Genomic DNA, 72,089 nt, shown 5'->3' with positions numbered 1-72,089 from the left:
CTTAAAAGTTATTATCATTATCCGGCTGTTACATTATTTTAATCGATAAATTCGGAACCAATAAAGGGCAATGTTATTTTTACAATGAGTTCTAAAATTACACAACTAATGAATATATTCTTAAAAAATTCTTTTCAAAATTAAATTTATTAGATACACATGATCTAAACTGAGAAAGATAAAGTTATCGAAATCTGAAGAAACACTATCGAAGTTAATGAGTGCAAAGATGGAAATAAAATCATCAAAAAAGTTGTCTAATAATGTCGCAATGTTGAGTGTAAAAGTCCGTTCTGCTCTAAATAAATGGCGCATTTCATTATTTAAATTCTAAAAACTAAATATATGCAAATAACACGTTCTTTTCAAGATTCCTTTGAACCCTGTTCTTTTCCCGAATTCAGTTTATCTTTCAGAAGCAAATAGAATTTTTTAATCGAAGCTAAGATTGAAATATGTAAAAAGATAGGACACAATTTATAAACACCGACTTTAAACTTCGTATTAAGCATAAAAATATTTCTCCTTGATTATTTTTGGCAGAGATTATCTCTCAACGCGGAATGACATTCGTTCAAAACACCTTTTGAAAGCAAGGTCACCAGAGAATCTCTCAACTCCTTTATCATCTGATTCTGATTACAGAACAATTCAAATATATTTAAAAAACAGTTCTTTTTTTAAAAAAGAAAAAATCCCCTTTATAGATTTCAATCACTGTTCTTAATTTCTATTTATAGTTTCCTTGCTGTATTCAGTAAATCACTTACTTTGATGAATAAGTTGTTGCCATCACAATTGATCATTAAGGTGTAGTCAATAGATCGGAATAAAGAGAACACGCCCTAATAATTTCTGCTGAGAAAATATTAGATTTGAGAGGGGTGTTGTTCTTTTTAGCTAAACATTGCATGACCCAAAAGCTAGAGCCAATAAGTACTAAACAAAAGGCAAAAATGTAAACATTCGCCATTACTTTGTAACTGCAGGGCGACCAAAATTATCATAATTGCAAATAAATTTTTGTTACGAAAAGTATTTCCGTTTTTTAAAAGTAGACATCGGACATTCCTCAAAAAGTTTATAACTGAAACACCTATAAAGATTTGTGTTATGAATAGGATGAAAATATGTCACATTTAGTAGTTGCTGAACAAGGTGAATTTTTACTGTTTTGATAATAAGTAAACTCCTTCCTTCCCTTGATCATAAGTTAACTCTAACCTTGATCATAAGTTTACTCCTTCCTTCCTATGATCATAAGTTAACTCCTTCCTTCCCTTGATCATAAGTTAACTCCTTCCTTCCTTTGATCATAAGTTAACTCCTTCCTTCGCTTGATCATAAGTTGACTCCGTCCTTCCCTTGATCAAAAGTTAACTAATTCCTGCTCCTGATTATAAGTTAGCTTCCTAGTTACCTTCGTGGCTGCCTTTTTGAATCAAACTAACCTTCATTTGAGTTGCCAAGGGAGAAAAACCACGAAAACCTCTCGCAGTTATCCCGATGGTAAGGCTATTCGATCCCATGATTCGTCTATCAGTGGAAATATTTTACAACAGCCGAGTGATCGTTGCGAAGCGAGAGAAGTATAAAAATCGACCACAAATTGCCGGTATTCGAATCTGGGTCTTATCATCAGCTTAAGACAGGGGTGGGGGACTCCCGGCCCGAGATGAACATTTTTGTGGCCCAGTCAATATATCCGACGCAAAGTAAAAATAAATTCGAAATGTGAATTAGAAAGGAAACTAGCACATAAAATTATAATATATTTTATTTATAAACTATACGGAACATTTTAAATTGTACGCGCGAAAATGTCAAATTCTAATTGGCTTGCGGCACCTGCCATTCCAGGGATACTGCATCATATCAAAAATACGCAGAAAAAATTTCAATTCTTAGAACGGTATTTGAAACAAGGTTTAAAGATTTTAATTCCTCGGAAAAGAAATTTTGTTTGTTTTCGTCGATTTTCTTAATAAATATAGACTCAGTACCCAGTAGTATGCAAATGGAAGTGATTGAGATTCAGTGCGACTCAAATTTGAAGGCAAAATTCATTGAAGTGGTTGTGCCTGAATTTTACAAATATTTGCCGGCAAGGTATGAAAATACTCGAAAATTCGCCTATGAAATTATTTCCATGTTTGGAAGTACTTATCAGTGCAAGCAATTATTTTCTGTTATGAATGGAAATAAATCTCCTGTCCGAAACCGTATAAATAACGCTCATGTTGGGTCAATTTTGAAAGTAGTCTCGGCCAAAAAAATTTCTCCCGAAATAGGAAAGATAGTACCAGAGAAGAGATGTCAAATATCAAACAATAATTTTACTTTATATATGCTTATTACAATATGCTATTCAAATTAAAAATATTTGTTTCTATGAACATTGATTTTTTTTCTTTTTTTTTGCGGCCCTCCTAAAGTTAAGCATTGTTATTTGGCCCATGTTAGCTTTTGAGTTTGACACCCCTGGCTTAAGTCATATGTAAACAGAAAGTTTATACTTAAACAAAATTTTCTTCGCGATATCTGATTAAACTTATCCCCATCAAAAAGTTTTGAAAATGATTAAATTTTTCCTGCGCAACATCATATATTTTTATACCTGTTATGTTTTAAGCAAAAATTATAAATTTTTCCAGATATTAAGCACTTTAAAAACATCCGATTTCAAAATTCTTCAATTTTGAAAACTAAGCAAGCTTAAAGTTGAGTCCAATCCTTTCCCAACGACTTCATCAGAAAGGATGAATTTGTCCCCATTTCTGACATATTTTGTCACCGAAAAGTAACCATTTCTTAACATTCTTTTTATTAACATTCTTCAACGTTTGCATAATATATCTCTGGTAAACAGTAATCACGGATTCTCATCCTAAAAATATTCAGGGATCATTTGTGGACGTTTTTATGTGAGTGTTATCAAGAAATAATACCGCAAGTTTTATTTGATTTTGAAGGCTCTATTGAGTTTGGCTATGGCTTGTTTCTGTCAAATATTGCAAATTGCAAAATCAAGGGGTGGTTAAGGTAAATACTAAACACTAATGATTAGTTGATACTTGCTCTGTACTTTGTAAATGCCTTAAAAATATGCTTCGTTAGTAATTTTAATGTAAATATTCTCAATCAAACAATCATTTCACAAATTAATTAACTCCAGTTCCTGAAATATCTCAAATTTCAAAGTCAAAGCTCCTAGATTAGTCATAGATTTTTATATTTAGAATAAATTTCACAAATAATAAAGAGTAACACTTCTGAACCACAAAACTTTTATAAAAAAAATTTATATTATATATAATGTGTGTGTGTGCGTGCGTGTGTGTTACTGTGAATGACAGAAATTGGTGGTTGTTGACTTCTACCGATGAATGTTGACAATCCCATAGTCGCTTTGGTAAATGTCCCAGGTGTACATTTGCCCGGTATGCCCTGCATAATGTTTTTATAAGGTTAAGTGCCACTGGCCACAAGTATGCATTTAACCAGTACTCCAAACACTGATACTTCTTCTAATCTATCCTCAGCAGGCATTAAAATATCAAATAAATATAATAATATCGTAGAATAAATTAATATCAAATCAGATATAACAAATATTTCGAACATTTACCAAAGCGACTATGTGATTGTTGAATTAACTGGTGAAAGTTATATATATATATATATATATATATATATATATATATATATATATATATATATATATATATATATATATATGTAACATAAAAAGCTTCAATTAATCTTTTTATGTTAGTTTCTTCGTTATAAAACAACTCCTGATTTATTACTACTTAATTCTTCGAATCGAAGCACTTTATGATACTTTTAACGAAACCACATCCTGTTTCTAAATCTATTTTTAACCAACTATACATAAATTTAAATGAAGATATTTTTCCTTTTAAGTCTTGTGAGAATCGCGTGATATATTTAATTAACCAATAGTAATTTCTGAGTTTTCCCTCTTTTCCCTAAATAAAGGCATTTTCGGATTTTTTGCAAGATTTTCCCTACCAGAAAGACTGTTTGCTGATGGAGTAAACATCACTTCTTCGCTCCCACTCAACTAAGAATGATCTAAATAAAATACATCTGATTTAATTAAAATCCTGTGTCTGTTTCCCTGCTCGGTCCGACTGCATCATTTTACAAGCCGAGCAGGATTTTAAGAACTGATGAAACGGGCGCAGGATAATATTAAATGCTTCTTCAAAACATAAAAATAAAAAATTAACTAAAAGAACACACTTCTACTATGTTAGAAGATTTGAGCCTATTAACGAACGGATCGAAGACTTCACAGAGAATGCTTAGCAGTTCATTGCCAATGCTGCGAAATTAATTGGATTTGGATGAACCTTGAAAGCATAGTCTGCAAATTTATCAATTTCGGCGTTAGTCAGTGACTCATCTTAACGAAGAAGATGGTTTATTCCCCTTTTCTACTAACTCTTCTCGTGTTTACTCTTGGAATGGTGCGACTATGGAGAAAACATTAAGAAAGAAAAAAAAAATGTTTCGTTTACCCTTTTCGAGAATTCCATGCCTCTAAAGACCATCTGTTCCATATTTGTGAGTTCCTGCTTATTTCAAAGTGACAGCGATTCTACATTTCCAGAAGTTCATCTTAATGGCTACGATTCTGTTCGCGTGTGCAGTTTAGTGATAATACAGTGATTCGCGCAGTGATTCCCAGTGTTTAGTGATAATCCTCGATGGAAAATTCTTCAATGGTATTCATATAATGAAAATTTACTTCGATCCGTGCTTTTGTTTTGAAAAAAATTTCCAAATATTTTTTGATTATCAAAATATGTGGTGTTTGAACAGCGAAAATAATAATAGATTTTGGTTATATTCGGAAATTTTTTTTTCTCATTCTTGATATTTCATTGTGATGATTATTAATTTTTATGATTATGAATTTTTCATGATTATTAATTTTTATTCATTGTTCTTATTTTGATTGTTTATTTATGCATTTTCAAAAACTTATAATTATTGAAATTTACTTATTCTTCGAGGAATATTATATTATTAAATTGATTTAATATTATTAGCATAAAAATGTTAAAGGATATTTAGTTTCGTTTTGATTATATTATGTGTTGTAATATATGATCAATTGAATATTTTTTTTTAAATTTTGCTTTAGTGTTTATCGTAAGGTAACGATAAATAAGCAACTATGAGATTTAATTTACTTCTAAATGCTATATTTAATTGTTAAAATTTATTTTGGTTATTTGAATGCCCTTACGGAGTGGCAAAAATTACAAATTTAAAATGGATGAAAATGCCAAAAGCAATACAGATAATTCTGAAGAAGAATTGAGTGATAATTTACAAAAATTAAGTATGGATCAAAGTGTACAGGATAAACCAGACATACTAGTCTTTGAGCCGGACATTGGTGTTCAATTCACATCCTGGCTCAAACACTTCGAAAAACAAACTCTAGATGCTAAATGTAATGACGAATGGAAAGTTAGAAATTTTCAAAAATTCATTAAGGGTTCAGCTTTGAAATTGTATATTAATAACTGTCTTAATTGTAATTCATATCAAGAAATAGTGGAAATTTTTAGAGAGCATTATTTTTCACCTCCATTTGGCTTTAACGATTTTCAAAATTTAAAATTTTCGGGCCAAGCTAAAGACCTAAATTCATATTTTACCGAAAAGGTAGAGTTGGGTCGAAAAATAAATTTAAGTAATGAACATATAATTGAGGGTCTATCTATAGGTTTGCCTCCCCAAATTAAAACACTTTTGGTTTTAAAGGAACCCGAAACCCCGATTGAATGGCTCACTATTGTTTCGAAAATAATTCATGATGTACCTACGGTCTTACCCCAAACTGAAACTAAAGAAAAATTACCAGAGTCTAAATTTAATGGGTATAAACCACAATATCAAGGCTGGGTACCAAGGCGGCCATTCTTTAACAACTCAAGTAATCCAAATTATAATTCTCGACAAAATCAAAATTTTTCCCGGCCTAGTCAAAGTTATAACCAACAATCCCAATTTAGACCTAGAATTCAAAATGAAAAGTTTCAAAGAAATAAACAACAAACTAGTCATTTCGCCCAGGCTTCCCAGGAGTTGCCTCCTAAGCCATGTAAATACTGTGATAAGCTCGGTATAACCAATGCTTATCATTGGGGCCAAAATTGTGTAAACAAACCTAATTCTTTTATGACTGAGAATCAAACTCAGCATAAACAAGAAAGTGACCAACCACAAAATTGACAACTAATAGTATCCGGATACATACAAAATACTTATGACAACTATAAAAGTGACAAATACCCGATTTTGACAAATAAAACTATCCTGTTAAATATTGATACAGGTAGTACTTTAAATATCATCCCAACTAAACTTTTTGAAAAACTTAATGTCCAAAAAGAAAGAAAGAACTGTGTTAATGTAAAACAAACAAAAGGTATTTTGCAACTTAACCACACTTGTACTTTAAATTTAAAAATTGGAAATATAGCTAGGTCAGTGGAATTTTATATTTTAAATACTGATCTACCTTATGCCATATTGGGTTTAAAGGAATGTAATGGGTTTAAATTTGTGATTGATTGTGATAAACAAGTTGTAATGCAAAATCAGAGAAAACTGATCACTTTTTCGGATTATAAAAGCAACTTGTCTTTACACATTTCTCCTGAAATCCAGGTTAATGATTGCAACAAAAATACCAATAGAGAAAATAAAGCTAAGAATAAAAATAAGAAAAGTAGAAATAAGAGAAAAAATGTTAAATCAAATAATAATAAACAAAAGGAAGAAGTTGTTATGGAAAATAAAATTTTGGACGTGAGAATAAACAAAGATAAAAATGTAAACAAAGTGAATTTAAGGAAAAATAAGAAAAATGGGATAAAAAATAAAGATTTAAATAGCAAAACTGAAAATAATCTTGAGTTTTCAAATGTTCTTGAGACTAAATGTGATAATGGTGCGCAACATTGTCAAAATCATGTTGACGGGATTATGCAAATTCAAGATGATGAAAAAAATTCCCAACTTCAGGAAATTTTGGAAGATTTTTCAGATATTTTTGCTAAAGATAAATATGATGTAGGGACAATAAGAATTGAACCTCAAAGGGTAAGATTAACATCAGACTTACCAGTATCCTTACGAGCATACAAAACTTCCCCAAAACAACAAGAGGAAATAGATAAACAAATTGAAGAATTGTTAAAGCATAATATAATTAAAGAAAGCTCTTCTCCCTATTCTGCTCCAGTAACTCTAGCTTATAAAAAAGATGAAAATAAAAAAAGTAGATTGTGTATAGACTTCAGAAAATTAAATCAAATTACTAAATCGGATGCAGAACCATTACCTCTTATAGAAACTCTTATAGATAAATTAGGGAACAGTGTTTATTTTAGTAGACTAGATATGGTAAGTGGTTATTGGCAAATTCCAATCAACCCTGAGGACACTGAAAGACTTGCTTTTGTCACCAATAGTGGGTTATACGAATGGTTAAAATTGCCATTTGGGTGGAAGAACGCCCCTAGTATTTTTCAAAGAACAATACGTAGAATACTCACTAAACATAAAGTTTCATTTGCAGCTAATTATTTTGATGATATCATAATTTATTCTAATAATTTTGAAGAACATATAAATCATCTAAAGGAAATTTTTGAAATATGTAGATTTGAAAACTTAAAATTAAAAGCTTCTAAATGTTCTTTTTTGCAAACTAAAATTCAATTTTTAGGGTATGAAATATCTAATGGTGTAGTAACTCCTGATAACAACAACATTGAAGCAATTAAAAACTTGAAACCTCCAACTAATGTTAAATCTCTTCAGCGATTTTTAGGTTCAATAAATGTGTATAACAAATTTATAAATAATTATGCTAAACTTAGAGCACCTTTAAATAATCTCTTAAAGAAAAATATACCCTGGTGTTGGACTCCCAAATGTCAAGAAGCATTCGAATTTTTAAAAAATGCTTTAGTTTGTAAACCAATTTTGAAAATATTTAATCCTAAATTACCATGTCATATTTTTGTTGACGCAAGTCAAAGTGGTGTTGGAGCAATTTTGAAACAGCCAAATGCTTCAGGTGTCTTACATCCAATAGCATTCCATTCTCGTTCTCTTAGAGACTATGAGAAAAATTATGCAATCACAGAACTGGAATGTCTTGCTATTGTTGATGCATTAAACAAATTTTATCATTATTTATTTGGAAATAAATTTACCATACATACAGATCATGCGGCCTTAGTTTGGTTAAAAAATGTTAAAAATCTAAAAGGTAGATTGTTCCGATGGTCTTTACTGTTAAGTATGTATGATTATGATATAAAATACACAAAAGGCACCTTAAACTTTGAAGCTGACATGTTATCTCGAGATATTCCTGACAATATTGAACACAGTAGTGATGTTGATTTAAATAATGTAAGCCAATTACTCATAAAAAATTTGGCCATCCCGGAATTCAAAAAACTATTAATTTACTTACTCCTGTTTACTATTGGGAAAATATTACTTTGGACATTACAAATTTTAACAAACTTTGTCATACTTGTCAAATTAATAAAAAACCTAGACAGAAAAGATTTGGGTTACTTCAGGAAATGCCCCCAGTTGACAAACCTTTTGAAATAATTGCAATCGATAGTGTAGGTGGTTTTAATTATTACAATTCTACCAAAAAATATTTAACTTTAGTAATTGATCATCACACTCGATATATGTGGTCTTTTGCATCTAAATCAATAACTACGGAAACTTATGTAAATTTTTTGCACCAAATTTTTCAAATTCAAACCCCTAACAGTATTTTGAGTGATAGAAATGCCGCGTTTACTTCTTCCCACTTTAAAAAATTTCTTAAACATAGCAAAATCAAACAATTGTTAACTACAGCCCATAGACCTGAAACTAATGGAAAAGTTGAACGTTTAGGACAAACCATTGTAACACGTTTAAAATGTAAAATTAATGATTCTTCTAAAAGAATTCCTTGGCCTAAATTATTAAAAGAAGTAACCGAAGAATATAATTTAACTCCACATTCAGTAACTAAATTCCCACCAGCTTATTTAATGTTTGGCACTCTCCCATTTAATCATCCTTTATCTGAAGAAATTTTTCCACCAATAGAAGAAGCAAGGAAAATTGCAGTTGAAAGAACTAAACAATATCATGAAAAAAATAAAATTTATTATGATGCAAGATTCACTCATATTGAATTTTCCCCAAATGATACTGTAATGTATGAAGATTTTAAATACCCCAATACTAGGAAACTTACCCCCACTTTTTCCGGTCCATATATAATTCTTGCAAAAATTTCTGATGTTAATTATAAAATAAATAAAAAGAATATTCATAATAAAGAAAATACAGAAATAGTTCATATATCAAAATTGCGAAGGTACCACCCACCTGACAAACTTAAATTATGTCACGAATAAAAAACATGTAATTATTTAAATGGAATTGACTATATTTTATATTAAATTTAATGATTTTTCATTGTTAAAATAAATTAAAAACACCGAATATGACAACATTACACATGGTTCAATGAACATGTGGTCCCCTTTTTTCTGGAAGATCCGACCTTTCAAATTTTCTTCTTCAAGTTCAATGTTTACCCAATCTAGAAGGATATGGGGCGATGGTAGTTTCTCTCTGTGGTGAGAACCAAAAAAAAAATTTAAACTTAAGCATCTATTGAAACTAGGATCTTCCAGCACATCATTGTTGAGACTAGGGACTGTTTTCCTCCATTTGGGGAATACAGCCCCTAATCCAGCAAAAATTTTCCCCTAACAACACTGAAATCCTAAATTTCAGATTAAAGACCATTGTGTCAAAATTTTTTTATACATTTTATTTTCAAGATGTACAAATCCTGAAGAAAAAATTTTTTTGGAAAAAGTGTCAATTTGTATTTGTATATCTCATATCACTTGTATTTTTATGTTTTTGAATATTTACATTTTAAAGAAAGTTTTTATAAATTTTCTTATAGTGAAAAGTTTATTTTAATTGTGTTAGTATGAGTAATAACTTTATTTACTGTGATTTCAAAAAGGACTGAGAAAACTTAAATCACAAAAAACTATTGAAAATGAAGATCTAACACTTCATTTTGATGATAGCGCTACATCAATTTTTTTTTCTCGAGACTTTCTTGAAATTTTTTTATATTGTGTACTTATATGTATTTTTTATAATTCGTATTACTTTGGAATCTTGTTAAAAGTACAATTTGATTTTTTTTTATTGTGTCATCATAGGGAAAGTTTTGCAAAAAGATAAATTTTAAAATTTTTGATAATAGTTAAAAATTTTTCGGCGAGGGGGGATGTAACATAAAAAGCTTCAATTAATCTTTTTATGTTAGTTTCTTCGTTATAAAACAACTCCTGATTTATTACTACTTAATTCTTCGAATCGAAGCACTTTATGATACTTTTAACGAAACCACATCCTGTTTCTAAATCTATTTTTAACCAACTATACATAAATTTAAATGAAGATATTTTTCCTTTTAAGTCTTGTGAGAATCGCGTGATATATTTAATTAACCAATAGTAATTTCTGAGTTTTCCCTCTTTTCCCTAAATAAAGGCATTTTCGGATTTTTTGCAAGATTTTCCCTACCAGAAAGACTGTTTGCTGATGGAGTAAACATCACTTCTTCGCTCCCACTCAACTAAGAATGATCTAAATAAAATACATCTGATTTAATTAAAATCCTGTGTCTGTTTCCTTGCTCGGTCCGACTGCATCATTTTACAATATATATATATATATATATATATATATATATGCAACAACACTGTTTTACATCTCACACTTTATTTTGCCTATTATTGTACTTCTATTAGAAATAACATTATATTTAACATGAATGTAAAATTTATTCTATTTAGTTAATACCTAGTAGACGTACAACTGTACAAGTTTTCAATCAATATGGGTGTGTGTGGTCCACCATTTATTTGGAAGGCAACTAGATATACAAATGTATAAAAAGATTGAGAATCATAATTCTAAGCAATTAGAACAAAAATTATATCACTTTTTGTGGAGTTATTCAAATTTGAAAGCCAAAGATACAATTTCAACTAGAAAATAAATAACACTGAAAAACAATAGCTGACCCTACAATTTAATCTTTGAAGGAAAAAAAAATTTTCTAGCGAACTACAACAAAAATCTCTTTGAATTAATAACTTCTTTTTGTATCCATTAACTCCACATTATAGACATAAACAACACCAAGGATTTGGACAAGGTAAAAAGCTTTATAATCTATTGATATGGTTAATATTTGGATTGGGAACGAATATAAAAAAAAAATGACGCCAAGAGAATTTTGGCAATTGTCTTGGCGAGGTGCAAACATTTTTACACTTTTAGATACTTAGTGGGATACATATAACACTGTGCTCTAAATATAAGCTACTTGGCTCAATTTGATGCTCTTAAATAAGAAGAAGCAAGCTTGCTTCTCCACCTTCTTTGAAGCAACAAACTTTTTTTACACTGTTTGTTTGAACTAGATCTTCAAATTTTCTCGAAATGTTGTTGGGGTCGTTATTTTATTTAGGTTGCAAGTATTTTGTTTATTAAGTAAGGAATTATTTATTACTGGGTCATTACTACTCTGTGCCTCTTGAAATTTAGTTTAAGAAATAGTTTAGTTTGGAAACTGGATCATGGCTAGGTTTTTAAAGATTGTAAATGCAACGCTTGACAACTCTAATTAGGTAAGGGAAAAGTATTTTTAAACAAAAACTATTTTAAAAGAGTTTATTACTTTTACTATAACATGTGTCCACTTATAAATATCCACTGATATGCACATAAATAATATGAAAGTATAAAACATCTTGTTAACTTTTAATCTAATGATTGGGTTTTCATATACTAGGATTCAATCTGAAAAGGGATAGATGTTTTTGACTTCATTGAAAAAGCATATATGCACATGTCTCCAAAAAAAACGGACCACCCTGAATAACTTCAGATTTAATGATCGGATTTTCTCTTTTTAGAACTCCATCTTCATGGCTCGAAAAGGTGACCTCAAATATGCTAATTAATTAGTGGAGACTATATTTTGAGGTCACCCCTTCAAACCATTAAGATGAAGTCCTAGATTGTGAAGATCAGATCATTAGATCGAAAGTTATTCAGGGTAGTCCATTTTTTATTTTGATCTTTCCACAACTGTTTATTTTTTATTTGTTACATTCTATAACTTAACTAAAATTCCCCATTGGATTTCGAATATTTTTACAGTTTAACACAAGTACAAATATTATTTCAATGCAAACACTTTTGTTGAATATCGCAAAGGAATTTTATAATTTTTATTTTATAGAGCAAAAATTTGATTAAAAACCGAGATAGCATGTGTTGCGTGCATGATATAAATCATAAAAGTCAAGTTATTGATTTGAAATACGTTTTAAGAGGCAGTCAAAAATGTTCTCTTTAAAACCAAACAAAATAAAAAAAATAGAAAAAATTTTTTTTTTTAAATTAAAAAAAAAGCAATTTCTAATAACTCATGTTAAAAATCTTCAGCAGAAAGTAAGGTAAAAATGTTACACATAAGTAAGATTAAAGCTAGGAAAAAAACAAAATCGCTATCGAAATTTAACTATTCACTACTGAGCAAAATAAAACTGAAAACATCAAAACCTTTTCAATTACTGGAGTAAACAGACCGAAGTTAAACGAAGAAACACCCGCAAGTTTAATCGGGAAGTTTCGCCTCGCCTTTCTCACTAATGATTCTAAAGATTTCAACTGCGTTTTTGTTTCTCAATAGTTAAAATACTTATTTACTATTCGTAATGTGTGTAATTTCATTACATTCTAAAGGGGGGAAGAGTTGGGTAAGAGCAGATAGTGGGGTGAAACAGTAGTAGATAGTACTTCGATTCTGATAGATAACTTTCTATTTTTTCCTTATTAATGTCCAATTGTTTAATAATTTTACATTTTCAATAATATTTCTAAAAAAATTTATCAAAATTAGCTTTAATTCGATCATTTATTATATTCGCATATCCGGAACTAAGCTATTCCCAATAATAACAGTTAATTGGCAGTCTACTTTATCAATACAATTTAATGTGAAATATTTCAGCTACTCTGGAGTGTTCATACTTGCTGCATATAAAATGAACTACATATTTAACAAAACTTATGTTTACACAGTTCAACTAATGAGACCTTGCCATAAAAAAAATAATAAACTAAGTTTTCGAAACAAATAACGACATATATCTTCCCTTATCATTAAATATCAAATATTATAGGATTTTTTACAATATCTAACACCTAACGCGTAATATCATAAAATGCTAACTATTGAAAATCGAAATCTTACTATCTTGCTACAGCAAAACCCTAAATTGTCGGAAGCTAGCCCCTCTGATTATTACATAAAATTAATAAAATAAGCGTACATAAAAGTATAAAATATGTTGAAATGATATTGCACACACATACAAATAATATTGCATTGTAATAAAGTATACTGTTAATTTTTTCTAATAAATTAATCAAACTATTTGTTTCTTGCAAAAAAAATTTAATCATTTAGGAAATTAAAAATTTCAATTAACTCATCGTATTTACAAGCAGTGCATTTTAAGGAATTAATATTAAAGGATAATAGATTAAAAATAAAAACAAACTTTTAAATCTGCGCAAATCTGTTCTTCGTAAATACGTTCGTCTATTGGTACCAGTCAAATTAACAGATATTTTTTTTAAATATTACATTTTTTAATAGCTATTACTGTTAAGTTATGTTTTAAAACCAACTGAAAATATGACTAACGATTTTAGTTGTTAATAATCGTTTCTATTGGTTATCTGGAGCACGTGACATCACGACTTTTCAATTTCGACACACGCTATCATACATATCCTTTATTTTATAAATATAATTCTGTGGTAATATGTAAGCTGATAAAATTTCCCATAATTTTTCCCTTTTAACCGAATCAAAAGTTTTGCTGAAATCAATATAATTTAAGGATAAAGATGTATTAAATTCCAAACTTGGTTCAATAATCTTTCTGGGTGTAAAAATATGTTGAATCTATGGAACTATTTTCTCTATGGAAGCCTGCTTTTCTCCCTCCTTAATATTCCGTAAATTAATTTTTTAATTTGTTTAAAAGTATTTCTCTAAAAAAATTTCATGGCGTGGGAAGAAGTCTGATCCCTCGCCAATTTTTGCATCTTGTTAGATCTTCTTTGGGGAATTCCATTTGGTAGTCTTTCACTTCTTTTGAAGAGTTTATGTAACTGTTTGTTAGATGTTTCTTTATCATATCTGCCTACAGCTATCTTTGGTTTTACAGCTCTCAGGGCATCTTGTATCTCGTCCAGATAGATGTCTTCTAAAAAAAATTCTGCTGCTGATGGCACATTAGAAGGTTAAATCAGAATTCTCAGCATTGTTTGCATTTAGAGTAAAATATCGCTTCCATCTTTCCTCTAACTTTTGGTCAGTAGTGAGAAGTTTATTGTTACTGTCTCGAATTGCACTTTGGGAATTCCTTTTGTCTCCCTTTTATTAGTTTCTGATAAAAAAAAATATTGAAAAAGTGACAATATGTCCTTTTTGAGCTGCCTCTTGATCCTCCATAGCCAGATCTGTGAATTTTTTTTGTCATTTCTGGCAGACTTTATTACATCCTTGTCTATTGCTCTCCAGTGCTGCGTATGCAAATTATGTCATCTTTCAGACTTTGTAGTTTCCATTCGAATTTTCTTTTTTCCTCGTCTTTCGTCGAGTGTTTTCAGTTCTCCTGTAAACCATTCTTCTCTTTTCTTATTGTTCTTTTCATTCAACACTTTATCTGCTACTTAATTGGAAAATACTTTTGAAATGTCCCCATGCATATTCTACAATGTTTCGGCTAGGCTCTTCTTCTAGCAGTTGAATTCTGTTTTGCATTTCAGTGGAAAATGCTTACCTGCATTCTTCACTTTTAGTTTGGCAAAGTCGTAACTTATTCTTTTTGGCTCTTTCTTTCTTTATTGCTTTTTTCAATTTTAATTTTAAGGATGCTACAAATAAATAATGATTCGAATCAACAACACCTCTCATAACTCTTACATCTCGAAGTAAGTTCATCAACTTGTTTTTAATTGCGATTTGATCAATCTTAATACTAGGTTTTTCCTTTCGGTAAAACTCATGTATATTTATGAACATCTTTATCTCTAAACTTGCTGCCAGCAATGTTTAAAATATTTAATTTGCACATAGAAGCAAAAGTTCTTAATTTTAATTTCTTTCAAGTGATTCGTTTCCAATAGAACTTTCATCATCATCCCGACTTAAGCTTTAAGATCTCCAAACAAAACTTACTATATCGTGTTTTGGTCCTTTGTTTAAAACACTTGGTAGTTGTTCGTAAAAAAAGTTTCATTCTCTCACCATTTGATGGCGCATATATTTGAATGACAGATAGTTTAATAGAGAAAAATCGTGCTCGTGTTATACTGTCATTGACTGGCTCACTTTTTAAAATGCTATTTGCTGTTTCGTTATTGACAATGAGCGCAATCCTCTCCTCCTGATGGTCTGATCACTTCTGGTTCTTCCAAAGAAATCGAATGCTTCGAATTGTAAGGTATAAAAATTTGTCAATTCATTTTAAACTGTGTAATTTGAAGAAAAGTATTCCCTGAAATAACCCATATTAAGCTAGGAGGGTCGTGAAAGTTAACGCTCCCAAATTTCGTGACCAACGGTTGAGCACCGACTGCATTTACTTCCAAAATAAGCTGGTACTCATTGACCAAGATGGGTGGGCTTCAAGACGCCGCTGGGGATCAAACCCAAATTTTTCGCATTAACAGTTGAGTGCCCTAACCACTATGCCTTCGCGGCTAACACTACATAACAGAAGTACTGTTTTTTACAAATACTAAGCGGCTCGGCCTGCTCTACAACCACAGTAATTGCTTCGCATTCATTATATTGTTATAAATACGATGTTATTTTACTCGTTGGCGAAACTTATAACAATTCAATTAGAAATCACCAATCGAAGTTTATTTTTAAAAAAATAAAAAATACTTTAAGAGTGACAATTTATATCTGGCAACACGTAATCTCTCTCTTTTTGTGCTACTTTTGATTGACATGAGAGAGTTTATAAATTAAAGACCTCGAGAGGGAAAATAAAATTTCTATAACAATGAACAAATGGTCAATATTTAGAGCAAGAACGCTAAAAAAATATCACGAGAAAAATAACTGAATTTGCAATAGCTTTCGAACAAATTGTCATTTCGAAACAAAATTTGAGTTAAGTTTACAAATAAAAATGGCATTTTTAGCACGCCGAATTTTAACTCTGTAGTTTCATTTCAGTGGGTTGCAGATAGACCACAAACATGGGTTTTTTTTCAACAAGTTAAACAATTAATAATTCTCGACACATTTTGTTTTTTAATTTTCGTCGTACTAACTGCACTTATTTCTTCATACCCTCGAAATTTCATAAAGATTGTGCAGCAAAGCAAAATGTAACGCAAAGCAACAAAGAAAAAAAAACACTTAAAATTGTAATAACTTAATAAATTGGAACATCAAAAAAAAAAAAAATTAAGAAGTTCATAAATAAATGTGGACCTTTCGGCATACTAAATTTTCAACTTTCAAGTTGCATTACTGCGGCCCTTTCAGGGCTGGATTAAGCGCAAGCTGGGCCCTAGGTCATTCAAATTTTGGGGGCCCTTAGATTAATTTTTTTTTCTCGTATATTTTTTATTTATTCAAATATAAAAGTATTTATATATTTTTCCATTTAAGAAAGCATATTTAAAATAAAAATGAATTAAATTTTACTTTATTTTGCAATATTAGAACTAAAAAAAATCGTATTTTATTAATATATATTTGAAATTGATTTTTTTTTAAAATTGTAAATTGTTCTTCTTAATTTTCATTATTAACAGCCCCCAATGAAGGGGGACCCTAATCATTGGGGGCCCCAGGCCATGGCCTAATGGGTAATCCGGCCCTGGGCCCTTTAGTGCTTTTTTCCTGTATAGTGCAACAGCTATTAATTCCTATTCTAACAATCAAATGTTAAATTTTTTTAAGACATTGAACAGCTTGTACATTTCCACACGCCTTTGTAGTTTCAAGTTTCTAAGTTGACGTTAGGTTGAACATACAAAACACAGCAGCGGTGACCCGTACGATTTTTAATGTGGAGAGAGAGTTGAAATTAATGGGGGGGGGAGGAAAAAGAAAAAATAATTGTGTAGCAATAATTGAGCCTTTCATGATCACGCGATTGTCCTTTCGTGACCCACGGTATCATAATATACAACGAGCCTTTCTTACTCCAGCGGCCTAAACTCTATTTCAATATGGTACACTCTTATTGGTACGCACGCGCACCCTTTAGAACAGGGGTTTCCAATTAACATGAAGATGGAGGCCGCAATTAAAAACATCAGTCAAATGGCGGGTCGCAACTTTATCAAAATTTTATATAGGACTCTTTTTATGTCTGAATGAACGTTAAATATTACTGTCCGATTTTTATCAGTTTGCGCAAAGTAAAAGTATTGAATTACAAATTAAAATGAGTAGATTTTTAAAACTATTTAATTGCATAAAAATTTCTGGCTACAATAACTTTAGTGTGCACCTATACATCAAACAATTAATGTGAAACAGGTATCAAATCGCTAAGATATAAAACTTTAGTTATTTAAAACCCATATAGATTTCCTACGAAAATTGTCCACATAAAAAAAAAAATTACAACTAATATATTTTGATTCGGGGGGTCACAAAAAGAGGCTTCGCTGGCCGGATGAGGCCCGCGGACGGCGAGTTGGAAACCCCTGCCTTAGAACGTATGAACTCGGAGAGTACGGAGACTGTGTGCAATTTTCTAGTTTTACGCTAAAAGGGTTAAAATTGGCGAGAAGAGGAAAAGCCCCCTAAGGGCTTTGTTCTTTATTTAGCTAGGTGTTCTTCTAAACTCTTTCCCCTCGGAAAATTTAAGAAAAGAGCTACGAATTGAATGCTTTGAACTCGGAAATTTTTAATATTTAATTCTATAAACTATCTTGCTGAAAGAATTTATCTCGACTTGCAGATGACCCAAAAACTAAATAAGTAAATATAAAAAAGAAATCGCCAGTTCAGCGATGCTTCCGCCAAAATGCAGAGTACAGCGTTGTAGTAATTTTCCAAACATAAAAAATTTAGATCACTAACATTTCATTTTCATAAAACTGTTATTTTCATAATTAGAATAAAGATCGATGGACAAAGATGGACGGCCATTAATAATTGTTTCAAAACTTGTAAAAATAGAATATCAGGGGTCTGTCCAGACATTTTGTGAATGGTCCGTTTTTGTAAAATTGTGAGAAAAAAAATTCGCAATTTGTGAATATAAAATAAACGTTAAGGCACATTCTTTCAACCGGGGTCCTGCTTTTGTGAAAATAGAGTCCTGTTATTGCAAAAAAACTTTTTCAAGGAGTTTCTAAATTGTAAAGAGATACAAGATTATGCTCAACACTGCAAAATTATAATTAAAAAAAATTAAAATTTAAAAGATAAACAGCCATTGCTGCTCTCTAAATTATTTGATTCGATTCTAAATTATTCAGTTTATTCGATTAACAAAACAATAATGAAGATAAATAAATTTGTTAAGGGTCCGATTAAAAGATAAAAACGGACCCTTTACAAAATAATTTAAGTTAAAATATTTAGTGAAGGGTCCGTTTTTATGAAAAGATATTTTGTGAGGGGTCCGTTGACGGACCCAAATTTCTTCCTAACAGACTCCTGAATATTATTTGCCGAAGATACTATTTCATAAGACGACACCCTTCAAAGGAAAGCACGGTAACGTATTTAAGAGCTTTGGGAACAGACCATGTATATGTATTAACTTTGGAAAATGAGATATAAATACATTTTTGTAAAACTCTTTTATAATAAAACAATTTTTTTTACAGAAAAATAAAACCAAACGAGCTTGGCACCACTCTCAAGAGAAATATACAATAAAATCCTCTAAACAACTAAGATGCATATTTCAATCACAGTCAATGATTATATAAACAATGAATCATGATAAATGTACAATATGAAAATAAATTCAAAAACCAGGAACGTTATCCAATAGCAAAATGACTTAAATCTATAAATACTTCCATCTCTCACAAAAATAACTACAGTTCTTTATGTACAGAAATAAACTTCAGATTGAAGTAACGAATAAGTCGAAGTTCGTAAATACACACCATTTTTACACATCTTATTCTTAAAAGTCAGACTTAGTTCTTAAAATTCAGTTTTTTCATGTCACTTTGTTTCCAGCAAAAGCTCTTTAGTTTACCCGCATTTCATATTGCGCCGTTTGTGAATAGTAAATTTTGGTTCACTCACAAATAGTACATTATATCTTGAGTAATGAAAGACATTTTACAACAAATAATACTATTTTCAAAAAAGAACAATAAACAATTATAAACATCATTTTTACATGTCAACGATGTGAATTAATATATTTTTCTTACTTTCAAAACATTTCATACATCAACAAAAATAAAGAGTCATGGTAATTTTGAGCACGTTTTTTTTTTTTGTATGAATTCCACAAGTTTTTAATTTTTATAAAATTTTTGAAATCCAAAATATCTACTTGAAAAAAAAATAGTTTGAAATTTGATTCGATTTAAGCCAGTTTCTCTCCCAGTTTACAAGTTGTATATTTTTAATATCAAAGACTGAAATAAGCGAATGTCGACAATATCCGGAAAATATTATTACATATAATTACTTTAATGAATATCGATAAGCATATAGGTACTATAGTGAAATTCGCTATGCATATAATCTCTTGAGTCAACGTTACCATTTTTCATCTAATATAAGCTCACATAGTTACATGAATGAATGTAAACTCGGTAAATATCGATATGAAATTGTCACTTTAGTGACTATAGACATTATGCAATGAATATCACACCTAATCGCTTAAGTAATTGTTTGATAACATTTATTAAATTTCAAAATTTCTCTCTTCGGAATTTCGGACATTCATTGGAGATAGTCGACATTCACTGAACTTTCATAATAATATATTCAACTTTTCAAACTGCTAAAATACAGCATTAGTAATCAAATGTAACTCAACTTACAATTTGTTGTCATGAAACAATTTAATACCATGCTTTAATATATCAAAATTATTACGAATTCGAAAGAATTCATTTAATTAATTCAAATTCGAAATGAAACCAAAATACTTTGAAGATGATAATGAGAAATCTACCAGAAAATGTTCCGTTTATAAAACTGTTTCATCATAATTCAATAACCTATTGAGATTTATAATAACATTACTTTGTTAATTGTATAAAATTTAAAAGAAAACATCCAAAATGTTTTTATCAATAAGTACAAATTCTTAGTTCACCTGTATTGTGTGTCAAGTGAACACAGATTTAAATAACAAATACAAATATGTTTCGCTTCGTAGTTCGAAGTAGAAATAGTTTGATGTATAATTCAAACTATCTCTGATTAAATATCAGATCTCTCGCCACTCCTAAAAAATTTTTTATTTAAATTTATTGAATAAGAAGTTTAATTATTTTCTAAAAGAGTTTACAAAACTGTTCTTTGAATTTCAGATGTAGATTAGTCAAAGATCTTTCCTGTTACAAAAAAATTACATAATTGCTTTCATAGAGTTCTTAAATTTTTTAAACGCAGTTAAAAACGCAAATTAAAATAAATCAAATTAAAAACTTGTGGGTGCATATGAACTATTTTATAATAAATTAAAAGCAACTTTAACATCATTGAAATAAGAACAAAAATAGAATAAGACAATTTAAAAATCCTAGCTAATAGTTTAAATTTTTAAAAACAATTTTGCAGTGATGGAGTGGAGATGTCAAATATATGTATGGCACATCATTACTTTAACATTTATTTAATTACATCATAATTTATTCTTCAAGCAAAAAAAATGTATACATACATACTAATATAAGTAAAATAACATTCAATCCATTAAAGTTCTAAAAAAATTTAAAAGTGGTCTTTGTAATAGCATTCAACTCAATCCATCCGATAAATTTTAAAAATAACATAATTCATAGAATAAAGTTGTTTATTAATATATTACTGTGAAATTGTTTGTTCGTAAAGTTTGCACTGAAAGAAAAAAAAAAGAAAATTTCGCGCTTTAATGATGCAATAAAAAACATTTGAAACTTTCAATAACTTCAGCAGCATTGAAAAGAAGAAAGAATTTTATCACATCTCAGGACGGTTTTCAATTATCGATAAATATGGCGATTGTATAATACAACATACATTAATGTAATTTAGTTATCAAATTTCACAACAACATTAAGTAAATATGTTAAACTTTGAAAAAATCGCAACATGACCCACTGCATTGCTAAGCTTGAGATACACTATATAAGTTCACTATATCAAACTAGAACGTGATATGTTGAATAGTTGGTTTTTCCGTGCTCGAAAAAAACACTGGAACACAGAAACTCGACAATCAATGAAACTCAATCCCATTGAAGAAACCAGCACTTCAATTAAATTGGCTATTATTGGGAGCACTGCACTTGTATTATGGCAACCAGAAAGAATTCTGAAAAGAAAAAATTCAACATAAATTAAAATGTAGTGTCTCGGCATTCATAAATAAACACGAAATAACCTAGTGAAAACAACACTTTGTAGAACAAAAATCGCTTGATTAGAATTTGAAATAAAGACGGGAACAGAATCGTTTGCCATCCATAGTTGATTGCTTCGAACAAATTGACAACTCACCATATTACTGTAGGCCAGTGTTCCCGTACCCCCATTGGTACGGGAACTGTTTAGCAGGGGTACGCGTTCGTATGCGAAATATCTTACAGCAAACGATAATTTCAAATTTTTTTACTTAAAAACAAAGCCAGCTATGAAAATTTGCGATTACGTATTTTTCTGTTGGCTATTTTTTGCAGAGTTAACAGTTAATAATTAGTGATGTTCACAGCCAGATGTGATTTTTAACTTTTGTGTAATTTTTTTATAGTAAAAAATACATTAATTTTTTAATTAGAAGTACACAGCGTTACGAAAAATTTAGAAAGGGTACACAAAAGTCATAAGTTTGGGAAACACTGCTGTAGGTCAATCATTTATTATCTAATATATATAATTCTCTTACGTGGCTCCCAAATTTTGGCTGTATTTCTCTTCCACCGGTGGCAACGTTTGCTTTGTTTTGTTCACGTTACTATTTCTCTTACACGGCGAATCGACCTATGATTGCCGCTATAAAAGTCACGTGCCAAATCTGGCTGAGGTGGCTCAACATATAGCGCTTTTAAAAAAGGAAACTGAAATAGCCAGAGAGCATCAACTACGGAAATCTCATACTATTAAGCTAGGCAGAAGTGAGTAGTTTTTGTCGATAGATCTCTATTTTAGTATTTTGTCGAAAGCGCTTTTTTTCACAAATGGCTCACGAATTTATTTGACGAATTTTGATTTATATCACGAATTATACTACAGCACATTTCTAATAGGTTTAACGAATTACATGTCATTTATTTGAATTCAAATTTAGTTTAATGACTTAGTGTTTACTAAAAAGAGGTAATTTTTTTAAAAAAAAAGTTTTTATATGAATTTGAGTGATTGTTTTGAATTCTTAGAATTTTGTGCATTTGCAATGTGCCTAAGTTAGTAGCGAGCGAAGCGAGCTTGGTTTACGAAGCAAACCATATAAGATTGCGCAGCAATTTTCGGGGGTTGGCGAGCGTTAGCGAGCAGGAGGCGCATCCCACTAGTTATTTTAAAATTGTCTATTATATTTTGATAAAAGTGATAGTACCTATCCTATTGTTGTAATTATGTTACAATAATAAGATAGGTATACATTATTACAATGTTGTATTATTATTAGGGATATATTTCTTTCATTATTACAATCATTAAAAAAACATTCAACAAAGTTTGTTTTGTCGAAGAATAATAGACGATACGCTAAGGACCTCTAATTACTTGCGGGTAAAATAGTCAAATATCAAAAGTGTTAGCCAAACTTTAAAAGTCTTAGCCAAAAAGCAAATCTTAACAACAACAAAAATATCATTCAGAAAAAAAAAGAAGGATCACTGTAGAATATAAGTTATTTGAATTATTCAATTCTGTTTTATTGGTTTTTATACTACTCGCAGACATTTTTTAAAGGGATATGGGTATTTTAATCTATAAAGATAAAATCGAAGTTAAATTTTCTTAGTTTAGCAACCGCTTTAATTTTTGAATTTTACAATAAGTTTATTTTAATAAACAATATGTTATTGTCATAAGAACAGATATTTTCTTTAAAAATAGCTGGATGATAATGTACATATAGCTACCACTTAATCTGCTTTATTTGCACAAAACTTTTTGTCATTTGATATCGCGTGATGCAACTATCGTCTTTATCTGTATTTTAAGTTTCCTTTTTTATTCTTCTGATGCTTACATAATCTCTCGTTGCTTACATTATCTGGACTTAATATAACTCTGTTATGTGACACTGTAATCGTATAAAAAGTTTATGTAAGTTTTGTTCAGAAAAAAACTATTTTGACGTAATTTTCAAGATCAAGGGGAATATATATTTTTATTTTCAGTAGAAAAAATCGCCAATACTTCCTCCAAACACACAATTTGTTTCGCCGAATTTACTATTTTATCGCATTTGGCGAAGTGGTGAATGCTTAGCGTTTGCCCAGCTTACGCGATATAAGGACAAATCATTATAAATTTTGGCAATTCGTTCGAAGATATAAATTTGTCCCTTTATTGTATTGCAATTACCATCACTATTACTTTCATGTTTACTACAAAATAGTAAAATTCGATAAAATCGTAAATTCGGCGAAACAAATTGGTTTTGGCGCAAGTATTGCCGAACGATTTTTTTCCACCGAAAATAAAAATATATATTCCCCTTGATCTTGAAAATTACGTCAAAATAGTTTTTTCTGAATAAAACTTGCATAAACTTTTTATTAACTATTTTTTTAATTTAAATTTTTATTTTTCTAAGTAAAATAAAAACTTTACTTTATTAATACAAAATTATGTAATGAATATAAGCTTTTAAGTACATTAGAAAAATTCATTCATTTTGTAATTCTTTTAAAGACAAGCTTTTGATTAAATTTTTCACTAATTTGAAAATAACTTCTCAAAACAGTAACTTGCCCATGTTTTTCTCTTTAAATAACGAAATTTTTTGAGTACCCTCTACCTATATTTATTTATCTTCTTTAATCTCAATTTAACACCAATAGAATCTACTTGACGCTGTTTTTCTTTTAATTTAACTAGTTTAATGAATCAGACCTAAATCAGGAATTAAATTTCAGTAAAAAGTTTCCGGAAACTATAAGTCGGCTATAATAGACTAAAAATACAAAGTTGTTGGCAAGATTTTCTCAAAGCTGACGCAAACTTGCTGCTATAACTACTTTTTCGATTTAAAAAAAGTTTTACATCATGTAATTCTAGCACACGTTTTAATTATTTATAGTTGTGATAATACCGTACAAGATTTTTCTTTGAATAACAGAATTTTCTCAGCACTTTTTAAACTGTAGTATGATCGCAAAAATGATTCAAATATTTTAAATTCTCAAAAACGATTTTTTTTTTAAAGATCAGAAAAGAGTAAAAAAATAATTTAAAAGTAAAGCTTAGAATGCGAGTGTTGAAGATAGACATACAGACGATTATTTTCAAAGACATAGTAGCAGACGATTATTTTCAAAGAACATAATTTAAATTGCTGTTGAAGTCATATTTAACCAGGTTGGCAAGAAGCATGAAATTAAAAAAGGACATATTGTGTTGGTCATTCACGTTTTCTCTTTGTTTTTAAAAAGAATCAGTAGAACATTCCTTTTCTTTTTAGTTGAACTTTCCTGCGTTTTTTCTCACAAGGTAACATTTTTTTGCTAAATTAAACATTAAAATTTTATTTGTTTTTGTTTCGCAATATTTTTTCTGTACTACATTTATGTTTTTAATTTAGTAGTTAAGAATAAAAGGTTCTTTCATTTTGGTAACTGCAACAGCGAGAAATTTAAAAAATATCGCCAAATTGTATTAACTTTCAAATATCAACACACAAGCAGTCGAAACTATTGAAAATGTTATGTACAGGAAAGCAACTGATAAAGCAATTAAAATGAGAAAACACGAAATTATTAGAGATCAAATCTCCTTTATAAAATATATGAAAAAAAGGAAAAGGCACAATCATTCTTTATGATCGAAGTCAAAATAACATCGCATTAAATATTTAGCATTGGTGGAAAACTTCTTATAACAGCATTTTCCGAAGAAAGATGACATTAAATATTTGAAGATGTTTTGATTCATAGGGTTGTTATTTCGCAATCATAAAAAAAAGAACGACTAACCTTGAAATGAGCGATGTTTAACTGATTGTCGTCAAGGCAGAGAGTTCATCCACGCGCAATATAACTCAAGTTACGTGTGATTGTACGGTTAATCAGACGAAAAGAAGAAAAAATATATAGTCCTTAGTTATCAGGAGATGAAGCTCATGAAATCGTCTGACCTCAAAGTCATCTGTCTGGTAAATATTAAAATGCAAAGAGCAAAAGAAAAGATTTATAACTAAAAAATTTTAAACATATACTACACTTAAATAAGCAAGCGGCAATCAGTAAGTGGGATAGCGAAGCTTCATTTTAGGAGGCATTTAGGTCCGTTAGCGCAGTGTTCCCCGATCGGCGAACCGGTACCGGTCCGTGGATCAAATGGTACCGGGCCGCCCATTTCATTGAAACTGAATTTATACCCCAATTTGAAAATATCTGAGTTCCATTAAAATTTTATTCCTTTAAAAAATAGGGGGGCCCCCCGAAGGTAGAGACATACATTTTTGTTATGTATCATTGTCTCCGATTACCCCCAGATGGGGCCGTCTCATTGCAAAGAAACAAGCTTAGGGTTCCCATTGATTTAACGTTCTAGTAAGTTAAAATGCTAAATCACTTTATATTTATTTTTTGGTGCAACTGTATTATTTATAATAAAAATATAACCTCTCACAAAACTCGTGTTTTGAAAAACGGAGTCTATAACGTTTTTAATTCAAAATTACTACTCCTCGAAAAACATTTTTTCAACACTTAAGTGCACAACTGTCCATCTAATAGACCTTATATGCTTGAATTATTTAACTGATTTGTTAGGTAGAGCAATTCTTCTGAAATTTGCAAAGACAAGATTTAAGTATTAAAATCTGAATGTATGGTCCGCTAAGAAACATTTCCTCAGCGGCCAAACAAGTTGGCAGTAATACACCAGGGGTTCCTAAATGGAACCCTAGGGATATGTGGAAGAGTTAAAGGGGTTCTAAGAGATAGTACTTTTATTTAACCGGGTTTATTTTTACCACGTTTATATAAACTTGCCTTCGTGTATGTCTGTCCGGGTGGAATTTTGTAATCGATTTTAAACTAACTTCCCGACTAGCTACAAACTTCAAATTTAGCACACAGTTCAGAATTGGATGACAATGCATGAAAATGAAGAGAAAAAAGACATGCAAAGTAAAATAAAATTAAAATTTAAAAAAAAAATTATTTTCGAGATTGTCTTTTGTTGTCGATTCCATTATTTCAAATTATTACGTGTCAGGTGAAAAGATTTTTGTTGTCGGAGTATTTTTATTGGCTGAAAAACCACGTGGTAGGATCCAGTTTTTCCTCATTCATTTCCAGATTGTTTTGGTTGTCATCAGCATAAAACTAATGAAAGTCGTAAAGGTATTGTTTTTCTATAAAGATTTTTGTATCCCTAATTTAAAATAAAAGTTCTATTACTTTAGTAGTGATCTTGTAGTAGTTTTGACTACTCTTGACTAAGAATAATAATCTAAATAAAAATATATATTTTTAAAAACCACGTTTTTTGTAGTGAAGAATAATAATTAAAAAATAATAATTTCTTAAAAATATAAAATAAAAATTAAAAATTAAAAAAATCATAGTTTAAAATAAAAAAATTCAAAAAAAAAATTCAAAATAAAAAGTTATATTTTTAAAAACCACGTTTTAGTAGTGGGGAATAATAATTAAGAAAAAAATTGAAAAAAGAAAAACGTGGGGCGCATGAAATTCATAACAGTACATATACACATACATATACACATTTTCTTGCTCATACACATGCACAGCCACATATACATCCACATACATATGCATATACAAAAGCATATTCCACATCCACATTCCGATACAATTACAATTACTGATATACATACACATATTCTCAAGAGCACACATAGACACACTAATATAACATTACTGTTATGTATTTCATGCGCCCCACGTTTTTCGTTTTTCAATTTTTTTTCTTAATTATTATTCTCCACTACTAAAACGTGGTTTTTAAAAATATTACTTTTTATTTTGAATTTTTTCTTTAATATTTTTGAAACCTGTTATTATATTAAGATCCAATTAATTATCCAATCATATTTTTATGAACTTACTTAAAATAAAATACCTTTGGAAAAGAAATTGCAATTTTTTTTAAAAAAAATCTCATTTTTTAATAACAATGAATTGAATAAATTATGAAAATAGCACACATTTATAAAAAAAATTACATCAGCATTTCCCATTGTGTTTGTTAAATCAAAATAACATAACTAAATTAACAAAGAAATGTTTCCCAAATAACCATTTTCAAAGTTTATACCTAGCAGTTCCTTTTAGCTTTCATTTAAACAAAATCTATAATTTGGTTTATTTTATTCATTTTCAGATTATGTATATTCACCAAAAAACAAATTCTTAACTAGAATAAATTCAGCTACAGGACTGCGAATTTAACTGTCAGTCATAAAAACCTAGTTTAAAATTATTAATGATTAATCGATGAGTATATATTTCATTACTTTTATTTACAAAATAAAGTAGTTTAACTGGTTCGCAATTGTTTTTCGATATTTTATTTATAAAATTGGGATTACGCAGAAAAAAAGATCGATAATTTAGGGTTCTACAGCTGAACAAAAATTAGGAACAGTTATTTTTTAGGCTTTTAACAAAACAAAATAACTACAGGTACTCTGGGCTTATTATTAACTGCCTAATCAATTGGGCTCGTTAAGCAACGAATGAAATATTTTCTAGCTATCCTCTAAGTACGTGGGGCTCACATATATAAAAAGGTAAAGTTAGACATAAAGGCTAGATATAAAGGTAAACACTATATATAAAAATTTAAATAATAATTACCTGCTTCTTTTAAATGAATATTATTTTAAACAATATCCATTTCAAGAAATTTCTCGAAAAGTTCATGTTTCCAAAAGCTTCTCTTGCAAGCAAAAAAAGTTCGCATGTTCAGGAAATCCAACGATGAATCGGATAATATGATAAATAAACATTTTGATGCGATTAAAAGCTTCTACTCTCAATGATTATCCTGTTGTAGAATAAAAAGAGTTAAATGATCTTAACTGCAATCACATTTGCGAGCTGTACAACACTGAAGGAAAGCATAAGACTTTATGTATAAACTAAGCTGTTTCATCAACTTGAAAACTACATACACATCTCGCAGTCACGTGACGTGATTTTCATTTTTTCAATGAAATGTTATGAAGTTACCAATAAGGCCCTTCATTGATTAAATGGTTCCAACTAGCAAACTCTGACCAAGAACCTATATTCACTTTCAGCGCATCCTCAAACTGCTTTCCAAATCCAACCGACGATGGAGACTTTTGATTCACAACAACCAGCTTGTAATTATTTCCATTATTATTGTCCCAGTGTTCCGCAGCAGAACACTTGAAGCACACACAGAATTCTATGACCTCGTATTTGGAAGCATTAGGAGGTATGGTAAAAACAAAAGAAAATGTGTCGTAGGGACTGTTGCCAGATTCAATGCCAGAAGGAACGAATTCGGCTTGCACGTCCTCGCTGCTATTCCATTTATCGAAAGTGATACGCAGGAAAACTTCTTTGTCAAATGCAATGTTCTTTACTTTGATTGTACCAGAAACCAACGATTCAGAATCTCGTATTATTACATTTTCTAAAGATACACAATTCTTCTGCAATCTGTCGCGGAATTCCATGTAATCTGAAGCCGGTTGGGCAAATTGAGCTACCCACTGGATTTCGGACGTTGGGCTAGGCTTCACGCCATTAATAATTTGCTTGAAGAACTCATCAGTCCAATTTGGAGGGCAATTTGAAGGCTCTGACATGATTTTGACATGGGTGAGGGCTAAGCCTTTGTCATCGGCGAAACACACTCTCTTTTTGTAGTTTTCCCTATTGTTTTCTTCATCAGATTTTGCCATTAAACAAGACCTCATGTCTCTGGCGCAGTCGTATGAGTTTAAAGCTGAATTGAACTGATTGCGATTGTTAGGACCACGAAAGGGATTGTAACCAAAATCCATAAAAGTAGCAGTGTTGAAAATGGGTGGACTGGCTGATAAGAACATCTCAAAATCAATTGGCATCGTTCTTTTGGTGCTTGCGGATACTACTTTTTACAGTAGTTTTAAACAGAAACCATTGCATCAATGTTTTAGAATCTGAAATATAAAAAATAAACAACTTGTAATTTTCAAATGAAATTTACATACACTTTTAAAAACTTAATCGAAAAAAATTAAATTCTCATTCAAAAATTTAGCATAGTAAAATGGATGAAGTTTTAAAATTTATAAATGTGTATGTGTACTCTTCTCTTTATTGTAATATGTGCAATACAATCAATGAAATATCTAAATTCGTAAACTGGCTAATTGTAATTTTATCCCTTTCATCTGCAATAACAAAAATAGAATAACTAGCATAGTATTAGTTGAGTATTCATAATTCTCATACCTAATAATATACATTTTACAATATAATTTTGTGCAACAGGTCCCTTGTAGATAAAATTCTCTGTATGGCTTTAATATAGGTCAAAACGGTACCAATAGACGTATTTGATTTCAATTTATTATTCTCAACACATTGCCGGAAGAAGATATAAGACCAGGAAGCTACTCGAACTTTGAAAGGAAAGAGTCATCTAAAAATGTTGATGTTCCAATTCCGAAATTAGAAGAAAAAAAAATCACATGATCCGGAATTAACATCAATTTTGAAAAGATAAAAAAAAAATTTCAATTAACAGTTAATGAAAGCACTAGTGAAGAAAAAAATGTTTAAGAGAGCACTTTTTCTTTAAGATAGATTTTCATAATGTGTGCGCAGGGAAGGCTTTTTTATAGGTCAGTTTTAGCACGAAAACTGCTAATTCGTTGGGTTTAATTTCAGTCTAATTTTAGATTACAATTTCATAATCTTTTCTAAAAAGATACGAGTTCGCTTTATTAAGGACTGGTCATTTTCTAATTTAGATCTGTATACTTGGATGTTAGTTTCAGAAATAAATGCACTTTATATACTTTAAAAAGTTAATTAATTCAGTTACTAATTATCCACTTTGGATTGAATTATTTACTTTATTATTGGATCTAGAATATCCCTTTAAAAGAGAAGGTGTTACTAAAAAAATCTATTTGCGGACCGGATTAGAGGAGATTGGTGGTGATTAGTCTCGATCGCTTATATATAAGCCTGTACGTGTAATTGTTCTCAAGTCAATAGTTTATATTATCTCAATAGCTTAGTTCTATTTTGAACTATATTCTTAAAATGTTTTCTATACTGCCTGAAAATTAAATTTTTAACAGAACTATTTTTTGGTGTTGGAAAAGCAATTCAAGGTAATAAGTTATCTATTAAATTTAAAATCGTAATAGAACAATTCAACTGCTGAAAGATTCGTGACTATGTACAAATTTTAGAAATATAAAAAAATTTATTCAACAATAATTTAAAATAACATGAGATTGATTTTTAACCAGGCTTTTTACTAATTAACGGAAATATAAATATTGCAACATATCCAGGGGTCTGTCCAGACATTTTGTGAAAGGTCCGGTTTTCGTGAAATTGTGAAAAAATTACTCCCATTCTTTCAACTAGGGTCCTGCTTTTATGAATTTGGGCAAATAGGGTCCGGTTATTGCAAAAAACTTTTTCAAGGAGTTTTTAAATTTTAAATAGAAGCAAGATTATGTTCAGCACTGTAAAATTATAATAATAAAAAAATTTCAAAATTAGAGCTGCTTCTAAATTAGAGATGCAACATACAAATATTTGGTATTTAGCCTATACTGCTGAACGCAGAATATTCATTTCGGACGAATAATGGAAGAATCGTCTGCCGAAGACAAAACTTAATTCGTTTACATCCATCTTTCTTGCTTTCTGCCCTAGGAAGGGTTTATTCAATTAACAAAACAATAATGAAAATAAACAAATTTGTGAAGGGTCCGATTAAAAGAAAAATCATTTTGTGAAGGACCGTTTTTAAGATAAAATATTTTGTGAAGGGTCCGTTTTTATGAAAAGATATTTTGTGAAGGGACCCAAATTTCTCCTAAACAGACCCCTGATATCCAATAAATATATCATTTGTGGATATATTTTCTGGTCCTAGGCATCTACATTCTGTATATGAATGCAAAAAAAGAAATAACTATTTCTAATTCCAGTAATGCAAAAAAAAATTTTAACAAATGTTATTTCGATTAATGTAACGAAGTCAAACGAGGCTTTAAACTAAGTGTGCCACAAAAGTACAAGGGATGTAAAACAAAGAAAGAGGTGCTACGAGGTCATGGGACCCTTAACAGAAAAACAGCGCAGAACCATAAAAAAAAGTTTTAATTTCATAATATCATAAATCATCTTAAATATCAACACAACAATTTATATTTTATCGAAAAGACAAAACTGATTAGAGTACACCTAATAAGGAAAGGCATTCAATACGATTCTGCTTTATACAGGTCGTTCCACGTTGATTTTTAAAGATGATATGAAAGATGTTTGTTTACCGATTACAAACTACACCAATCGTGCAGATATCTATCAAGTGTTTACTATAAGGCTTTTTTTCTGAGATAATGCTAGATTGACAAAGTCAATATTTCATTCAACCCATTCACGGGTCATATATATTATACTCTTCAGAAATCACATTTGATCGATTTCTAATCCAGAATGTTGTTTAGATTCAAGTAAACATACTAAGTCACGTGTTCATAATATTTGCGAATTTTCAAAGTCAATGGGTTTGTGAAATCGTTCCTAAAGCCAAAGATGTTTATTTACTATGATTTCAAGGGAGCATACTCTAAATCAGGATGAGACGAAACGCACCCTCGTAGCCGCTTACGACCCGTGAAGAAGCCCATTTGCCAAAGATAGAAATGGAAGAGAAAAATTGTTGCAAGTGGTGGGGTTTAGGGAAAAAAAAAAAAAAAAAAAAAAAAAAAAAAAACGGTGACTGAGGTTGGCGGAGATCTAAGAAGAAGGCAGAACACATTTCAATTTGCATTGCACGTAAAGGGAATTGCAGTACTTTGTAAATGCGGATCATTTTAAATTGAAAAGTTCTCCATGAAATTGCATCGTCTTCTGAATTGGGTTCAAAATTATAATTCACATACGTGGGTAGGAGTAAAAAAGGAAATTTGTTACTATTCACTGTAAATTAGATTTAAAAGGTTCTATAAAGCAAACGGGGAACGAATTCTTTAAATTCATAGCTTGTTAAAAATGAAATGTCAATTACTAAACAAACTTGAACAAAATATAAAATAAGTTTAAGATATAGGCTTTCATTATTTAAAATATTAAAACACTTGTAAACGGCTCAGATCCTTATTAATTTTTTAAAAAAAACGAGCAAACAAAAATAAGCATAAAATTTATAATTTTCTTGATTTAATAATTAAATAATTAAAATAATAATTAAAATAAAAGTCTTAAGATCCAGAGTTAATACTACTTATTAATTCATCCGTAATAATCTTCATGATTATTATAAATCTTGATAATTATCATTATGTATGAACATTTCAGGAAAATGTGAATTTTTTAACTTAAATCATGTATTTCAACGTTAAAACAAAATCCTACAACAAAAAAAACTTAAACATTTAAAAACTCGTTATTTTATTTGAAAAAAAATTGCTAAACTTGTAAAACTAGACTTACGCATTTTATTTCGAAAGAATCTTTAAAAAGAAACAGAACCAAGTACGCTGCAACAGAAGTACGCTGCTATTTTGAACATTAAACTCTACCGCGTCAACAACTTATAAGAGTTATCTAACAAAAAAGATTATATAGTAGTGACTTTGACAGAAAGGTATCACCAATACAAAAGATTGTCCTTATCTATAAAGCAAAAGCTACAGTATCTGTTTTATAAGGCTCAAATAAATAAATAAATAAAACTTTATGTAATATTTTTACATCATCCTAATTTACAATATACAAAGAAAAAAAAATAAAAGAGGAACTCATTTGTTTTACGTAAACATAGAGCTAAGCCCCTTTCCGCTACCGCTCTACAGCCCTGATGATTGTTTCACAATAATTGTTTGCTGGCATAAAACAGTTTATTCTTCGAAAATTGAGATTATTCACTTAAACTACATGCACTAAAAAGAATTTTGTTTGCTTACGCCCCCCCCCCCATATTTCACGTCCAATATTCATTTCTTCAAATTAAATGTTTATTTTAAGTTAAATTTACTAAGAAAATATTAATAAAGATCTCGTGTAACTATTGATTCTATTAAGGTAAATTAGTGAACATAGATAATTTTGCTTCGTAATCAATTTTTTTAAATAACATTTAAAATTAAAGCCAGGGGTCTGTTTAGAAGAAATTAGGGTCTGTTAACGGACCCTTCACAAAATGATTTTTCTTTTAATCGAACCCTTCATAAATTTGTTTATCTTCATTATTATTTTGTTAATCGAATAAACCCTTTCCAGGGCAGAAAACAAGAAAGATGGATGTAAACGAATTAAGTTTTGTCCTCGACAGACGATTCTTCCATTATTCGTCCGAAATTAATATTCTGCGTTCAGCAATATAGGCTAAATACCAAATATTTTTATGTTGCATCTCTAATTTAAAAGCAGCAATTGTTGTTTATTTTTTAAAATTTAATTTTTTTAATCATAATTTTACAGTGTTGAGCATAATCTTGTATGTCTTTACAATTTAAAAACTCCATGAAAAAGTTTTTTTTTGCAATAACGGACCCTATTTGCATAAATTTATAAAAGCGGACCCTGGTTGAAAGAATGTGAGTAATTTTTTCACAATTTCACGAAAAACGGACCATTCACAAAATGTCTGGACAGACCCCTGAAAGCTATATTGCTATAACGAATTTGGTGAGTTTACAAACTATCCTTTTTGCTAACCAAAGAGCCTGATATATTTAACACAATTTGTGCATTTCTCACATTCAGCATGAAGCTGATCGTCAAGTTCTAAATCAATTAACGAGTATCTTTAACGGTAATTTATAATAGCATATTAATGCAATTAGCATCGAAAAATAATTGCAAAACTGTAAATAAGTTTAGACACAGATTCAAACAAGTTTATCTTAAAATGTAACGTAACTAAGTAATATCTTAGAATTAAGTTACAAAGAAATAACTCTTATAGTTTCAAACTATTAATTAAGAAAACAATCAAAAGTGTAATAAGAGTAAAATAAAAAAAATAAATATTCCAAGCAAAAACCTTTACATTTTGGATGCAAAAAATTTTACAGTAAAACAGTACTTTTATGACTTTTACTAATTTTATGTTTAAGACAACTAAATATGGAAATTAATGTGGGAAAATGGGATCCTACCATGTATTCCGGTGAATAAAAAAAAATACCAACAATGAAAAACGGCGACAACTTTATCATATATAATTAGATTTAGATAAATAAAACTTTCACAGTAACAAACATATATAAAAGTAATAAAAAATTATTGCTGATTAAAAAGAGATAAAAAGAAATATTATAAATCTTATCAATTTTCCGACCAATGACGACAGGACAAAAATTGTTTATAAAAATATGAGAAATAAAATAACTACAATATAAATTCCTTAGACAGTTTTTCAGACTATCTTTAAGACAACTATAGCACTGCTCAATACAAATCGTATTACAGTCAATTCGCTATAACTCGAAGTACGATAACTCGAATATTACTATAACTCGATTTTTTTATGAGGTCCCGACCCTTTTATCTTCAATTTCATGTTAATTATTCTCGATTACTCGAATTTTACTCCCTTTAACTCGATTTTTTTTTGGATCTTTTAAAGCAAGAAAAAAAGCCCAGGAGCTGATATCTTGCCCCTTCCTTTGCAACACACACAATATTGTCTTTCGCACTCTTCATGGAGAAGCTAAAGCTGTCCCTCTAGAAGTATGTGAACAGTGGTTAAATGAAACGTTACCAAATTTACTTCAAGGATACAGTGAAAATGATGTTTTCAATATTGATGAAATGGGTTTATTTTTTAAATATCTTCCAAATAAGACTATGATGTTTAAGGATGAAAACTCCTCAGGGGGTAAAATGAGCAAGGAACGTTTGACTGCCCTAGTTGGAGGAAATGCGTCTGGGACAGAGAAATTGCCCTTAGTTGTTATCGGAAAATACCGAAATCTCCGATGTTTCAAGAATGTAAAAACGTATCCTTTGGATTACAAGTCTAACAAAAAGTTTTGGATGACATCAGTTTTATTTGGAGACTATGTAAGAAAATTGGATCGGAAATTCTTCGCTAAAGAAAGAAAAGTGATACTCTTTATGGATAAATGCACAGCGCATAGTGATCTACCTAATTTGAAAGCAGTAAACTTGCAGTTTCTCCCGCCAAACACAACAGCAAAGTTGCAGCCGATGGACCAGGGTATCATAAAGTGCTTCAAACAGTCTTATCGTAAATGGCTTGTCAGAAAAATGATCTTAAATATTGTAAGCATTTAGAAGATTTGTAATTAATAAATAAGCACTAATTAAATAATCCGACAATATTTTGAAAGTCCAAAACCGAAACTAACGGTAAGTCGAACTTCCGATATGTCGAAGTTTTTCGTCAGTCCTATCAGATTCGAGTTATCGCGAATTCACTGTATATTGTTACCTCTTCCCTCAGTAAACAAATTATAAGTTGAAGTTAGGTAAATAAGTCGTAACCACTTATTCCTTTAGCTTCCGCTGTATTTTTTTCTCTCTTACATTTCGCAGACTTAATTAAAGAACGGCCGTGTTGACCTATTGGATACTAAAATCGAGAAAAGCGACGAAAATTCTGAAATTGCATAAGCTCTCTAAGTAGAACTGGAAACAGTCCTCTAATATGGCATTACGGTAAAGTTATAATAATAATAATAAATGCGACATTAAAATTAGAGGTTCAAGTTTAAAAGTCATCGACGAACCAAGAGCCACAACGCTTACAAACACAAATTGATGAAATCATTAGTAAATTATTCATTTGATATAAATTATGATAACTAAGCATCAATATCAAATTCACTAATAACCATTGCAATTCAGACTTAGAGCAACAAGCACCTCCTTACCATAAGCGTAGCATGAGGTGGCACACTTTTTGTGTTCAGAAAACCGTTCATTTATTTTAAGTTATTATACACACATCTAAGAAAATAAGCATACATGCATAATGTCGTCAAGCTAACCGTGAGAGGTTTCCGTGCTCTTCCTCCATGTAACGCAAATGCGGGTTAATTCCATCAAAAAGTCCTCCATAAAGGCAAATTACTCCCAATACTTGATCCAGGATATCCCTTGTTTTCTGGATTCGTTTCGAAATTACAAGGCTAAGAAGTTGAGCACAAGTAGTGGTAAACCCGAAATTGGGTCGGCTGTTCAACGACGGTTAATAATAATTATATACGTAAAACTTAAAATAACCTAACAGTTTTTTAAAAACAAAATGTGTGCTCTCTCACTCTACGCCTATGATTCTTAGTTGGTAGCTATGAAACTTAGTCTCTAAAAATTGGGGTGAATCCTAACAATAACAGCACTGCAATAGAAAATTCTAAAATTATGAATTGCATTCTAAATAGTTTTGAATTTAAGCCCACCTTGACGCCGCTTTCCAAGTGAAAAGTTTCCAAGCGAGTCTGTTTTCGCCATTTTTTTTTTTTACTTTGTGGGGGGTCCGTTTTAAAGACGAAAAAAAAACTTGTGAAGGGTTCTTAATGAACATAAATTTCTCTTAAAATTACCCCATTACTTAATTACGATATAAAAATTTGTCATTTTTCCTAAAAGAGCGGTTAAAATAACCGATCTTTTCGCAAAGAACTCTAAAAATTTCGGAATGCACTGTCACAAATACATTTTCAATTGTCAAATACTGCCCATTGAACTTCGCTAGATTATTCAGAACTTTACCAATAGATATAATTTTGTTTCTTCTTTCTAGTAGAAATAATCCAATATAAATTGTTAGGGAAATAAAACGAAGCCAGTTCGACTGTATTTTATTGAAGTAATAGATTCGAAATGGGTTCAACTTTTAGAAACAAAGGTCAATTGGTTGCAAGGATTCACTGGTAAATGTTTAATCATCCGTTTTAACATATTATTATGGTCTCCAAACAAAGGGTTTTCGTACAAAATATATTTTAAGTTTTAAACTTTTTGTGACAGGTTTCCGTTTTTGTGAGATTGCAAAAATATTTATTCATAATTTTTTGAATTTGAGGAAATAGGGTCTGGTTTTTGTAATTTAGTGAAAAATCGAGGGGGGAAAAAAGGAACAACGAGTTCAGACTTTTTGTAAAAATATGTTTTTGTGAACTTTTGAAAAATTTATTCACTATTTAATATATCTAAAACTATTATGGAGTCGGATTCTGTTTTTGTAAAAAAACATCAAAAATACATCTTTCAAGGAGTTGTAGTTTTAAAATTAGGAATTAAAGACGTCATCAACTGCGTTTTTCAAAAGAAATATTTTGTGAAATGTCCGTTATTTTGGATGCAATATTTTGTGAAGGGACCGTTTTCACAATAAAATAATTTGTGTAGGATCCGTTTCACGATAAAATACTTTGTGAAAGGTTCTTTTAAACGATAAAAATTTGTGAAAAGTTCTTTTAAACGATAAAAATTTGTGAAAAGTTCTTTTAAACGATAAAAATTTGTGAAAAGTTCTTTTAAACGATAAAAATTTGTGAAAAGTTCTTTTAAACGATAAAAATTTGTGAAAGGTCCGTTATAACTCTATTTTCATCGAAAAGACTTACTTGCTTAGAAATACTTGCAAATAACTTGGTAACTTTATAATATTAAGATTAGAGAATCCATTTGTTTCAATATTATTTTAACGTTAGGTCAAAAGGAAGAGGTTGAATTTCATCGAACTAAATTTGTTACGAGACTATCAGAAAGTAAAATATTCTGTCGTTCCCTACTTCTTCTCTAAATAATAAATCTGACTCCAACTTTTAGTAGAAAAGAACAACATTTTATTTACATAATAATTTTCAGACGATCATTTCTTGTTCCACAAAAAGAAGACGTTGCCATGGCAACTCGGCAGTTTTAAAAAAAATCAAAAATTAGCTTTTAGTTTACATAAAAAGTAATTAAGAACTTTTAACAAAATTCAAATCCTTCAGAAATATATCGCGTCCAGCTGAACTCCGCGGACAGCGTCACTATATTAACGTTATTCACAATTTAGTGAGCATGTTAGGAAAAGGAAAGCATTAATGAAGAGTTACATTAAATTGTGACTTAAATACATCACCAATTGAAGTACAGAGGCAGAGGAGTCAACATATCAAGTGCTTCTAGCTGATGATAAAGTAACCGATTTACTGCTTCTTGCTACAGCATTAGACTGGAAATTATTAATTACTTCAAAGAATACGACTACGTAGTATTGAAAACAAATTTTTTAGCTCGCTTCCAGAAGGTTCGTAAATATGAGCTATAGTTCACTAAAACTCATAATTATACTTTATCATCCCTTTAACATCAAAAAAACAGTGCAGACATTCGAACCCTTCTCAAAATCAGCTGCTAATAAACATTAAAAAATTCTTTAATAATTTTAAATAATCGATAGATGCTTGAAAACCCGGATTTCGGAAGAAAATAACATAAACTAATGGTTTTATAACCAGTAACATTTTAACCTTCAGATGTTTAGTATTCCATTAATAAACACAATTGATTCGACTGACAGATAGCGTGAAAACTGCGTACCACTTTTAATTCGACTCACCTGCTCATGAAATGGGGTGTAATCCAAGATGAAACTTGGTACAAAAAGAGGTCGAAATTTGTGTGGCCTGATAAGAAATTAAAAAGGATATTTCTTGAGCCCTTTCCAGACCTCGAACAGGTGGAATTGGGAAAACACCATTTCCCATGTGCGTTTGTCTGGCAAAACGTGTCCTTGAACCTTATTGCATCAATGTAAACATCAACTTCCTCAATCATTTCAGGCTTCCTTTTCACGGATACAGTTTCCTATCCACCTTGGCAATTTTTTTTTTTTTTTTTAATACTTAGTAAAGTCTAGAATAATTCTCCTAATCCAAAAACTAAACAAAAAGATAAGATAGATGAGTAAATTTTTGAGATGAATTAACCTACTTGTGATACACTAATTAACGAATTAAGTTACTATGTTTTACTAAAGTCTTCCAAATTAATAATTAAGTCTAAGTAAAGCTATTTGGTGTTGACCGGCACACTTTCGAAAACTTCCTAAATCTAGATTAAGCTATTTCATATCTAACGGTTCATTTTTCGTTATAAGAAAGCTTTCTAAATTGATTTATTTGATATCTATAATGACTCATTTTTTCGTTAAGAAAATTTCCTAAATCTGCATTGAGTTATTTGATATCTAATGTCATTTCTCGTTAAGAAAGCTTCTTAAATTTTCGTGAAGTCAGAAATAGAAGAAAAAAATTCAGAAGCCCTTTGCAAAAATATTGGATTATATCTCAAACTGACAACCAAATAGATTTTAGGGAAGATTTTTGAAAATTTGATTCTAACTGTCACAACTTTAAAAAAAAAAGATCCATAACACTAAGATATTTTTAAAAAATTTATTGTAACTTAATTTTAAAACATTTAGTACAAAATTATTAAAAGCAGAATATTTAAAATAAACTTATTTATTAATTCAAATTAGGCCGCAGTCACTAAAGCATATCTGAATTTACCTAATGGCAGAAATGCGATTGTCACGAAATATGTCACTTAAAAGAACGTGAACCGCAGAAGCAATAAAATGTCTTTTGTAATAAACTAAATTTTAATTTATTGTATATAAAACGATAAATTTTAATTTTTAGCATTTTTTGACGATATTTTTATTGCGCATCTCTTCCCGGTTTGACCACAGAACAATATTCATTAGACTCAAATAATAAAATTCTTGTATGACAATTAACTGTCCGAAAAATTATTTGAATAAACTTTGACTTTCTTTTAATAATATTTCACTGTAATTTTAAAAACTTAGATCGAAAACTTAGATTAGAAAACTTAGACTTTCAATTTTAATGTCAAGGCACTTGATTGACTCCTAATTCTATCCAAAACAAATTTCTCAACTAACACTAAATTACTTTAATTTCAGATATATTTACTTATAGTATTATTTATATTTGTTAAATGAAGCGAATCTAGAGGCACTCAGACCTGCAGCCCGGGGGGGGGGGGTTAGATAGTCTTCAACAGACAATGAATGGTCCCCCACCTACAAACCAAAAAATATTAATAAAAAAAAATGGCTTCACACATGAAAAATTTATAATTATTATTATAATTTATTTTACTATTTTTTTAATAAATAGAGTAATATAAGATATATAAAGAGTAATAATATGATAATATAAAAATAATGTTAGATGATATATTAATATAAGGGGAATAAAGGCATGGGAAAAAAATAGGAATACTTAAAAAAAAAAAAAAAAAAAAGGAACTTCAAGAATTTAGATTTTAAGCAAATTATAGCAATACCACTTATTTTTGTAAATCACGTTATAATATCCAAAGCATACCAAATCATAAAAAGGGGAAAAAAACACATACGTAATTTATCAATTTCTGACAAGACGGGCCGACGTTTGTCCTGACATAAATAATAGGTAAAAAATAAAAAAAAAGTAAAAAAGAAACTCTCCCTATTTTCCCTCACAGGGTTATTATCGTTGCACCTTCAGCATTCATTTCGGAAATATGCCGGAGTCAAAAGAGATTTTTTTTAAGCCAATTTATTTTCACATACTGTTTTTCTCTCGTCTTTATGTATACTACCTCTAAAGTGTAGAAATCAGTTATTCTACAAACTATCTAGCAAAAGTTCAGATTAACTAGAGTTATCCGTTGAAGTGCTGAAATTTTTTTTTCATATTTCAAATTGTTAAGGTAGACTGTTAACTAATTTAATAAAGACTAATTTAATAAATGTACCAAGTGATTTATATAAGTGGTCGATGTCACATTATGAATTTATTTGCATTCAGCGGTTAATTCTTTTAAGAAAAAGAACAACACTCATTTTAGAAGTTCTATGACAATCTTCTTAAATAGCTACGTCAATATTTGTGAACACGTGTTTTAAGGTTTGTCCATTTTCGAAAACACGCATTTCGAGCTGTGCCTAAATCCATCAGTTTTATGGAATTTTTAGCAATATCTTACCTTTTAATTTTAAACCACACAATTTTGATGGATATTTCCTAATACTTTTTTTTGGATTAGAAACCTTGCTTGAACCAATATTTTCAGATTGCAAATCGCGCTTGGCCCGGAAAATATATTTATCAAAATCTAAATTTGGAATGTCATTCTCAAAGAACTATTTTATTTTTATAACACAATGTGCGTCAGACCTGAAAAAGATTAGATAGTCAACATTTGAATATCATTAATTGAGATATCGTTTTTATCGAAAATTCGATATAGATTAAACTTTTTAAGTATATATGCATACATATACCTAAATTATCCATTAATAATATGCTTTGAAAAATTACCTTACTTCAGAAATGACTGATGTTGTCAGAGAATATATAATTAAATTTGAAAGGTATGAAAATGGTATTTTGCAGACACTCAAAAAAAAAATTAGTTACGAGACTTTTTACGAGAATATTAAAAGAAATATGACAATAATCATAAAGTTAGGGGAAATTGATAGGGGCTATTTAATTTTTATTAAAACAACAAACAAAATTATTCTCAACAGATAACGCTGAAATAAATTTTATTTATTTCAATATAGTTAGACAAAGGTATTATTTTAAAGTTCGCATTTCTGCTATTATGGGGGAATGATTACAACAACATGGATTGTTGCTGTAATCATGCTCTCCATGTAGCATTTCCCTACATGGAGGGCATTTTCCACAAGGGCCATGGCCATTAAATAGTGTTTGAGAAGTAAAAATTAATTTATATGTAAGTAATCCACAGAAAGACATAGCCCAGGATCACCACTCTGCATGATCAGACATATGGCTATTATGACATTTAAAGTGTTAGGGAACTCATATACATTTCTTTTATATGAGAAGCACGTGCCATAGCGTGCAAAGCTTTAAGGATAACCCAGGGATTTGTAAACTTTATTACTCAGAAATAACGTAATCACAGAAAGCAAAAAGAAGAAAAAAATAGTAAGGTACATGGAGAAAATATTTATAAAAATCTAAATCTGTACTTTAAATTCATTCTTTTATTCTATAACAAAAATTAATTATTTCTAACAAAAAATTTTTAAAAAAAAGAAAGTTTTGATTTTATACGTTATATTACACTTTAGATTAATGCTCTAAAACTTTATTATCAAAATTATTTGGAAATATTACTCTACATAAAAGTTTTTTCCGAGAGAAAAAATTAAAACTTAACTCATAGAAATTCTTTAATTATTTTTATTATTATTGGAATTTAAAATTTTTTTAAACTATTTAAAATTAAATTGCATAATAAAAAACAGTAGTATAAAGTTTTAGCGTCTTTAGTCATTCATTGGAGGTCCCCTTCAGCTTGAAGCGTCCGACTCCCTCTCTGCACGCGACTGAAAACCGAACGAAATTCTTCAAATTAAAAGAAACTGACTTTCAGTCAAAATAGTTCAAACCCCAAAAATACCCGGTTTTCTTTAAACTCAATTTTAAAGCCAGGAAAATATTAAATAAATAGAACCACCTCAAAATAATTTTCTCTAAACTTTTTCCGAAAAAATTATGTATTATGGTAATATTTTATATAAATTACGTGAAATTTGAAAGTTCATTCAAACATAACTTCATACAGAAAAACGTTAAGGTTGACTATATGTATTCTTTAGCTTTATGGGAAGCGTTCAAGTTGCTGCTCAGTGTTTACACAGCTTTTAATTCTTTCTAAAAATAATCCTTTTAATAAGTTTCTGGAGTATACAGTTACTTTTAAAGATTTTAGTGCAAACCAGATGTTTCTTCGAAATATTTTATAGCTGATCAATTAAGTCAACCATGAGATAAAAAGACGCTTATACTATTAGTAATCATTCGATCCGGGGCACAATAAATAAAGACTATAAACCTTGTTTTCATTCTGCATAATAAAAATTAAAATAGTGGCCAGATAATCGTCTCTGATTAACCTTCTAACTTAATGATTAACTAAATATATTCAAAATTTAAATGATAGGACAGTATAACAGTCTAAAAACTCAGAATCACTGGCCCAGGTAAATATGTAAATGTTGCATGCAAACATTTTCTATATTTATTTTTTGTATGTTACCATCAATGCATATTGTGCTAACATTCTTTAGAACTCTGAATCATTGTATAAATTAAACATTACATAAAATACCTAAGCAATGAGTGAAATATAAATCATTTCATACTTAGGTGACAGTTTGTCATTAGTCATTCTTTATCATGCCCAGGCAATATGCGAAAAATTCTTTATCAGTCGATTTTAGGCTTTCTTAGAAATGCCATATTTCACACATTGGCTGTAACTTAGTTATAAATACGTAGAAGGCATAGATAGAATGATATATTTGTTACAAATTAAGCACAAATACAATTTTATTACAAAAAAAATTAAATTATTAAATTCCTTCATCATTTCAAAAAAAAAAAATTGATACGTCTCATATTACTTCCCGATTGAAATTTCGCATTTTCCAACCACGGTGCACTCAGAACTAAAAATAATTTGTAAAAAATTAAATATACTAAACGCAGGATTAGATAATTATAGGATCACTTATAAATATCTCAATTGTTTGAAAGCAGATATCTTTAGAAATTTAAGACACAACCCTGTCTGAATCACCCAATCTAATTTTATCTCAATATTACAAACGATCTAATTTTTGCACTCCAAATAGTCAGCTTTTTTGAGCATGTTAATTCTTACACAAGGTCAATAATTACGTAGAGGATGATAATACTTGCTGAAAATAGCTTTTAATCCCCTACAAGTGAATATCAGAAATTGCTAAACAATATTGATTTATCGTAAATCAGCCATACGTCATGAGGATTACACGTTTCGATCACGAAGGCTCCGTAGAAAGCTTGTCCTGCATAGCTAGTCGTAAACAACTTGTCATTCAAGATAAATTTTACTATATCCGTTTGTTTATACCGGTAAAAAAGACCGGCTAATAAGTGTCAATATTTTAATTTATTTGGAGGCTCCAGGCTTACTCGTTTCTTTATGTCAAACGTAATTGCTTCGCGTGTTTTTTACCTAGAATCGACATTTTTTATTAAAAAAATGGAAATTCTTTGAATGAAATAAATGACAGGGGTCTGTTTAGAAACGGACCCTTAAAAAAATATATTTTCATAAAAACGAACCCTTCGCAAAATATTTTTAACTTAAAAACGGACCCTTCATAAAATGATTTTTCTTTTAGTGGGGCCCTTCACAAATTTGTTTATCTTCATTATTGTTTTGTTAATTGAATAAACCCTTCCCAGGGCAGAAAAGAAAAAAAAAGATGGATGTAAACGAATTAAGTTTTGTCTTCGGCAGACGATTCTTCCATTATTCGCCGAAATGAACATTCTGCGTTCAGCAGTATAGGCTAAATACCAAATATTTGTATGTTGCATCTCTAATTTAGAAGCAGCAATCGCTGATTATTTTTGAAAATTGAATTTTTTTAATTACAATTTTACAGTGCTGAGCATAATCTAGTATATATTTACAATATAAAAACTCCTTGAAATAGTTTTTTGCAATAACCGGACCCTATTTGCACAAATTTATAAAAGCAGGACCCTGGTTGAAAGAATGTGAGTAATTTTTTCACAATTTCACGAAAATCGGACCTTTCACAAAATGTCTGGACAGACCCCTGAATTTTTATTGAAATTTCATAAACCCGAAGACTAAACTATATGAGGATTTTGTCAAAATGTTATTCTTAACGAAATAAAAGAAAACCTGGATTTGAAAAGTAATCAACAAAAACTTATGAGTAAGAAGAAATAAATGAGTAGTAATTTTACACGTTAACGACTCGTTAATCTGACGACTCGTCGTAGTAATTAATATTGTTTAAAAATAACCATAATATCGTTGTAACAGTTCATATAGAAAACGATCAATGTCTCTCGAATTATATTTTTAGAAATTTCAATATCAAGTTTGTTATTTTAAACATAACTAAAGCGAATACATACAGAGAAATAAATAAAATTTTAACGGATCAATAGTCTTTATTTAAAGTAAAATATGTGGAGAAAACAAGCACTTAAAATTGTAATAACTTTCGAAGAAATCGGAATTTTGAAAAAATACTAAAATTTTTAAATAAAAATGGACTTTACATTGCGATCAATTCTATAATTGCAATACTGCTGCAAATCGATAAGTTTACCAGTTAATAATTTTCGAACTAATCATCGAACGCTAATTTTTTTATTCCATCATCTTGTTTCGAATTTTCAAGTTTTATAGTTTCTGCGCAGGAAAACAAAATGTATCATAAGGTTGAATACCCAAAGCAGAGGCACCGCAGACGATTTTTCAATATACATATAAAATAATTCTTTTATAGCAGTGATTTGTTTACTTAACCTAATGCACTACTTGATGGTAACAAAATTTTATTTCAAACATATAATAGTAGTACAATAAAGTTCGAAATTATAGTTATTTCACAGTAATTATCTGTTTGTTAAGTATATAATCGAACAATATTTTTAAATTGTAAATTAAAGGCCTTATAAATTGATACATTACAACAAGTTAAATTCGCGATAGTGGCAGGAAGAGTAAAACGTTACATCGTGTGTATTTATAAATAGTTACGATAATGTTTCGTAAAATTAATAACTAATAAACTTTATAAACGTTCTAAAAAATTAATAAATAAAAAATAAATGTGGAATGAGATAGATGGACTAACAAAATTAAATAAAAAAAATTGGCAGTTTGAAAGAGTACACTTTGTTTTAGCTATAGAAAATTCTAATTTATAAATACATTTATCTTATGTAGTAAAATTTGTGTACTGAAGAAATTTCCTTTTTAAACTCGTTAAGTTTTCAAAATTTTATATTGACTCCAAATTTAAAAAGTAATTTAAATTAATGAATAAATTTGACTGCCTAAAATGAAGTTGCTTGTTTTGTTAAAATTTGACAGAAATTAAATCATTTATTTAATGTAATTTCTAATATTGTTTGTAAATGAATGTGCAGCTCGGTTCTAGCATGATGAAATTAGTAGTGTCCGATGTTTAAAATTTCATCATAAGAGCTATTTAATAATTTATTTCGTTACGAAGGAAAGTTCTTGTGTAATGAATTATCGAAATTCGAATTCCTGAAATAGCTAAATAACTACCGGTCTGACTCAAATTAATTACGACAATTAAATCACAATCCTATCCGAGTTTAACTTAAGCACATTGTGAAGTACATATTATAAACAATTTAGAGAAGAGAAATATTCATTAATAGGAAAATCATATTCTCAATTACACTCAATGCAAGTTATTTTAATCAATTAATAAAAATATTTTAGAGAATCTGAAAAAACACAAATACTCAAATAAGTAGATTATTTGCGGAAAATAACAGAGTATAAATCAACATTTATAAATAATGTGTTAGTAGAATCATTAAAAATTCGACTAATCAGCATCAAATCCCGAACTTTCTTTATAAAAATAAAAACACTTGCAATATTTATTAGTAAAGGCTAATTTAAAAAATAAACACGCCAATGTAATAAGACAAATATTAGCAAAATTAACATGTTCGCAAAAACTCTAATAATGTTAAGTATTTGTTATGAATGAAATAAAACAAGCAATTTGATACAGACATAAATAATTAATTGATAATTACCTGAACAATGTACCTATTATTCCCGAAAAAATTCACTAATGAATTCGGATTAAATGTGTCAATTACATGTTCACAAAAACTCTAATATTAAGTAATTGTTATGAATGAATTAAAACAAACAATTTGATACATAAATATTTAATTAATTGATAATTACCTGAACTATATGTACCAATTATTCCCGAAAAAATTCACTTTATTCACTAATGAATTCGGATTAAATGTGTCAAATATGAAGAGCAAACAAAAACTGAGAAAACCGTCCGCCAAATACCGGTCTTTATCATAGTACGACTAAATCGACTAATGCTTTTCAACTGATAGCAAAACCAGTGATCAAGAGATGCTCCAAACACTGTAGCCCCTCATCACCTCATGTTCACGTGCATTGCTCTACGCAACCAATGGATAGGCAGCGGGCTTGAGTGCCGCAACCATGATCGGCATGGATTCAGGAGATGCTTTCATATCCCAGTGAATACATTTGGCAATTTATGGCACTTTTTGGCGAGAGATGAAAAGCTGAGCTGGCGTTTTGGGGATTCTAAATATAGGAAGTCAGCTTTTTTTTTTCGCAATGCCTGTCATCATTAGCGTTGGTGAAGTTATCAGAGATTGTGGTTTAATTGGGGGTTTTGCGGGAAAAGTTATGCATGTAGCATGAAATTTTTTTTTTTGCTTATGATTCTACACGTGGGATTTAGCTGGAGTTTAATAAATCGAATAAACCTTATTTCAACAAAAATAGCCACGTAAATGATCAATGAATAGGCTACCTTTATGATAAGCATTTTCTAAAACTATGTAAATTTCGTAGGAGTTGGAGGTTATTGATAGGTATTAATCAATGCTAAGTAAATCATGAACAAAACTAAAAGTCATATATCGAGAGCTAAAATAATTACAAAACAAATAAATAAATAAAATAAAACTCTGAGAAGAGTTTAAAGGGGCCGTTCAAAAAGTACATACATCCCGATGGGGGGGGGTATTTGCTATTTTGTACGGTTTTGTACGATGGGGAGGGGGGAGGTATTGTACGAAATACGTACATTATAAGCATACACCAAATTTAAATTTGATTTTTTCCTACACACTCCTTAAATAAATATTTAATTTTATTTAAAACATAATTATTTTAAGTTTTATGAAAAAGGGGGTAGACTAATAAAATGTACGTACTCTAAGACCTTATGTACGGTAATGAACGAAAGGGGGGGAGGGGATTAAAATTTCTCCATCTTTGTGTACATACTTTTCGAACGGCCCCAAAGACGATTTTCAACCTCCAATTATACCTGTTTTGATTTTTTTAACATCTGCTTCCTCTACTGTAATTGAACAGATTTTGACGTCGTTTTTGTCTTTTTTTCGTTTGAATACTTATTTGTGAATCTTAATGTGTATAGTTTTTTTATTTTAAATTTTGATAAGGATTTTGAAAATACAAATTAAGGGTGCTCTTTACGAAACATCATGAATATATATATATGCATAGATTCTGTATCATGCAACTGAATATTCGAGTGCTGAAGTGGACGCCATACCGCGAGAAAAACTCTACATGACAAATTTTCCTTAAACTACATTAAAAATTTAAAATTTTAAGTATGGAAAAAATACATTAAGCTAAACAAAAACTTACTTTTTATTTTTTTATTTTCTCAAAATATCACAAGTTGCAAACAAATTTAAGTGAAATCAGCTGCTGTGGAATGGAAGTAATCCTGCCAAAATTTGATATTTTGAAGGGAAAAAAAAATTTTTTTCAGCAAACTAAACCTTAAACTTTACTCTTGGTTAATCTACTCTTCTTGAAATTTTAAATTACTCGTGTAGTTTAAAGAGAATTTTCCACGAAAAGTTTCTCCCGCGCCATAGCGTCCTTTCATGTAAATATTAACTCTAAAAATGTATTTAATGATTCACTAATATTATCAAAAATATCTAACCGAAAGCTCACATAGTTTTTCAAGCCTAATTATAATTTAAATTATTTATTTATCTATTCCTAAACTGAGCATATAAATAGAAAAACAACTTTTAATGTCTATCGAAGTCTGTAAAATCCGCCTACATCATTGATTAAGAAATTTTTTACCTTTGATTAATGAATCACAATATATTGCTATCAGTTTCGAGAATAATATGTACACGAGCTTTAAAACAGATTGTCAAATAAATCAAATATTTATGCATTTCTGTTTTCTTAAAAAGCTATTTGAAAAAATTGGTTCACAATTACGAAATTTTTTTTTCCGAAAATAATTCCGAGCAAAAGATAATTTTCAATACTTACACTTATAATTTTATTTAATTATCGTCAAAAAAAAATTTGAGCTGTAAAGCATGCAGGTATTTACACCATTTTAAAATGTGTGATTTTAAATGACAAAATACAAAATTTAAACGAAATCAGGCAAATAATTTTTGAGGAATCAGATTTGAGGTATCAAAGTAGTATTTTCAAGTTTACATTTTTCAAGAACTTTTCGACCAATTTCATTAATTGTTCGAATTTTTTTAATTCAAAATTACTTATTGTAAATGGTTGTAAAAATTTTGAGTAGTAAGATTTTAGAAGAACAGCATTCTCAAATCTTCATTTTTCACAAACTAATCAACCGATTTTGATTTTAAACTTTAAAAATTTTTTACCTTTCTGTTCAAAGATTTTTCAATTGTTGTTAAATAATAAAAATAATATTAAGAAGAAGTAACTATTGAAAACTATGTTGACATTGAATTATATTTGCAACTATTTGAATTATACTAGCAACTTAATTTTGACTTAATAACTTTGTTTAATAACAACTAGCAATTTAATTTGCTTAGATTATCTGAAACCTGATAAGCAAATGCAAAATTTTTTTAACTACAATACTAGTAATTTAGGTGTTATTTATTATAATCAAAATTATAAATAAGTTATTTATTAATTTAATGCAAACCTTAAATTGCGAGCTATGTGCTTTCTCATTCAGTTAGGAATGCCAATTACCTGACCACTTTTTAAATTCCAAAACTGATCTTTCGAATTTTATTTTTTTACTTCATCCAAATATAAATAGATAAATAAATATATTTTTCAAATTTATTCTCCAGAAAAATAATCTTCAATCACGTGTTCTTGTAATAAATGTATTTACAAGAACTCTACGATCCACAATTTTGATTATTAGATGCCATGAATGCAAAAAGCGTTTCTTTTTTTTTACTTTTTATTATTTTTTTCTTCTTCTTAGTTACGGTATAGCTTTTGGAAAACATTCCTGAACCTTACTAACTTATAAATTCGAAATTGCCTTTCCACAAGAAAATGAACTGATTTAAGGTCTTAAAGGTAAGAGTTAAAAAAAAAAAAGAAAAATAGAGAAGAAGAAATTCGAGATTATTAATAGACCTTTCCGCAGTAATTGGAAGTTCCTGGAAGTTTAACTAGCTGGAAATTACGAACTGCCAAGAAACTAAAGATATCTTCATGATATGATGTGATTTAGTGCCATTTCATCAGATAAAATATTCGAGATAAACAATATATTGAATCCGAAAGGTCAAAATTGATTGTAGTTTGAGTTACAATTCAAAGAAAGCGTTAAAAAATCATTTGAGCTGGAAGCGCGATGTAAATAATAAATTCTATTCAGTTGTGAAGCGAGTACAAATTTTTAGCTAGATTCTCGGAACTTAGTCCCTGGAAAACTGTAGTTTATGTTGTAAGAACATTTATAAAATTACATCATAAAAGCATATTATACATGAAGCCCTATAGACGTCCATAATACAAAAATTGATTGAACATGGATGTAAAATAAGAGCAATAAGGCCATTTTAAATAATTACAAAACATTATTTTAAGTCTAATTATTCATTTCTTTAAGCGAATTCCTTATGTCTGATTACCTTCTTTTCTGACGCCTGGATACACTGAGGTGACAAAAGTCATGGGATATCTCTTAATATTGTGTCGGACCTCCTCTAGCGCTACGAAATGCAAGTAGTTAGAAGTCTCTTGCAGGAATATTCAGCCACGTAGCCTCTATAGATATCCATCATTGCGAAAGTTGTGCACGTGTAGGATTTTAGTTCAAGAACTGACCTCACGATAACATCCCATAAATATTCGATTGGATTCATGTCAGGCGATCTAGCTGGCCAAACCATTCGCTGAAATTATTCAGAATATAAATTCACCGGACACTCTAAAAATGATTCAAAAGACATTTGAGAAAACAATTAAAGAAAAATGGAAGAAATGTACAGTTTGCTGCATTCAGCTGATAAAATCAGAGAATTAATGTCCACCAAAATTCACAATTTGTCGCAAAATTAGTCAACAGATGGCACTAATAATTGTCAAAACTGTGAAACGTTTTAAAAACTAATTACCATTTGCAACAACTGGGAACAATCTAAGGACAAAACTCACTGTCCCCTGGAAAATATTTCAGGTTTAGCATTTATCAGAAAACATTGTTTTAGATTTAGAGTATATCCAATTGACAACACCACCTTTTGACAAACTATTTAACTAATTTTGAAATCTGGGGAGAATAAACTAATCTCCCAAAGCAGGGCTTAACAAAAGATACATTTACATCACTTTCCGTTTTCTTCATCGGTTTTCTGTTATGATGTTACAGTTTTTTTGATAATTATTATCTTTGATAATCATTAATCATATGCTTTAGGTTTTCTGATTTTAGTCTCATAGTGAGGTCAAGCTTTTTGACGAAAAAAAGGTCTAGATAAGCTAAAATGTGAGTTTTTATATGTCATTTTTATTTTTCTATTTTATTGTTTTTTTATCTTTTTAAAATTTTTATTCATTTTTTCTTTATTAAACATATTATTTTTTTTAATTAATTTTTTTAATACTTATAATATGTAAAGCAATGTGTTAAAGCCATCTCCCAAAATTCTCATGACTGCTATAGCTATCGTTACCATAATTTATTCTCAATTAAATGATTGGATAAATGAAGGACAAGTTTCTTATTTTATTTATTATTATTTGCTTGCATTTTTCTGAACATTTATATGAATTAAAATGGCGCGTTAAAATCCTATTAAATATTAATGACTATTGGAAAAAATATTCTAATGAAATATTTGTTTGTACTCTATTAAAATATTCTAATGACAGCTATTACAACTATTGTCATCAATGAATTTTTATATAGTATGTGAATTATTGAAGAAAAAAATAACAAGGAAATAAATTGAATGAATCAATAAATCAGTTTATCAGTGAAAGAGTCGTATTGTTGAATTAGTAAAAAGGAGAATTAGTTAATCAACTAATCAGCTCATAAGTGAATGACTGCATCTTTTTGTAAATAAAAAAAAATGTTTTTAAAGTTACAACTCGTAGTACGGCTGTAAACAAAACAAAACAAAATAAATAAATAAAACAAAAAAGGAAGAAAGAATCTTCAAGTCTTTCATTATCTGTTTACCGTTTCCACGTTTGCTAAACGGCAATATGTCAGAGGGTTTTTTAAAAAAGGGTTTAAATGTGTAAAGGATGTGTATTTAAAAAAAGAAACATTTTTGTACACAGCAGCTTAATTGTTTATTGATATATTTATGCAATACATCGCAAAAAGAATTATATTTGCTAACTGTCAAACAGATTTTGGTTAAAGGTATTACATAATTAACTTATGTTTAGAACAATAGCAAACAAACTATAGCGCCATACTGTTCTAACTAAGTCAGTTAAATATTAGTATTAACTATAAAAATGTTAAATATTAACTGTGTAATATGTTATTCTTCCTAAAGTGATATTATTCAAGAATTTCAGACACAAAAAATATTATTAATTGTATAAAAATTTTTACTAGACGAACAAAAAGTTTGGATTTTAAAGGAAGAGGATTAAATATAATATTAACTAAAAATGTTTCCAGCATTTTTAAAAATAAAGTTGCCTCATTAAAAAAACTTTAAAAACTGTCATAAAAAAATTATATAATTGGCTTAATTTCTGAAGGAAATTCTTCATAACAGAAATGTAGGATGTTTAATTTATTTTGCAAGTAAATTTAATGATGTTAAGTAGGGGAGAGTGGGGTCAATTGTAACAGGGTACGATTGTAACAGAGCAAAAATTTCGAAAGTCGGGATCTAGATTTGGTTCCTAGGTGGCGCACAAGGTGTATTTAATAAATCTACATGTACACCCCTGCTGGCAACCATTTTAATGTACTTTTGAAAGAGTTACATCGCAAAAGATATTTTCACGCTACGTAAGTACTTTTTTTGGTATTAGAATATTATATTGTAACAAAGTAATTTTGCTTAAACAAATAAAAATTATTAACCGAATATGTAAGTGGACACCTTAATTAACATTTCAAAAAAAAAGATTAGTTTTGTTAATTAACTAGCATTGTTTTTTACAAATGAAGCTGAAATGGCGTCTTGGGGACGATTGTAACAATAAGTAAAGGGACGATTGTAACAGCTGAAAATAAATAATCTTATGTTTACAAACCATTACTTAACTCTTTAAGAACCACCAATAGTTTCCTATATCATTTATATTATGTTGCATGTGCATTATTTTATTTGTCACCTTTCACAGCATAAATTAAAATTTTTAACCCCTTAAAGTTTAAAGTTTAACCCTTTAGGTCTCTGCTCATTATTATTTTTACTCCTAAAATATCACTACAATTTTGATCAATAAAAAAATATATCACAACTACGATAATATGTATAATTAACTATGTTTTAGTTGAATTTATGAACTGTTACAATTGACCCCGTAAGTGGGGACAATTGTAGCAAGTGCACGACTGTCAAAAATTGTTAATAACTAATATAATAACATTTAAAATAAGGTATTTATTTTTTTTTCTAGTAGAGGGTAGTCTACTTTACTCGTCTGTCAATTAATACTAATAATATATTGAATTTTTTGTTAGCTAAAAATAGTTAAGTAAAAAATTTTACAATTTACCCCACTCTCCCTACTTTTTTATTATTATGTGAAATGAGAAATGCCTGACTATTCGAACTCGTTTGAAAACCTAAACTTATTCCAACTTTAATCTGTATTTAATGCTAAAGCAGAATTCATTTTTAGGTTCGGGCTGTAGAGGCCGATGTCTCTTTTCAAGGTTATCAGTGACTCTTCAAAAAACTTGTGATGTTTTCTTTGACGGAAAACATGATAATACATCAATTCAGGAAATTTATCAAAATCAAGACAAATATTCTATTAGAGTCACATTTAATAGCTACGAGGAACCTTATCTTCAGTTACTTTGGGAGAAATAAAAAAACAATTCATACAGAAAACGAAAAAAGTATTATTATATTTACTCTGATGTATGTATTTAGTGAAACGGCGTTAAGTATTTCAGGATGTATATTCAAAGCAAAGAATATACACATGGGCTCAGACTTATTATGTCCATCCATGCTCACACTGAGAGAGTGTCTAAAAGGATCTCGTTCAATTTTCCGGAGCTCAGTTAAAAGAATTATAATTTTGTTCAGAGCAAAAAGAAACAACATTATGCATAAAATCCTTATAGTAAACATTTTACCCTAATTCAACTTTTTAATTTCTTTCCTCAATTGTTTTCCATTAAATTAAGCCAATAATTTAATGGAAATTAAATTATTGGCTTAATTTAATTTCCAAGCCAATAGAGACAGGAGAGATCCAAGGCTTCTGAGTTTTCTTAACCTTGGACTCTGGGATGCAGATGTTAGTTTGGTGGTCAGCCAAACTCGGAACACCCAGTGTTTAGTCCCCAAGCATGCTTGGTACTCATTTTATCGACCCACTGAAGGGATCACAGACTGAGTCAACCATGCCCGGTTCGAGAATCGAACCCTGGACCTGTGGCACGAAAGTGCGAAGCGCTACCACTAAGCCACCGGGCGTTCTCTTCTTCACAAGCTTTGGTTTTTTCTCAAAACTAGTTCAAGTATCACGCACAGCATCCATTGGAATATCTTCCCATACTCGATTTAGAGCTCTCCGAAATTTGTTCAAATTTGCATTTTACAACATTCAGTTTTATGTACCCTCACTCAAATTAATTCAATTGATTAAAATCATGTGGCTGTACAAGTTAAAGATACAGTAAGTAAGAGAAGCATAGTTTCGAATAAATTCCATATAAAGCTTTGTGATCAATAATTCATATAAATATAGATATAAAATTTTGCAATTAACTTATAATGCATCAATACCAGGTCCATACAATATTTCTTCTCCAAGTGCTAGTATAACCTATGCAAGAGCTAGTATAACCTTTTTTTCTTGTGGATCTACCCTCATGTGACGCTTCATGTTTTTAAAGTAGCACCTGAAGTTCAGCGTTTATTTTAGGCTTATTATTTGGCTGCTGAGCCTATATTTATTTCTAATTGTTCTAAAACTTTCTATAAGCCTTTTCAACCTTCCTTAAAAACTATTGTAGGTAAATAAGTAACAATTTCATTTAATTATATTGAAAGTACCGTTAATTATTTTTCTTACATAATTTAAACAAATTGTTTCAAAGAAGTAGTTAAAATGATAGTATTTTATTAAAATGTTTTGATAGGAGTGAGAAAATCAATTAATTGCTGTATTAAGTCACTTGTTTATACATGTCACAACGCGTCCTGCTTCACCCACTGCTGTATAAAGCTGTAACTTTCACATTTTTACGAAAATCAATTCAATATATTTTGGTACAATAATCGCAAAAAGATAAACTATCTAAAACAGCATTTTTTTTTTAATTTATGAAAATTTTACTGTGTTGTTTCTCTTAATTGTTTCTGTATGAATAAATATTTAACTTTGAAAAAAACTCAATATTTATATATTGAGTTTTCATTACATTCAGAATCGGAAAAAAAAAAATTAGGAATCGCCGGTTTAGACGATGAGAATAACGATGAAATAAGTGGGTTGGCAAAGCGAAATTTCGGGCAAATTACTGTATTAGCAAAATGATCCTCTTTTGCCGGTAAAATTAGGCCTAACGACCAGTCCTCGAATTAGGCCTCGAATGTTATTAATTCTATACTTTAGAATAGTCGCAACTCAGAATTGAATCGAATGTTCGACGCCGACTATAAAACAAAATAAAATTAATGCTTGTTAATTGTCATAAGTAATCTACTCTAACTAACTGCAATTTAAAATTTAATGCTATTAATAACTAAAAAAAACTTTTTTAAAATAGGAAATACAGCAAAAAGAAAAAAAATCTCAGTTTTTTTTTTCTTTTGTGCTCGCGCTCATACTATATTTAATTTAAAAGATTTCAATAAACCATTATTTATATTATTTTTTAAAAGAATTATTAAAATTATTTGTGAAAATATCAATAAAAATTTTTTTTAAAACTACAGCAATTTTTCTGAAATACAAAAAAATAAATAAACAAAATAAATTATAAAAGCTTTTTTAAATATTTTTTTCCTGCTAGCACAAAATTAAAATAAAAATGCGACCCGTGCAAGTAATATGGGCTTCCCAGCATTAATATGAACTTTGTTATATTCCAATATCTCGTTTAAAAAACAACAGTCCCTAAAATTTATCTAAAATTACGTGAAATTAAACAAGTGATAAACGGTTAGTTATGAATAAAATTCAAAACTTTCATAATTCACATCAACATAAAACTTTTATAATTCACATGCCTCTTCTGTACTGAGCAGTCAACTTATTTAAGCGTAAAACAGAATTTTTCATTTTTCTTCTAATGAGTAAATATATTAATTGACTTGGCGATAAAAAATATCTCTATGGCAACCATCAAGTAGTTGTCGCCATGGTGACTGGCCATGGAGGCGTACTTTCCGTTTTTTTCCTCCTTTCTTGTTTTCTATATATATATTTCTCTTTACTAATGGAACGTAAGTTGTTTTATTAAAATTAGTTTCCTAAGGTCGAAACATAAGCTTTTACCTGTTATTCTCTCCACTTCAAATGATTTCGAAATTAAAATTTCTTCTAGAAAATTATTTACTCCGCTTCGAATTTATTGATAATCTAAAAATAAATTTCGAGCACTTGTATATCTCTTTACAAAAATTAGCACAGTGTAAATTACTCTTTTTTTTTAATAAGCTTGGGGAGTTCGTCCTCATACCTAACAAAACAAACCCTCACGATTGCTTAGTGCTCACCTTGTTTCTAGACGAAAAACTGTAAGTTCCTTAAAAATTATTCAAAAGAAGAAGAAAAAAATATCAAAGATTTGGAACCACATATTAAGTTTCCGATTTCATTAATATAAATATTAAACCTGATCATTTTGTTTAGTTACTAGCATTGCAACTGCGTTTACAAACTTAATTTAATTTCGTAAATAACTTTTCTTATTAATTTCGCAACATACTTAATTATACTTAATTAATTTCACAATTTAATTTCGTAAATAATTTTTGGTTACTTTAATTAGATATTATTTAGCAATGATGCAAAAAAATCAATTCCGAATGTTGATTTACAATTTTAAATATTTTTATTTGTCAGTAGGGTAAACATTTTTAATTATTTTTTTATTTATTAAATTTTTTTGCGTTTATTTTAAAATTGAAAAGACAGTTTTCTTCTGCATAATCACTCTTAAAAATAATAACGCAGGTCATTCGAAAAATCTGAAAATAAAAATATAGATAATGCAAAGTCTATTTAAAGCTCAAAAATAATACTGTTTTTAATTTCTTTTTATTTGTGTTAATATTTTATTACTTTGGGACCCCCCATAAATGATGACACACTTCCTTCCTATATTCAATACTCACTTCCTCTTCTTTGTCACAAAGTGCCATTACTTTGTCATACCCGCTACCCCTCATTGTAACATGTCATGTTATATGGCAAAAACATATTCTAGCAGTTCAAAAATAAAACGCATGTCATAAGTCACGTTTCAAATTTATTTTTAAACATAAACCATTTGTTTTAATTATATTTTTGGACATAAAAATAATAATGATTGTATTAGCACTTATTTTGATAAAAAAAAAGAAGAAAAAAAAAGTATAAAAATATTTATTCTGAGATTTTAAATATTTTTATTTTAACCAAAACGTACACTGCCACAGTCATTTGTTAACCCCTCCCTCCCCCTTGTTACAAACTGTCCCAATTTCTCAACCCTTCCAGAGGGACATCAATAATAAACGCCCCCTATCGGGCACTGATTTCTTTTATTAGGGAAGGTAGATCTTAAACTTATTTTATACAAAAGAAACAAACATAAAATCATTATTATTTTTATGCTAACAAATATTATTAAAAAATATAGTTTTTTGATATTTGTGACAAGACATAAAATGCTTAGTTAATAGTTAAAAATTAAAAATAAAATTTGAACTACCAATTATACTGGAAGTAATATATGTTTATGAAATATAGAGTCACATGTGACAAGGTGTTGTGGTTACAGAAAAGTGTGACACTTCGTGACAAAGAGGAGAGGATTAAAAATATTAATAAAAAAGTGTGGTATTATTTATGAACAGCTACGAAAGACGTTAGGCCGTCACTTTGACTACTTGATTCGAATCTGAATTGTCGCCAAAATTACTTTTTCAATAGAGTAAAAAAAGATACGTTTAAAAATGTTGAGGGAAAAATTGCTGTGTATAAAATTTATTTCAGTTTAAATTAAAATTAAACCAAGACAGCTGAAATTTGGAAACATCCAAAGAAAACTTAATTAAAAACGAATCGAATTGTAGAGAGAGGAAGAGAAAAGGTATAAGCTAATTAATGTGCCAAGGATGACTTTGATCAAGGTCTTGGCAATGTTGTTTTGGCGGAGGCACATATAGGAAATGTGAGCTCTGAAAAAAAAAGCGGTCATGGTCTCCACGGAATTTCTAATGCTGAATGCTGAAAAAGAGAAGTTCATCGAACGCTTAAATTAAATAAGTTTCTTAAATTTTAAATACTGTAATGAAAAAAACGTTTCTGAGTTTCAGGTCCCTTAAAAAATGCTTCCAAAAAATTTAAAACATTACATAATTGAGAAAAATGTAGCTTAATTAACATAGTACTTTTAAATATTGAATTAAGTTTTAAATATTGTAATTAAAAAAAACGTTTCTGAGTTTCAGGTTCCTTAAAAAATGCATCCAAAAAATTTAAAACATTACATAATTGAGAAAAATGTAGCTTAATTAACATAGTACTTTTTCGACAGTAAAAAATAAATATTTTTAATGTTTTCTTTTAATTATTACAAGCTACATAAAAATAAAAGGACATTGTAATTTTTTTCATTTAATCGTTGTATGGTTTAAAATTCTTATACTTAAAATGTCGTTATTCGAAATATTATATTCTTATAAAATGGTACATAGCGAATACATGGACGGTCAAAAGTGAAGAAAATAAATTTATAAAATTTTTAACCAAAAAATTTCAAAAAAAGTATTAATCAAAAAGTGCGTTTTGTTTTTTAATATATATTTAAAGGGAAACAAATTAAGAAATGATAAATTTTTCGTTTGTAGTAATTAAATTATTAAATGCTCTTCTAAAATATCTCGCTTATATCCCACAATTTCAGTAACTAAGAGAAGGTGCACTGAATTGATTTTATACAAACTGTCATTAGTCTATCTGCATTCATGCTCCTAACTAGCTAAATGTCAGAAAAATCTGACTTTAAAAAGAAAGAAAAAATGAAGAGAATTTAATTTTTCTATTTACTTATTTTTTATACGAAAGAAACTTTTGATGGTAAGATGTCATCCGACAAGACTATAACTTTCAAAAAGGTGGAAAATTAACAATATACTTTATGCTTTGAGTGATTTCGAGAAAATAATCTAATACTGTTTATTTGTCTCATTTTATAATATTTAAATTTAATATTAATATCGTTTAAACTGATTCGAATCAACTTAGATGATGTTGAAAATTTGTTTTAACACAAATGACGCAAAAAATGCAGATATTTATCAAAATTCTAAAAGCAATAAAATGTTAAATACTTACCAAAACATGCTGATAGCAGAATTGTATTGGAATTGTAATGAATTTCGAAAAAAAAATCAATAGATAATCTATAAAAAAAATCTTGTGCTACATTTCTCAAATTTTGATTGGGTTACGGTCTCGTATTTTATGTGCCTTGAAAGATGCTGCCAAGTACAGACAATATTCAACTTTAGTTTATTTGTGAAAATTAAACAATGAGAATAAAAGCATATTTAGAATTATCTCCCCTCCGTCTCCACCCCTTTGACAGTTGAGCTTGATAGGGAGGAAACTGAAGACTTCAAAGTAAAATAACATATTTATCTATAGTGTCAGTAGGTATTGGCGATAAGGATCATGACAGTTGTGGGGAAACTTTCTTGACTAATAGGCTAATAAAAATTACTATAGTCCGTTTTTTTTTGTTTTTGTTTTTTTAATACTGTGCATTTTTTAATGAATATCCCCCAATAACAAACAAGCTTTGATGTTGAACAGAATTGTTCAAAATACAAGAAGTTGGTTCTGGGTATCCTTTAAATGTTAAGAATATCAAAAACCCTTCGACAATACAATACAAATTTCATGTTCTTGTAGCTAAATATTAATAAATTCTTATTTATTATCATGCATTTATTTTCATTTTTTTTCTCTCCTTAATTACACATTTATCGCATATTTAATTATACATGCTACGACTTATAATTAAAAAGAATCGTTTTAAAAATAATTTCAAAAATTAAAAGCATTATTTTTTAGGTCATTTTTTATGGTTTTTTGCTTCTTTTTTTCTTCTTCTAAATTTAGGTGATCAACATCCTAGCTTTGGTGATAATACATTTTATGCTTACTTTCAACAAATGCCGAGTTTCCATTACAAGAGACAAAAAGAATTCTAACTTTATTCTAATCCCTGTAAATAAAAAAATCTATATATATATTTCTCCTACACGTCGACAAAAAAAATGCCTCATTACAACTCCCCGAATGGCAACGCTAGAAAATCGATCAATGATTGCCGCTAAAAATGTCACATGCCAAATCTAGCTGAGATGGCTCAACATATAGCGCTTTTAAAAACGGAAACTGAAATAACCAGAGAGAGCATAAGCTAGGCAGAAGTGAGTAGTCTTTGTCGATAGATCTCTGTTTTAGTATTTTGTCTAAAGAGCTTTTTTTCACGAATTTATATATTACGAATTTATTTGACGATTTTTGATTTATATCACGAATTTATTTGTTTTACTAGAATTTATTTGTTTATTGAGGTTTTTCCATTGCAATTCACGTATTTCAATTTTTAATAGACTTAATTATAGCCAAAATTTTAACCTTTTTAAAGAGATATCAGTTTTAGAAATTTTATCTTAAGATTTTATACTATAGCACATTTCTAATCGGTTTAGCGAATTACATGTCATTTATTTGAATTCAAATTTATTTTAATGACTTAGTATTTACTAAAAAGATGTAATTTTGTTGTTATATGGTTTTGAATGATTGTTTTGAATTCTTAGAATTTTGTGCATTTGCAATGTACCTAAGTTAGTAGCGAGCGAAGCGAGCTTGGTTTGCGAAGCAAACCATATAAGATTGCGTAGCAATTTTCGGGGGTTGACGAGCGTTAGCGAGCAGGGGGCGCAGCCCACTAGTTTTAAAAATTAAACCAATTTAAAATATTTTCCAGTTTATTTTTATGCGCTTCGTACTTTATAATTTTGATTGAGTCTGGCTAAACGAGAATTATGATTTAACGAGCAAATAAATAATTTAGTTTCGTACGTTCTCGTTATAAGCATTTTTGCCTGCATAGGCAATAAAAATTGCTCAAAGTGAGAGAAAAAAAAGAGTAAAAACTCAACTAGGAATACAAAATTCTAGTTCTAATACAGTTCTACACTACAATCAGCAGTTTTTGAAAGGTTTTGGAAATTTTTGATAAATATCTTTGTTTTTGTGGAATTAACGCTAGAAGGTTTTAGTATCGAGATAAAAGTGTACTTTTATATTACTGACTCATAACCACAAATCTCAAGTTGTTATTGGTTGATGAAGAAAAACTCACATAAGTTCTAAAAATATTCAAGAGCTTCAATCTAATAAAGCAACCCTTTTATTTTTCACCTTTTTATTTAAAAAAAAGTAAAACGCTGTCGAATAATACTATATCTCCAAATGTTTGTTAAGCACAAGAAATGTTAAGTAAACAGAAATCTGAAATTTAACCTAAAATCCAAAATGGCGAAGGTAGAGAGCTCTTTGTTCTCACACAACCCTAATCATTATTATTACATTAAAAACTTACGGAACTGTATCCGCTTTCTTTAATATTTATTCATTAAAAGGATTTGTATATACTCTAAGCTGAACCTAAAAGTGAGGAACTTGTTAATTTAGATTTTTAAAAACGCAAAGCCAGACAGCATTGTTATAATTTTTTATAGATAAGCGATGCTCCATTTAGCGCATTTATAAATGGAACAATTAAGATCATTGACTTCATGGGATGGTTAGATCTTTAAATCATATCAGCATGGAGCAGATTACTGTTTTTTTTTTAAACATCCCATCATTTCTAATAGTTTTCTATGCAACTATTGACTTCGAAAAAGTTATTGTTTGCGTTATCGCATCATGCAGTAGATGGTTTTAAATGCGAGTGGATGAACTTCATCAGTGCAAACAATAAGAAGAAAAAAAAGGAGAAAGAAACTGTCTGGAAATTTAAATAATGAAAGCCAATCAAATCGATTTACTTTATTTACTAGCTGAATACCCGCCATCTGTACGGGGAGAAAGAAATTAAACTATCAATAAATTAGTACAGAATAATACCGAGAAATCATGCACCAAAACTGAAAAATATATACCAAAGCAATTAATAAAGCTAAAATAATTCCATTTTTTTTCTTCATATATTATTATTTTTGACTTTGCCCGTGGCTTTACGTTATTGGATTAGGCATAACACGTCCTTCATTATTATTATTATGATATGGAATGATGTTATTGCTCGAGGCAACTCATGATGGTTAAAATTTACTATAATTAAGTGATTTTCTCTGGTACTTATTCCTTTTGAAGATCAGTAAAACACCCCTTTCCACAATATCAATATTAAAATTTCATAGCATTAATGCAGCTTTAAGAGGTACTAAATATACTAAATTTACCTAGATTAGTAGGGGAGAGTGGGGTCAATTGTAACAGGGTACGATTGTAACAGAGCAAAAATTTCGAGTATTGGGTTCTAGATTTGGTTCCTAGGTGGTGCACAAGGTGTATTTAACAAATCTACATGTACACCCCTGATGGCAACCATTTTTATGTACTTTTGAAAGAGTTACATCACAAAAGATATTTTCACGTCACGCAAGTACTTTTTTTGGTATTAGAATATTTTATTGTAACAAAGTAATTTTGTTTAAACAAATAAAAATTAGTAACCGAATATGTAAGCGGACACCTTCATTAACATTTCAATAAAAAAAGATTAGTTTTGCTAATTAACTAGCATTGTTTTTAACAAATGAAGCTGAAATGGCGTCTTGGGGACAATTGTAACAATAAGTAAAGGGACGATTGTAACAGCTGAAAATAAATAATCTTATGTTTACAAACCATTACTTAACTCTTTAAGAACCACCAATAGTTTCCTATAGCATTTATATTATGTTGCATGTGCATTATTTTATTTGTCACCTTTCACAGCATAAATTAAAATTTTTAACCCCTTAAAGTTAAAAGTTTAACCCTTTAGGTCTCTGCTCATTATTATTTTTACTCCTAAAATATCACTACTATTTTGATCAATAAAAAATATATCACAACTATGATAATATGTATAATTAACTATGTTTTAGTTGAATTTATGAACTGTTACAATTGACCCCGTAAGTGGGGACAATTGTAACAAGTGCACGACTGTCAAAAATTGTTAATAACTAATATAATAATATTTAAAATCAGGTATTTAATTTTTTTTCTAGTAGAGGATAGTCTACTTTACTCGTCTGTCAATTAATACTAATAATATATTGGATTTTTTGTTAGTTAAAAATAGTTAAGTAAAAAATGTTACAATTGACACCACTCTCCCCTATATTTGGTATTGTTTGAAATCTCCCCAATCACAATAGTACCAAAAGTGACAACTACCATAATTAATGAAGTCGGTGTCAATAACAGTATGACGATTTTTTATGTTCCACGGATACTAAACGAATCAGTACTATTTCTTCACTAATTTTGCTTATTTTTTATTTCAATTAGTACTTATTTATCAAAATTAGTTGAGCATCATTGGCGTCAATTATGGTATACCATTCATATTTATGTTGAAATCACTGTCAAGCCAGTAATTATACGTTAACAATAAAAAGAATGTAAAAATACTTTAAATTATTATTATGTAAATACATTAAAAATGCCTGCTAGTGAAAATTAAAAGAAAAACAGCAGCGGTCGACATAGCAACGCATGCAATGACGACGCATGCGCACTACTCTTGAACATAGTTGAAAAGTGTGTGGAAGCCATTAAATCCAAATCAAGATCCATTTTGACAATGGGTAAAAACATTTTCAACCGACATTGAATAGATTCTACTCTTTCTTTCGCCTTAGAAACCATTTTTTTCCTCTTCCTAAGAGCTTTGTGTTTTTACATTTACTTTTGAAAAAATAATTTGCTCTCGAAATACTGAAATCTTATCAAAATACCTTTTGTGAAAAAAGGAGAATATTTATGATTAAATACTTTTAAACATTAACTTAACTAATTAAACTTTTAAACATGTAATAATATCTGTAAACATTTATAATAATAGCAATAACGGCCAAAATTTTTTTTAAATATTTATCCAGAGTCTATGCAAATAATTTTTACAAAGGCGAGATTTTATTTATTCATACATAGTTATTCGAAAACAATGCACATCATTTACGAAATATATTCTTCAGCTTAGGCCAGTACGTTAATCAATTAAACATATTAAAATGCGTTCGTGAAATATAGCTTGAAAACTTTATGGCGAAGGGGCAATTATTTCCTTTACCCTCCCCGTCTATTACCGGGTATTCTGTCAATATAAATATTTTTTCGAGACAGACAAACAGCACGAAAGAATTTAAACTAGTGAATTTCTTTGCTAAAAAGAAAATTTATAACTACAGCTGTCCCATTCATACTATAGATCACGAGTAATTTTGTTTTTCAATCCATTTTTGAAACACCATTAAGTCATCGAGAGTTAATACTATACCTTCAACTTCCAGAGTATAATTTTCTTTTGAGGAAAAAAAGAAAAGACTCTCTTTTTTGCATGATATTTAATGAACTTTCAAATTTTCTAACTCAATTTATTCTCACATTTATAGATGCATTCCTTCAAAACGCATTCTGACTAGTGAACAAAAAAAAAAAAAAAAAAAAAAAAAAAAAACATTTTGAATAATTTTTGTTTTAGTGATTTGATTTTTTACGCATTAAAAGTCAACAAACCTTAACAAACAATTACTATATTTAATGTTAGCCATTTGATTTAATAGTTAAAATAACTAACCATAAATATGCCAATTAACTCTTTATGGAGCCATTTTTTTTTCTAAGAATGTTATTTTTTTCTAAGAATGTTATGAAAATACTTCGGATGTTTTAAATTATAAAAATAAAAACTTATTTACTTTTTTGCGTAAAATTAATTTGATTTTTAAGACCATTTTTTAGGCAGAAAGGTGGATGTGATTCTCCAAATTTTAATTATTATAAAGAATTGGTCATAACTTTTGGCTTATAATTAACCGAATTTTTAAATTCTGTGTTTATGACTACAAATAAACACGATAAGAAAAGATGAAATGAACGCCGCATAACGCACGAGAGAAAATAGCCCCCCCCCCCCAGTTTTTGTTTCTCTTTTTGACCTTACGCAAGCCCTTACTGCCACCTACATTTGTGTAAACAAAGCCCTTCATTGGTACTTTTTTTTTTATTTACTGAATAACTAATTTTTATTTTTGCATTTTTTTAAGTTATCAGCAGATGGCAGCACATATCAGAAATCAGCTTTCCACGACCTACGTTTAAAAATGTATGACTTTGACGGGAAATATAAAGACTGCTTTATAAAGAGTTATTAAGTTCTAGCTAAAATTAAGTTGCGGAATGGAACATAACGTAACTTCTTTGAATAAACATACACTATTCTTTTTGACACATTAGGACAGTGGCGTAGCGAGGGGTGGGCAAGGGGGGGCATCATGCCCCGGGCGCTACTCACAAAGGGGCGCAAAATGGTCCGCAAAACAAAAAATTGCTGGATAATTTTTTTTATTATACTTGACTTCTGGAAAATATATTTTAAATTAGTGCCAGAGTAATATAATAAATGTTAATTCATAAATATTATTCATAATATTTAATTCATATTAAATATTATATTAAATTCATATTCATATTAAATATATTTCAATATTTAATTCACGACCTTGTCATCGCGCTCTGCTTAGAATAAAAATGAAATGTTATTAAATATTAAATGTTATATATAAGTTTAATGTCAGCATAAATTTTATTGTATATCTCACTATGTTACTACCTTTCAAGTTCAAGGCATTCTTGGTAAGTAATAAATCAAATAAGATTACTTACTACATCTACTCGACGATTCTATTATTAAGTGAATAGAGTATGAAAAAATTTGTTAACAGAAAAATTTGTCGTTCTCATATTTGTCATCACAGATTCAAAATGAATTCATTCATCTTCTGGCATCTACAGTTCGAAATCAACTAATAAACAATATCAAAAGAAAAAAATATAATGGACTTTTGTTTGATTCAACTCCTGATATCTCTCATCGAGAACAAATGTCCCAAGTCGCTAGGTATGTAGATGCTGATTTTATCAATAAAAAAGTTTCCATCAAAGAATCTTTTTTGAGTTTTATTGAAATACATGCTAAAGATGCAGCCTGGATCGAAAATACAATTTTAGAGAAATTAAATTACGATGAAATTTCATTAACTAACTGCAGATCACAATGTTACGATAATGCTGCCGTGATGGCAGGTCACACATCTGAAACGCGATGGAGCGCCAGAATACAAGCGGTTATCGTTATCATCTATGGGCTAGAGAATATAAAAGAACTAATAGAAAAATTAGCAGCGCACACTACCACTACAAGGGACAACAGAAGTGAAGCTACAATTCTGTTGCAAAATATACTAACCTTTAATTTTATAACTTTAGTTCATTTCTGGTATGAAATCTTAAGAAGGATTGATCGTGTGCAGCTCAGATTACAAGATCCTAGAATGAATTTTAGAGAAGTGTTCCATGTTCTTGAATCATTAGCGACTGAACTAGCCGAAATTTGAGACAAGCTCTGTAAAGAGGCAATAGAAAAAGCAGAGTCTCTTTGTAAAAAATGGGATATGGATACAATACGTGCCTGGAGAATTGGCTATGGTGGTCTTTCCGCAGAAAGTGAAATTTCTCGCGTTATGAAAAGCACTCTTGATCGTCTCCAACAAGAAATGTGTACACGATTAAGAGACCTTAATTTCAAATTTGGATTTCTACTAGACGTTAAAAATTTATTAAACAAGGATAACGACCTTGAAAAAAATTTTTAAAAATCTGGGTGAATTTTATAATACAGATTTCAATGTAATAGAACTTTTTATCAAAATATGTGACAGCAAAATGTTACTCCGCAGTAGAAAAGAAATTAAACCTAAAACCCCATTAGAATTTCTTACTTTTAACTCGAACGGAGAAGATGTTTTTCCAAATCTGGGAGCGGCATTTCAAATACTCCTGACTATCTCAGCATCAATTGCTAGCTGCAAACGTTCATTCAGCAAATTAAAATTAATTTTGACAGATCGCCTAAGTGACCTAGCATTTTTAAGTGCGGAAAAAGAAAAATTTTAAATGAAAAATTTTGATGATATTATTGATACATTTGCTTCATCAAATGACCGGAAAATTTAGAGATAGTAATTAGTTTTATTAATGTATTATAATCATATGATTATTAAACATATGTATCCCCTTAGAGATAATAAATATTTACTTTTTTATTGTTTTAAAACTGCGTGTTTTTAAAATATTTCTTTATAAATATGTAAAATAAATAATAGGTATCTTTTGAACTAATTCTAGATGATCATATACATTTCAAAATCTAGTCTTGTTCTCTCAACTACATTTTGTGTCTCAAATTTAAAGCCTAGCTTGAGTCTATGATTTTATTTATTTTACTTTATTTATTTATTAATTTGCGAGTATATTTTGTATATAATATTATATGGTTTTTGAATGGGGGCGCTAAAAGGGTATTGTGCCCCGGGCGCGAGTTAAGCTCGCTACGCCACTGCATTAGGATTCTTTGATATCAAAATATGGGGACAGTCGGAATCAGGGAAATAGGATTTCAAAAGCCTTGTTCACAATAGTTTCCCTTTAAATATTTTTTATTATATTTCTAAAACTGTTTGCACGACTCATATTTTTGCACACAAACATGAAACTCGTTAATACCCAAATATAGTTTCATATCCAAACCTAGTTAGTTACCCAAAGATAGTTTAATAGAAAAAACAATTTTTATTAATTATTTATTATTTTTGATTATTTTGTTAAATATATGTCGAAAAAATTTTAAATTGGTTGGCATGCAAAGATTTTTAAAGCAGTTTAAAATGTGTAATTTTAAAAGTCTATTTACAGGGTTTGTCAAAATGATTGCCTCAATTTCATAGGTGTTCTAAGCAAAATGCAATTGATGTATAAATTAAAAATGTAGAGCCGGAATAGCCTGGTTAATAGGACGTTGGGCTCGCGTTCATGATAACGGGAGTTCAAATCCCGCAGGCCGAAGAATCCCCGAGCATTAAATGGAGACTGGTGCACGTTAAATTTGTCGGGGTCACGAAGTCCTACAACTTTCCATAATAAATCAGAACCTCTGGGGGTACTGCATTGGAGATTAATCGTTCTTTAGTTTAGGTCAAAATTGTGATCTATGAATGGATGAATGGAGTATGATTGGGTCTTCCCTATAAAACGGGCTGTGACGTGTATGTGACTGAAGTCGTATTCTTGCCCATAGATGGCGCCACTGAAAGAAACCAGAAACGCATCTTCTGACTTAAAATTCGCTTGTTTTCTAGCAGGCTCGCTGATTGAAAAGTGGCATAAGTAACAACATTGAAAATGTATATATCCATGAAGCGGTAATACAAGCAAGTTTTAAATGCACTCCTTACAAATGCTCGATTAACGCTATTTTTGTTCTACGACACACATGAAATCCGAAATGTAATACTTGCGAAACTTTGAGCGGCATGTCTGTATTGATGCTGGAGGCAGCAGCTCTGCTCTAATTAATTAGCATATTTGAAGTCACCCTCTCAAACCATTAAGATTGAGTCCTAGAACGTGCAGATCCGATCATTAGATCAAAAGTTATTCAGGGTAGTTTGTTTTTGATTTTGCGCAGTTTGTTTATATTTATTTTTTATTCATGCTAGTTTATTTATTATTTTATTTTTTAGGAGAAAATTACTCGTGGTAAATTTAAAATATCATAAATTAACCTCAATTATTATGCCAGATGATATTGAATAAAGTTAATCTTTATTTATGGGATAAGCTACTAAAAACGTGTTTTGCTAAATCAAATGTAGTACATAAAATTACCGGGAAGGGCAACGATTAATAATAATTTTAAAAAATGACACTATTTTGGGTATTTAGGTATACTAGGAAATTCTTTAGGTATTTGAAATTCTTTTCGGTATTTGATTATCAATTTAGTGCATGATTACGTAGTGTTTGTTCAACACTGACTTAGATTTTTTTTTTTTTTTTTTACACAACGTAGGAGGAACGGGTATTCAGCTAGTAAAATATTCATAATTAGAATACTCTGTCTATGAATTATTTTATATATTTTTATACCTTCATTTACAAACAAAAAAAAAATCCGTATTTATAAACGATTCAATTTTTAAGGTTTTGGCCCGCTTTATTTGATTTTGGACTACTGTGGCCGGCTCTATTTTTACCTTTCTAATTTGAAATTATCTGATTAAACGTCTTTTGCAAAAATTCCTTAACGAAAATGCGTTTTTTTTTCTTCTTTTTTTTTTTTTCAATTAGAAAAGTAAAGCAGTGACTTTTCGAGTATAATTTTAGAAACTTGACTACCATTTTAGTTTTCCCAGGACGCCGAAAAGCCTGCTTAAAATAATAAGAATTCCATTAATTCAGACATTTCCTAAAATAGTTTAAATAAGCGAGATTAGAAGAATTCCATAACGACCTAAAATTCTTTCGTTATAATTAGTTATGATCTTTTCAACCAACGAGTAAAAAAAACTTTCTCCTGTATTCGCTTAATTTAAAATGCTTTATGTTTGTAGGTTGTTTTGCCTATTACTTCCATTGCATTTCTTTTAACTTTATGTGTGGTCCTTCTGCTTGTTGAGCAGACGAGACATCAGGATAAATTCCAGTTTTATTTATCATTTAACACAGAATAGAAGCAAAAAAAAAAAAAAAAAAATGCTTCAACTTAGGTCAATAAACCGCCAATATATAAACAAAATTATCTAGATTTCCGGATTCATTTCTTATCGCATGATTTTTCAATAAAAAACTTGACAAAATGCAATATATAATTTACCAACAGTAAAAATAAGGAGAAAAAGCATGTTTTTTCTTCCAACCTTTAAAATTGGATATCACGAATATAAAGCTGAACTTTGCCGCACTATATTTTTTTTAACTCTATTCATGTAAAAGTTTTTTTTTTTTTTTTTTTTTTTAGAGCTGAAATTTTTACACAGTTGCACAAGTCATCGTATAAACAGTCAAAAAGAAAAGCTAATATCAAAAAGTTGTTGGTATATTGATTTATGAATGACACTTCAAAATAAGATACTTAATAGCCTCCAGAGACCAAATCTTTAAATAATCGCATCAGAAAACTACTTAGAAACACGTAACTTAGAACTCATAAATGAAAATAAATATTTTATTTTTGAAAAAAATCAATTCGTTAAAGTTAGTAAATTTTTTAAGTTATTTTTTATTACTACATAATTTTTTTTTTTTTAATTTTTATTTAAATTTCCATTATGGTAGCATAAATTTCTAGTATGTCTCGTCACATTCTGATCAGGAAACAAAATCCATTAAGAGTCAATAATAAGATATTTATATACCATATAAGACAGCCCAAAAAGTTTCTTAAAACGAATTTCCAACTTTTCTTATAATTTTTAATTGTATTTAAAAACTCCGATCAAAAAGAGTAAATCTACATATATTTTTACACAGACTTTGTAAAAGTATACATACTGAAAAAAAAAAATATTAGTTTTTAAGTACAGTAGGGAACCGATTATTCGGAACGATCGGGACCATCGCTATTCCGGATAACTGATTTTTCCGGTTTTCTGAGTTTTTTTTATTGTTAAACCCAACTAAAAAAAAGTATATGGAAATAATCTCAAAAAGAAGAAAAAACGATGAAGTAATACACTAATGATTATTTATAAAATGATGGTAAGGTAAACATATTTAAAAAAAAAAAAAAAAATCCCAAAATCTTATGAGGAAAA

At 29.3% G+C, this 72,089-nt stretch overlaps 1 protein-coding gene across 4 annotated transcripts; it reads right to left on the bottom strand.

The window, feature by feature from the left end:
• Positions 1-19,032: 19,032 nt before the first annotated feature.
• On the bottom strand, positions 19,033-47,962 carry LOC107447556 (protein phosphatase 1 regulatory subunit 3B). Of its 4 annotated transcripts, none has more exons than XM_087167589.1 (3): positions 47,644-47,962; positions 28,429-29,747; positions 19,033-21,743 (listed from the first exon to the last, which is right to left on the bottom strand). In XM_087167589.1, the coding sequence occupies exon 2, from the start codon at positions 29,670-29,672 to the stop codon at positions 28,800-28,802; it is 873 nt and encodes a 290-aa protein (XP_087023715.1). In that variant the 5' UTR covers positions 29,673-29,747; positions 47,644-47,962; the 3' UTR covers positions 19,033-21,743; positions 28,429-28,799. The 4 variants fall into 4 exon arrangements, with proteins under 4 accessions (XP_087023715.1, XP_087023716.1, XP_087023717.1 ...); XM_087167590.1 differs by having other exon boundaries at positions 47,487-47,824; XM_087167591.1 differs by lacking the exon at positions 47,644-47,962 and adding an exon at positions 39,371-39,394.
• Between the last annotated feature and the right edge of the window lie 24,127 nt (positions 47,963-72,089).

This window comes from Parasteatoda tepidariorum, chromosome 7 (assembly GCF_982258835.1).
Source record: "Parasteatoda tepidariorum strain Cologne lab strain chromosome 7, Ptep-v5.0, whole genome shotgun sequence".
NCBI classification, from domain to species: domain Eukaryota; kingdom Metazoa; phylum Arthropoda; class Arachnida; order Araneae; family Theridiidae; genus Parasteatoda; species Parasteatoda tepidariorum.
This window is presented reverse-complemented; position numbering and strand designations above follow the sequence as displayed.

What these genes read in the sequence shown, in the direction of transcription:
- LOC107447556 (XM_087167589.1), bottom strand. Translation starts at nt 29,672, where the DNA reads ATGCCAATTGATTTTGAGATGTTCTTATCAGCCAGTCCACCCATTTTC.